At 38.2% G+C, this 72,089-nt stretch overlaps 1 long non-coding RNA gene across 1 annotated transcript; it reads right to left on the bottom strand.

Annotated features, from left to right (window-relative positions):
• Positions 1-44,330: 44,330 nt before the first annotated feature.
• Positions 44,331-69,719, bottom strand: LOC137096642 (uncharacterized). The gene is made up of 3 exons (XR_010909573.1): positions 69,667-69,719; positions 45,865-45,926; positions 44,331-44,942 (listed from the first exon to the last, which is right to left on the bottom strand). It is a non-coding gene; the product is annotated as an uncharacterized lncRNA (long non-coding RNA).
• Between the last annotated feature and the right edge of the window lie 2,370 nt (positions 69,720-72,089).

Raw genomic sequence — 72,089 nt, 5'->3', positions numbered from 1 at the left:
ATGATCACATTTTACTATACACCTGGAAAAGACATAGGACCCTTCTACACTGCCATATAAGATCCAGACTATCTGCTTTGAACTGGATTATATGGCAGTATAGAATCATATAATCCAGTTCAAAGCAGATGGTGTGGATTATCTGCTTTGATAATCTGGATTATATGGCACTGTAGAGAAGAGGTCCATATCAATATCATATATAGGGCTCTGCAACAGGGTAGAAGAAGCTGCAATGCAACCTGTAGGGAAGCTAGAGTAACAAAGTTGGCAGGAAGGTGGATAGAAGTACATCAGAGAACAATATTAGACTTGTTTTGTTTCTTTGAAGGGAAAATGTTGGGAAAACTTCCAATGTTTTAATACATATGGTGAACAACTTGGGTCCTGTGTTGGAAAAATATGGATAAGGCATGATGGAATTGGAGTGTAACTACAAAGATCCATGTAGCTCTACTGCTGGTATGTGTGGACCAAGGATGTACTTGCTACTCCAGCTTCAGCTATGTGCCTGTGCATTATGCACACATAGCTCCACTATACTATACTGGAATGAAGGCAAGATCTTGAAAATGATAAGAACTAGACATGTCTGTGGGCAGTACTATGTAGAGCATCTTGCCACATGTATTTAGGCTTATATGTAGAACTCCTTCACAGTTTCTAAATGTACAGTTTGGATTGAGGCAGGTTTTGCAGTACAATCACCAAACATGCTCTGAACTGACGAATGGGTTGCTTTTATATATATGTGAGGTTTATGTGTGTGTGTGTGTGTGTGAGGTTTTTTACATTAATTTATCTGTGTATATTTACACTGAAAATATATTTGTGAATTTCAGAGATCAGGGAGCTGCTGTTTAAATGCTTAGTGCAATATATATTCACTTCTCTAGCTACCAACAGAAGAGGTACTGCATTTGTTCAAGAAGCAAATCTCTCTGTGTTGTATGTTTTATTCAACCCCACCATCAGGACTTCCCATGTTTCCTGGTTTCAAAAGCAACCAGCCTTTCTACTTGGTGCATTGTGACAATTTCAGATTCCTGCATAATGGAGTATGCATATGTGCATGATTTTTCTAAAGTACTTATTACCCTGAAAAGAAAGCTACAGATCATTTAAATATGCTACTTAGAACTCAGGTATTGAAGTAAATGAAAATGGCATTCACTTTCCTGTTTATATTTAATAAAGTATTCTCCATATAACCACATTTATTTGTTAAAGATTAGTTTACCCCCTCTCCTTTAGTAAAAGAAGGATTTTTTCCCCTAATGGCCTCAATGACAGTCATTATGTAAGTGAGAAATGTGCCCTAAAAGCTATTTTTATATGAATCTATGAACATAAGCTTACGAGCTGTTTTTCAGAAAAGGGGTCCATGTAATTGGTTTCCTATGGATCCATGATCTCATGATGCCCTCATGCTGCCATTGTTTCAACTGCACATATTTCTGCACTGTTCTCGAGAGACTAGGTAAGAGAGAGTGAAAGAAAAGCACTGTAACAGCTGCCTCAGTGTATTGCTCTAGACTAGAATTTTATTTTCCTTGTGTGTATAGAATTTTGCAGGGGCTTTCTGAATCTCATTGGATCCCAGAGTCCTATCATGCTAAACTTTAATTGCCATGACAACATTATGTGGAATTCTGGTATTTGTAGTTTAGTAAGGACCAAGAGTTCTCTAACTGAGAGTTCCAAATGCCTCTCCCGAAATGGCAAATCTCAGGGGAGAACATGCAGATCAAGAAAAGGGCTCCACAGCCACCTACAAAACCACTGCCAAGACATCAGACTTGGAGTACCATCATCCTCGGGCTATGAGGGATCGCCTAAGTAAATAATAATAGTGTAGTGTGATGGGGGGGGGGGGGGGCAGTTAAAGAAGCTCAATAGATTTTTTTTTAAAAACCCTCCTTATTCAATGTAGAGTTACAAAGCAACACTTGATGTGGACAAACAAGTTCAAACCTTAGTTATGAAATTCCCATGGTGCACCCTTCAGACCCGTGCATAATCCTATACACATTTCAAGGTCATAAATAATAAAGAAAATATTTGTACATTGGCAATAGTGCTTTGTGAAATAAGAACTATTATGGTAGAGTTTCAAAGGAGGAATCAATTAGCTCATAAATGGTAGATCCCATCATGTGCCCAACATATGAAAGAAATAATAAAATCTAATTTCATACAGAATTTTTGTTTTAATTTAAATATATACACTGGAGAAAAAGAACTCAAAGGATGATACTGTAAGTGAGATGACAATGGCTGAACACAGACAGATGTTGCAAGCTGGATTGTAGCTCAGATTTGGAACTGGGCAGATGTAGGGTTCTGATAGAAATCATTTGTACAATATACAGAAAGCATGCAGTTTGCACAAAACACACTAGCTAACATCACTTCTGCATAGTATAAATAACTGCCAGTGGAGTTGCAGTCTGCTTCCATTATGCAACCACTATCCTGAATAGTAATGTAATGCAATGCATGTGCATGTGCATGAGTAAAAAATGTGCATACTTGTCACCAGCAATGTGCAATACTATCACCACATACTGTGACAACAGTGTATACAGGAAATATGCAGAGAAGTTGAGTATATGGATCAGGCTGTCATCACAGTAGTCCTTAAAGTCAAATAAAATTGTCTAAACTGTGTTTCTCAAAATAGATGTGACAATAAGTACTTTAGTGAGCAAATGTCAGGTAAGTGGCATGTTATTCCAGGAAACAAAAGTAATTGCCATGACAGAATGACCGATTAGTGGAGGGTTATGCAGGGAGAAAATAAAAGAGGGCAGGATAACAACAACAACAACAACAACAACCAGATGTGAATTGGTTAGGGAAATGTGAAACATTAAATTGTTCATGAAGGACAAGGGATTTCTTATCCTTCATTGTCCCCATTAGCTTCCAAGCACAATTCAAAGTGCTGGCTTTAGCCTATAAAGCCCTAAACAGTTCTGGCACAGTTTACCTATTCAGACGTATCTCCCTCTATGAACCATCAAGGACCTTAAGATCATCTGGAGAGACCCTGCTCTTGGTCTCACTGCCTTCGCAGTTGCATTTGGTGGGGACAAGAAACAGGGCCCTCTCCGTGGTGGCCCCTTGGCTGTGGAACACCCTCCCTAATGAGATCGGTTCCACCCCCTCCCTGCTGACCTTCCAGAACAAACTCAAATTCTGGATGTGGGATCAAGTGTTTGCAGAATAGACTGATTTGCTGGGAAAGACAATGTTTTAATGGACAACAATGGACTGTTTTTAGGGTGACAAATTGAACTGGCAAACTGTTTTAATGCACTATATATTTATAACTGTCTTAATTTGTACTAACTGTATTTTATGCTAGGTTTTATTTTGTGCTGGCATTAAATAGTGTCCGTTGGTAGCCATCCTGAGTCCCTCTTCGGAGGTTGAGAAGGATGGGATATAAATGTTCCAAATATAAATAAATAAATAAATTTCAAATATCTGTATAAACGGAGTATAGAAAAATAGAAAACAGAAAACATCAGCATCTATGAAATCAAATTAACTGTAGACCAGTGGTTCTCAACCTGTGGGCCCCAGATGTTTTGGCCTACTACTCCTAGAAATCTTAGCCAGTTTATCAGCTATTAGGATTTCTGGGAGTTGAAGGCCAAAACAATTGGGGACCCACTGGTTGAGAACCACTGTACTATACAGTAATGGATGCATTAATACTTCATCACATGCACATCAGGATGTGATATCTTACAACCTCATCAGATGGGGGAAGAATCAGTGTCATGCTCCACTCCACCACCCCTTTAAGCATGGAGCCCACCAGCTCCCATTACACAATGTACTACTACTACCAGTGTGAAATGGTCCTTACTGGTAAGATAAAGATTCCTGGTGCTAGACAATGTTGCAAACCAATTTGATGGATGTTTGCCACCACAGTGGTGGAGTGCTGCATCCTGGAGACACAGTAATCATAAGACAGCCACTGTTTCGTAGCTCATAGCATCATACAGAGGTGTTTAGAAATGTACCACATATTTCATGCATAATGCCCTTCTTAAGGAAAGGGGGATAATGAATGAAATAAGTCTCCTTAACCTTTTTTGCCTTTGTTCCTTGTAAATGTATATAAGACAGAGTCCTTATATGTGGGATGATCAGTCCAGTACACACAAAATCCTCTGGATATAGCAGAAGTGCTTTTCCATTCATTTCAAAAGAAAGAAGCATCTTTAAGTGTTTGACTGTTGTGAATGATGAATATCCTTAAAGGGAACACACACACACTGGACATACTGGGAATTGAAAATTAGCCTGAGATTAGTTACCACATATAATTCTTTGTTCTGCCATCAAGAGTACTTAAGGAATGCCTTTTATTGTGGCCCAAAACATCTTTGTAGCCCCACCCACCAAATAAATTATGTTGTTTCTGGTAAATAAATCACCCCAAGCTTTTTGACTAAAAGGGACCATTAGAGAATACAACAAATCAGCTGTCTTCTGAGTCCTAAAAGCTTTTGAATTTCTGCAGCCAGCTGAGTAATTTTATCTACTCAACTTCTCTAGCTGTTTCACAGAGCATTCGGCAGAGAGCCAAATTCACACTGAGAACTCCCTCCCCAACCTCATCCAACTCACACTGCTTTTATCGGCTTACATAGGCGCTCAACCACATGATCCGTTAGCCCAATCTAAAATCTGTGTGAATCAAGTAATGGGATTTTAACTCACCCATTCCCTTCCAGAAGCTTAGTTACAGAAGATGGCACTGGAGAACTCCACTTGATGCCTTAGTCAAAGGACAGTGATTGCACCAGAGGGTAGATATTGCCTCCCACATAATTTGATGTATACATTTACCTTCTAGGAAAAATCACCCAAGTGTTGGTAATACATTGTTATCAAATTGAATTTAATATACAGCTTTTTAAAATTTACCACACCATCAAATCTCCCTCCCTGTCCTCCCTCAATTCTTCTAGAAACTTTATCTGCACTTCACCAATAGATAAATTGCCCTATACATTTGATAGCGGCTTTTATATTATAGTTATTTGACTGCATTATTATATTTAGGACAACAAAGCTAGTAACAAAAAGATGTCTTAGTTTGCTTCTAATTGTTAAACATAGTTTATAACAGCAGGTTAACCTTGTAATTAAGCCACAGTTATTGAGTGCAACAGAAACACAGCGTAAATGAGCACAATAATGACTTCTAATTATAAATGGCTTTTAGTGCCATCAATAAAAAGCAAGGGGTGGTATATATTAATTGTGCTTCAAATTTCCAAATGTATAACTAATTTGGAGTGTCTCAGCTTTTACACTGTGCATCTCAGGGGGGTTTGCTCAACTCTCAGTTAAGTCATCAAGATAAGAAATCTTGTAAAGTAGCAGGAAATCTTGAAGAGGCTGGCTTCTGTATATGCTTCTTGCAATTTTACATGTATCTTCATAAGTTTGAGTAAAAACTTTGTTCTTTCTAAATAAATAAAAGCAATTTATACAAGACAGGTTGGGTGTCATGTGGCCCTTCAGATGTTGCTGCGATCAGCCCTCATAACAAATGAGGGGGCACGTGGAGTGGTAAACCAACAATATCTAGAGAGCTACACAATTCTATCACTACCATCACAGCATAGGAATGGTCCAGGGATCTAATCATGTTCTTATACTATTACCATATGACCACTTACCTGAGTATAAATCTCAACAAATGCAGTTGGACTTATGTCTTGAGTGGGATCGTGCTATTATAATGGGATCCCCACTATATTTAAGAACAGGTCTGTCAGTTTCGTTGATGTGTGTTTTCAAGTCATTTCTTCTGTCCTTCTCTAAGGCTGAGAGTGTGTGACTTGCCTAAGTGGTTTTCTTAACTGAACATGGAATTAAACATTGGCTTTCCAACACTACACTTTCCAGTATACCTGCCTTATGTATGATTTGTCTGTTTTTCCAATTGTTAGGTTAATTAGTAAGGCCTGGTAAATTGCTACGACTGATTTGTGTTTCTGAGATGCAAGAATCCCTTCAATATTCCTAGAGCAAAATCTTGTGTAATAATTCATGCTGGAGAATATGTCATTATTTACCATACTAGATATTTTCTTCAAGCTCTTTGCCCCACAAATCCTGGAATGTGGCAATGCTATGTTAATTTTCTCCCAGAGAATTGAACCCTAAGGAGAGGGGAGAGAAAGAATACATGTTACAGTGTATGTATCACAGTGTGATTAACTGGGGTTGTTATTCAACACATTGTTCAGCCACAAAGAAGTTTTCCTACAAATACTGGGATGTAGTAGTATTACGTCTCTCCCAGAGACTTGAACCATAAGAACTGAGGAGGGGGCAAAGATGGAGAGATCATGTTATGACCAACTATACATCTCATTCATTGCATTGAATGTTTGAGTACTCCCAGCCACGAAGAAATTTCTACTCTCTTTCAAATCATATTTCCAGAAATTGAAGTCTTCCAAATGTGTTGTGTTGCACGTCTCCTCATGTCTAGGTGGCATGGTGAATAATGGAATTTTCATTCCAAGGTGGGATCTATACTGCCATATAATACAGTTTGGAATGACATTATATAGTTAGTATAGACTCATGGGCCTCATCATACTAGAGAAAAATCCACTTAAAATCCAGTTCCTGCCTCATGCAGAATTCTGGGCTTTGTACTTTAGGGAGGAGCCTTTAACAGCCTCAATAAACCACAAACCCCAGAATTCTGCAGGAGGCAGAAACCAGATTTTAAGTGGATTTTTTCTTTAGTGTGAACTTTATATAATGCAATTCAATGCAGTTAAACTACATTATATGGATCTACATCAATCATATAAGGCAGTTTCATACCACATTATATGACAGTTTAGATCCAACCCAACAACTTCCAAGCCTCCTCCACCCCATATGGATGTCTGAAACCCACAAACACTTTCAAGAGGGGAAAGAAAAACATGGATACTGAGTATGTGGATAAGGAGGTTGTACTGTGTGTTTGTGTGCATGCACATACATATGAGAGACACAGGTATCCTTTACCAACTAATATTTCTTGGAGTAGAAGAAATCAATGGAGTAAATTAACAGTGACTGAGTTTTATTAAGGATTTTTTTTCATCACTGGTTTTGTTCTGAAAAATGAAAGATAGTTGAATGCCTGGTTGATAGTTTATTGCAAAAGCATTCAGCAATGCCTGAAGAGCTAAAGGCCTGACTATTATTTACAGTGCTTTTCACCTATATTTTTAAGGTGTTTACAAGATGTCCATTTCAAATCATAGCTGGTTGTCAAAGCTGAAATTTTATGTTTCATAAGTGTGAACAACCTGTTTGTTTTCTTCAGCTGCTCTTATATCACAAGTTGCAATCAAACTGGAGTAATCCTTCATTTCACATTTTTGTAATGACCATAACTATTTCTATCCCCTCCACAATATGCATTATAAAGCATTTTGGAAATGAATTAAATGTATGAAGCTTTTTTTAATACTTAAGGCTTTCAGCCCGCAAGTGGTAAGAAGCAAAAGGTTTCCTGTACCTCTAATAGTTGTGTAAAACAACAGATTTCAGGAAGCATAGTTTGCCACACAAACTACCACTGTTGCAATCCCTTCTTCTTCTCGCCTATTAAAAGATGCAAAACAGGTTTCACATGCGCACATCAGATGGAACTAGTAGTTATAGACAAGCTATAACTAGTTTTACCTGGTGTATGACTGTGAAACAAACCAAAGCAGATCTTATCATGGGTTGTACACATGATAATCTCATTGGAAAAAGGGAACTTCCGGTGGACGAAAATGGTGGCAGGAGCGGCTTGCTGAGGGCTCTCAGCTAAGCCACCCGTTATCGACCGATCGAGAGGTGAATTCCCTCTCCTCAGCCCACGGATTGAAGTGGGCTGAGTCGCGGAGCCAGCGGACCTCCTCACAGACCCCGAGAGTACCCCCACCCTCAAGGAGGGGGTGACGAGTGGGTCGTGAGGTGCAGGGTCGGGCGAGCGGATCACGAACGGGAAGCAGGGAAAACCCCCGCAATTACTGCCCCGTCGTCCGTTTTATCAGACCGAAGCAAGCGGAACGAACAAAGAGCCAGGCAAGCTGGCACGGAGCAACGTAAGTGCTCAAGAAAGAAAATTCTCTTACTTTGAGATAGCGCTAATCTCCAGACCCCGAAGGGGGGGGGAATAGAGAAAAATAGAGAAAATAAGAAGTTTAAAACAATTATAGAAAGACCTTTGATGAGATATTGAAGGGCGGAGGAAGTTGGAAAATATCAGTGCAAAACCTTGACCGGATAAGAAGAATTATAAAGGGGGGAAAGGAGTTCAGACGGCATAAAACCCCATCTCCCGCCCCCCCCCCATCTTTTCCCTACTGCTCTACAAGAATCACCATAACGACCTGTGCCAGAGATAAAACATACGTTGGGTGACATCAGGAAAGACAACATGGCGGGTTAAGAAGAAAGAAATAAGATCTCCGTATTGCTGACCTTGAGGAGCTATTGTTGTGTCTACAGAAGACTCTTCTTGTAAACATCCCCGCATGGCCGCCACTTAGAAAACGCTGACGACCGACGACTTCCGGGGAAAGAGCAGGAACAGGAAGTTACGAAATAAAACTTAGATTCTATAGAGGTAGTAAAAGTCTAGAGAGGTGGAGATAGTCGTGTGGCGGCGAGACTAAATCCAAAATAATAAATCACAATAGAGCTACTAAATACAGACACCGGGCCCGGAAGAGAAGAAGACGACGGCGGACCAGGACGAGAAGTTGACGGGCAGCGGACCAGGAGGAGAAGTAGACGGGCGGCGGACCAGGACGAGAAAAAGACGGGCTGCGGACTAGGATGAGAAAAAGATGACTGCTAGAGCTGACTAAAGGAGAAGATTGCTTTAAAGAAAAGGGGAAGAGGAGGAACCTAGCAAAGCAAAAGAAGAAGATTTACCTTACCCAATATAAACAAAAACAACAATAACAATAATAATAATAATAAAATTTGGAAAAAAAAAAATAAAACAAACAATTAATAAATAAATTAATAAATAAATTAATAAATAAACAAACAAAATAAAATAAAAACAAAATAAAACAATCAAATAAATATTTAATTAATTAAATAAATATATAATCAAATAAAAGAAAAAAAATAATAAACAAATTATTTAATTTATAATTAAACGAAAAAAAAAAATTGAAATACATATTACATTATTGAGAAATCAACAAAATTTATCACATCCTACCTCTCCTATATTAGCACCTCTGCAGAGTATAATGGCAACCTCAAAAATAAAAGATCCTAAAATTGCAGCCAGAAGAGGCTCAGGCCAAGAAGAACTTCTAATGGCCATGACACCTAGTACAGCCGCCGCACCCTCTACGATTGGTTGGAAAGAAGTTTTAAAGGAAATACAAAAACTTTCAGAGAAACAAGATGTATTACAAAAAGACTTTGAAAAAAGATCAATTAGACATGAGGAACAACAAAAACTGATTAGAGAGGAGATGATAGGAATTAAAAAAGAGATAAAAGAAGACTTAGAGAGGATGAGCAAAGACATAAATGACTTAAAAAAAGACAAAATAAAAATAGAAAAATCCCAAGTAAAATTGCAGAAGAAGATAGAACATCTAGACAATAAAAACACTAAGTTAGAAAAACTTCAAGAAAGATTTGAACAAAATGAGACTGAGTATCAATTGAGATACCGAAATGTAGCAGAGACAGAAAATGAAGATATCAGAGAAACAATAATTAAAATAACAGCAAAACTACTGGAATCCACAGAACAGGAACTGGATATGGGAATAGACCGTGTTTTTAGAATCCAAACCAACTATGCGAAGAAAAACAAAACTCCACGTGACACAATAGTAAAATTCGTTAGGAAAAAGGTGCGAGATGAGATCGTAAAGCAAAGCAGCTTAAAACCAATTTTTCACAATGACAATAAGATCTTGATATTAAAAGAATTCCCGGCTTCAACTTTGAACAGACGACGAAAATACTTTTTCCTAACTGATGAACTTAAACGTCTTAATATTAGATTTAGGTGGGAGAAGTATGAAGGCATAATGACAACCTACAAGGAGGAGAAATTCTGGCTCACCTCAGAAGAGAAGGCCAGAAATTTCTATAAAAGATTAGAACGCGACAAATTGATAAAAACTTCTCCAAAATCAGCGGAAAAAGGAAAAAAGCCAAAAAGGAAGAGATCAAAATCCCCAGAACTACGTGGCGCTACATCTAGTATGCAATCGACGAACGAGGACGGAGACGACGAAGAGGATGTAGACGAATCGGAAGACGCACAGATTACAGAATAATATGACAGACTTTAGATACCAAATAAAATGTTTTTCAAATAATGTCAATGGTTTAAATTCTCCCAATAAAAGAAAAAGACTTTTCAATCAATTAAGACGTGGTAAATATAACATTATAGCGCTCCAAGAGACACATGTTAAACACAAACACATTTCTTATTTAGAACAAAAACAACTTGGTAAATTGTATCACTCCTCGATGGACGAAAAAAAAAGGGGGGTTGCCCTATACATAGATGGAAAAATACCATCAGAACTTTCATTCAGGGACCAGGATGGCCGAATAGTGGGGGTTAAAATAACGATTGGGACAGAGACTATCATGATAGTTAACATCTATGCCCCGAACGGAGCGAAAGCAAAATTTGCGAAAATCCTTAAGGATTATTTATTAGACACTCAAACAAACCATATGATGATTTTTGGAGACTTTAATGGCATAATGGACAGAAAAATGGACTCGACGAAACATCAACGAAAACATAACAAAGAAACACAGAGCACGCTGCCGAACTCCTTCCACTCACTGATAAAAGAATTTAATATGGATGACACTTGGAGAATTCATCATCCAAATGAAAAAGATTTCACATTTTATTCAAATCGTCATGCTAGCTGGTCCAGGATAGATATGATTTGGACTACAAAGCTATTAACATCTAAAGTAGATGAAATTAAAATTCTATCAAGGGATCAGTCTGACCATAGCCCAATTACGATGTTAATAAATTATAAAAGACCAGCAAGGAGATGGAGATTAAACGAAAATTTAATAAAAACAGAAGAAGATATAAATAAATATAAGAAATACTCACAGGAATTTTTTGAAATAAATGATACAGAGGAGGTAAAAACACAAACGGTATGGGACGCATATAAAGCCGTGATGAGAGGTTTACTAATCCAACACAATACAATAAGAAACAAGCTTAAAAACCAACAAATAAATAAGGTAGAGAACGAAATTCATAAAAAAGAAACCGAGTTGAAAAAAAACCCAGGGAAACAAGAACTTGTAAGTGAATTGATTATTCTTAGGAAAGAAAAACATAGTTTGGAGATAGAAAAAATGGCTAAACACTTAAAATATCTTAAACAAACATCTTTTGAAAACGCTAATAAGATAGGACGATGGTTAGCAAGGAAGTTGAGGAAGAAAAAAAATGAACTAGGCATAAACAAAATTAACATCAATGGACAGACAATAACTACAGAAAGAGACATTTTGGAGGCATTTCAAGAATTTTATCAAAAACTGTTCAAAGAAGATAACATCGATAAAGAAAAAATTGCGAAATACCTAAGCGACCAAAAACTAGATAAAATTTCAGAAGCACAGAGAGAAAAATTAAACAAACCTATTACTCAATTAGAAATCAAGAAGGCAATTAATAATTTGAAAAGTAACAAAGCCCCAGGGCCGGACGGCTTCTCCGCGGCATATTATAAAATAACACAAGAAGAAATTCTACCTATATTACAAAAAATGATGAATAAAGTTCTTAACGACCGGGAAATCCCAGAATCATGGAAAGTGGCGGATATCACTTTAATTCATAAAGAGGGCACAGACCCTGAAGAAATTAAAAACTACCGCCCAATCTCTTTGTTAAATACAGACTACAAAATCTTTGCGAGTATCATGGCGGACAGATTTAAAGAATTTCTAGTAGATTGGATTGGAGAAGACCAAAATGGCTTTTTGCCTAGGAGGAATATTAAAGAGAATGTTAGGATTATTATTGACTCCTTAGAATACTATGAACATTACCATCAAAAAGAGGTTGCTTTCTTAGCGATAGACGCTGAGAAAGCGTTTGATAATATGAGGTGGGACTTTGTTAAAATGTTATGCCAAGAAGTTGATATTGGGTTTCATTTTCAAAACGTAATTGACACCATACTCGATGAACAAAAAGCCAAACTGTGGATCAATGGTACCAACACGGAAGAAATAAGGATACAAAAAGGGGCAAGGCAGGGTTGTCCACTGTCCCCCCTGATCTTTATCTTTGCGTTAGAAATATTACTGAGAAATATCAGAGAAGATAAAGCTCTGAGAGGGTTAAAAATAGATAAACAAGAGTATAAGATCAGGGCTTATGCGGACGACTTGATAGCCATAATTGAGAACCCGAGACACAATATTGAGAGCTGGATTGTTAAACTGGAAAGATACGGGGAAGTAGCTGGTTTTAAAATAAATAAGACTAAGACAATGATGCTGACTAAAAATATCTCCTCAGAGAAGCAGACAGAGCTCCAACAAAAATCCGGAATTAAAATAGTAACCAAACTCAAATATCTAGGAGTGTGGATTGCTGCAAGGAATCTCCATCTATTAGAAAACAATTACTTAACTAAGTGGAAAGAAATTAAAAAGGAAATGGAAAGTTGGGAAAGATTAAATTTATCGCTGCTAGGAAGGATAGCGGCAGTGAAGATGAATATTTTGCCTAAGATGTTATTTCTTTTTCAAAACCTACCTATAATTAGAAATTATAAATACTTCAAAAACTGGACTAAAGATATTTCAAAATTCGTGTGGAAGAAAAAACAACCGAGAATCAAATTTGTCACAATGATCACACCAAAGAATAAAGGTGGTTTTGGCCTACCAGATATGAAATTATATTATGAGGCAGCGGCATTATCTTGGATAAAGGACTGGTCCACTTTGACAAAACCCAAGATCTTAATCTTAGAAGGATTTGATTTGAGACAAGGGTGGCACAATTACCTTTGGTATGATGGTGCCCAAAAAGAGAAAAACTTTGGGAATCATTTTGTGCGTTCAGCATTATTAAAAGTTTGGGGAAAATATAAAAACTATCTTTATCAGAAAACCCCTCTTTGGGTTTCGTCTCTTGAGGCTAGACAAAGGAGATTATTAGGTTGGTCTCATTGGCCAAAATATAGCGATATACTTTATAAAAAAGGAGATTCATTTGAATTAAAAAGGCAGGAGGATGTTACTGCTCAGTTCAAGAATATATCATGGTTTCAGTATGCACAAATTAAAGAAGCATATAATGTTGATAAAAAAAGACATTTTGCAGACAAAGAGGACTTTTGGGGGAAAATACAACAATCAGAAAGAAAAATAATTTCAAAATTATATACTAAACTGCTGGAATGGGCCACAGAAAAAGAGGTGATAAAAGACTCAATGATTACTTGGGCTAGAAATATTGGAAGATCGATCTCCCTAAAAGAATGGGAACTAATTTGGGAGAAAAGGATAAAGTATACATATGCCTCGGACTTACAAGAGAACTGGTTAAAAATGATGCATAGGTGGTATATGACCCCACAAAAATTAGGATTAATGTACAAACAAATAAACATAAATTGCTGGAAGTGTAAAAACCATGAAGGATCTTTCTACCACATGTGGTGGTCTTGCGATAAGGCAAAGAACTATTGGAGAATGATCCACTTAGAATGCAAAAAAATATTACAGACAGAATTTCCTTTACAGCCGGAATTTTATTTACTAGGGATGTTTGACTCAGACCTCCTTAAGGATGAAAATAAGGATAAGCTTTTTACTTTCTTCACCACTGCGGCAAGGATGACTTATGCGAAGATGTGGAAGCAGGAAAATGTACCGAATAAAATAGACTGGATTGGTAAAATAAAAGACATTAAAGATATGGACGAGTTAACATACTGGCTCAGGCAACATAAGGGCCGAGCAACTAAACAAACAGACTGGTCGGTCTTGCAGGATTATATAGAGAATAAAGACAATTGGATTTGAAATAGAACAAAAGGAGATTAGTAGATTTGGAATGAAAGTCCTTAAATAAGGCAAAGTTGGACAGTACGGTTTATGCCATAACAAAGTTTGTAAGAAGAGGGATTTAACAGGTAGTTCAAAGTAAGAAGAATGGAGGTCGCCACAGGGTGTTGGGGCTCCTGGGGGGAACTTATCTTTTTTTTTTTTTTTTTTTTTTTTTTTTTTTTTTTTTTTTTTTTTTTTTCTCTTTCTCTCTCCCTCTTTCTTCTTCTTTATCTCTCTCCTTTCCGTTCTATATTTTATCCTTTCCTTGCCGATTTAGATATTGAGTATTTACTTGATGTCTATGAGGATACTGATCTTATTTTATTGTATTTTGCTTGAAAACTCGAATAAAAATTATAAAAAAAAAAAAAAAAAAAAAAAAAAAAAAAGGAAAAAGGACACCCCATATCATTGGAATTCTCATTGGACTAAAAAAAGTCTCACAACACACATAAAGCATATCTCTTTGTTCTAATTTATGTGGGTTAAAGACCAAACTAAATATTATCATTTTATAATCCGTGGTGTTACACTGCCAATCTTCTGGATAAGAAATCCATATTGAATTGTGCTTTGCTAAGCATTAGGTTAATCCAACTTGCAATGTAACACATGGATGATTAAACATTCTCTCCATTTTTGCTTTACTGTTGGAAGAAAATGTGAGAAGGGCAGGAAAACTGCACCTACACAAGTCCGCACAACTCTGAGCTAAATGCAACCAGGAAGAAGATATGGCTTTCCACTTTCTTGAGATAGAAAAATGTGCCAACATAGATCTTCACTGCTGCTGTTTTTGTAAATGTGAATTCAGATTGTCTGTATTGAACTTATAAATAAATTGGAAAAATGGCATGTTCTCCTCTAAAATAAACCACTAACACATAAAGAACCCGTGATATGCAAAGGACTGTGTTGTGTCTCCCTGCCATGCATCAGTTGCAGATCAAGAATCTTTTAGAAGAAGAAGGAATCAGTCATAATTTAACACCACCAGAAATTTGCCTGGAAGAGTCACTCTCTAGTTTTATTTTCTTATAGATTCAGACCTAAATAAATAAATAATTAAATAATGGAATCCTTTTTGACAAATTATGAAAAAATATGAAAAAATTGCACATTTGACAGGTCCTTATCAGGTAACAATTAAAGGAGAGCTGAAATTCTTAGATTTAAATATCAATAATTTTGTTGTCTGAAGAAAACATGAAGATATTTATATATTGTCTAGTGGACCACTGTTCATTACAGATTGCAGTTTCTTCGGGGCACATCAAGCTGCCCCCAGCTCTGCCTGGCACAATAACTTTCCCTGTCCCCTAAAAGAAGTTTTCCTAGTCTATTCTTCTTAGCATTCATCCAAAAACTAAGCTTAGTTTAATCAATGTTACTTATCCTTTGAACAAATGAATTCTGATTCTGGGTGCCAACATATTATGTGTGCATCTGTTGCTCCATGCAGAAAATGTTTGCTTCCAGTACTGCTAAAATTCATTAGATGTTTGCTATTGGTTTCAACAAGAGACATGATGTAGTTTTTTGAGTGCTGGACTGTGACTGCGGAGATCAAGGTTTGAATCCCATGAAACCACTAGGTCACATTGGGAAGTCTTTCAACCTCAAAGGAAGGCAAAGGCAGATCCCCTCTGAACACATATTGCCAAGAAAATAAATATTGCCAAGCAAATTTGATAGATTTGCCTTAGGATTTATATACGCCAGAAATCACTTGAAGGCATACAACAACTATTGGTTTCAAATCAAACAAATTATATGCATTGCTAAAGTCCTACCCAAATCAGTTTAGGTGAATCTCAGTTGTGAAAATACAATACATGACTATCAACAGAAGAAGGGACAGAGCTAAAGCTAAGATAGTGTTATCACATCACAATGCTGTAGAAATCTGAAAATGTTCACTTGCTAAACTGCCTCTGCAGGTTCAGCTTTTCCAGAACCTTAATGTTAAAACATTTGGGTTCCCCTTCCAGCCACATAGGATGGAAAGTGCTATTTGTCCACCCTGATGCACTGAGACCAAGTTCTGGGGGCAGAGCAAAACATATAGGTGCCTGCCCCTCTCAGGTAACAATTTAATAAAAGTTGCCCATATTTTGCCCAACACAGTTGTCTGGTCTCGTTATTTCAGTGATGGATGGGCAAATTCCATATTAAGAACCCCTAATTTGTAGAAAATAGTAGGGCTATCCAAGTGTGTGATTATACTGGGTATCATCCCTGTTTTTGGTTGTTTGTTGTTGTTGGGTTTTTTTTTGGGGGGGGGGGGGGTTCTGGTAGGAAGGATGGTATTGTTGGAGTTGCCTCCTCTCCCAGGACATGCAGTGAAGACATGTAAGTCAATGGAGAATTTCTATAGAAAAAAGGCACAGACTCATTCATTGTATTATTCAAGTAACTGTCCAGATGTCCAAGGAAAAACTCAAAAAAAATGAGGCAGATATATCAATCTCCAAAGGGACAGGGCCCAGCATTGAGAAAAGTCCTGCATAATTTGGAATAATAACATCCAAGTGTGGAAGTGGTGGCAGTAAAATTAAGAGTGGGTTTGAAACTAGATCCAGCAAGTTTACTCAATGTTCACTGAAACTTAGATGTTGGTTATTGTTGTGGTTGTACCACTGTCTGAGGTTTCAGAGGACATTTTGCCAGCATCTAAGGACTCACAGGAGCCTGGTTCTGTTCCTGATGGAGCGGAGGATTCTGGGAATGCTAGGCCAGCAATGGATTTGCAGTTGGAGACAGATTCAGAGGCTGACAGACCTGAGTTAGATTTCTCAAGAGAACCAAAATCAGTTCTGATCAAAATGTGGTAAATGCAAACGTGTCTCCTCACTCCCCTGTTTCTCCTGAGTTAGATAGGAGAAGAGCAATTTGTCAACAAAGACAGGCAGCTGAATGGAGGTGCTGCTCTCAGTGCCTGTTAATGAGAAGGGGCCCTGCAGAGAGTTCCCAAGGAAAGTGACATAGTTTCTTAAGTATAAATGAAGTTTGATTTGGGTTATTCCTTAGAGATGTCAACATCTGGGTTCAAGTTAGAAGCTTCCAGTTCTTTTCTCAAATTTTCCCAGGTCTCCTGTATCTTTGGATTCATGTTATAGCAGCTGTGTATTTTTGATCTCTTGTGTTTTGTGAAAGACTCCAGTTTAAAGATCTTCCCTGCTTCTTGGATTTATGAATTGTTGTTTTCAAGTTACTTCAAGTGCCTTATTTTACATGGAATATATTTTTCATTGACTTTGATTCTTTATCTATTTTTGCTGAAGCTACATTTATTCATTAATAAACTGCCTTCCTTAAAACTGAGTTCTGGAGTGTGAGATTAGTTTAAAGGTGCCTTTCCAGCTCTGGTGTGATAGGTATCCAGGATTTCCAACCCAATATAAACAGCATTTAATGGTGGTCATCAAAGACTCTATGGTTACATGACCTTACAGTTGGTTAGCCTTTGCAATTAGCAAAGCCTTTGTAGCTCTCAACGTCATATATTTGTTCTCATTGTACTAACAGAAAGGCAGTCTTCATAAAAGCTTTAAGGGGGAAAATACAAGGTTGACTGCAAGCAGTTGCTGTTGAGAACGAAAGGGGAAAGAAGCCACAATTGTGCCAAATAATTATTATGTCAGTGCAAGTCAATGCCATCACTACTATTGTCCCTGAGGGATAAGGAAGCCACAGGAGAGCTTGACATATGTGACAGCATGCCATTTAGGAGCACTGCCCAGATAGTGTCCTCAGGGAAGGTTTCATTTGGCTGCAGTAGCTTAGTAGAATCCAGAGAAACACAGGTTACATTCTTAGCAGCCCATTTTGTTGTATTGTAACAAGGAACATTTGAATATAAGCTGGTCTTTTAATTCCAGTTTTATTCAAGGCTGAGTCTGTTAAGGGCACACATATTTGTTTTGCATTGTGTAGCTGGAAGGAGGATGTAAACACTCCTAATTAATCCAATGTATAGTGATGCAAATTGTATATGTGTGCATTGTTAGCAAAGATAAAAGAACTTGGCTCCTTTTACAAATTCAGGCAAGCCAGCTTCTCCAACCTACAAATTCATTGTTATTTTCCTATGCAGGCATTTGTACATCAGCGTGACTGTGAATACATCACATCAGAGTTTGTCACTGCAACATACTGTGGCATCTCATAAATTGTGACATTGGCAGGAATAGTACTTGCATCCTTGCAGCTGGGCTAAGGAGAACCATGGAAACAACTTCCATAGTTTATTCATGTTCAAATATGATTATCTCTGTTCTCACTGCCTTATCATCATTTATGTTTGTGGTATTTTATAGATTGTGAGCAAAAGCCAGGTCCTCATTACTTTTCCCTTCAAAAGACTGTAGCGAAAGATAAAAGTAGGATGGGAAGGAATGAGAAAAAGTAACAAAGGATGAATATGGGCAAAGGAGCCTCATTTTCATTGGAGATTAGGATTGCCAGAATCCTCAAAAAAGAGATCTGTTCTTAAAAGGAAATGGCAATGCATAGGCATCATGAAATGTGTTTCTATCATAATAGACCCAGAGTATCATGTATACTGAAATGCATATATTGCATTTCATATTTCTGTCAGATGGGGAAAGCAGATGTGAACGGGTCAAATAATATTACCAAATTACAAGACATGTCATCAAATATTCAGAATCTATAAAAGAGTACATTTGGCCACACTTGCAGTGAACTAAACCCAATTCTCAAGCCAAATTAGACAAGAATTTTTACATCAATGGATACCTGAAAATCAATACATCTGTAAGTGCCTTGGATTTAAGTCTTTATCGCACCAGCCTATTGTCTTGTCACAATTGTGTTCTTCAAGCAAACAGAAACTTGGTGCTATTGGAATGATCACTTTCATGCCTTGCTACAATTGTGCAAAGTTGGCACTTGGTTGATATAAATTCCCTTTATCAGTCTTCCACACAGCCTTGTTTCCAAGTCATTTTTGCCCCACACAATACATGCATAATGGGGCTTTTTACTATTTTCCCCCTTTAATTTTCCACAATTTCACAGCTGCAGTTGTTCTGAGACATTTCTCTGCTTTGTAGTAGGACATTATCATACAAGGAAGAGCAACATTGGACTCATTGACAGGTTTTCCCACCAATGAAAAGATTGGACACTCCTGAGCTGCATGAGGACTGCTCTGGACAGTTCATTCCAGAACGATTGTGTGAGTTTAAACATGACCCTTTTCATTTCCAGATTGGAGTACTGAAATAAAACAAAAAAAAATCAGTGGGGATTTCCTTAAAGATTAGAAATTACAGTGCAAAATACAGTGACCATAATGCCTCCTGGCACCCAGTCCTTGCTCTTTGAATCATGTTATACTAATCTTGTTTCATGCTGCACTTGTTTCTTCTTCAGTCCTGCAGCACCTCTCAGTGATGACAAATACAATGGAACTCAGAATCTAGTTGAACAGCTAGTATGACCTGGCAAGAACAGGAATAAATTTTAACCAACCTTATACACTATCAATATGGGAATGTATCTCTTTTTTTCTCCCCTTATGCCAGGCTCTTGTTATATAAGTGGATGCAGGAAAGCAATTTGTGGGGTACGAAGAAATGGAGAATAAAATGAACAGCCATCCCCATTTCTGGTCCCAGACTTTGGGACTTCCTTCCAAATAAAATGTCTATTTTCTATCATAGACTTTTAAAAGCTCAAATGGCATTTTTGTTGATTTGTGTGAATGGCCATGTCAGGATAGCATCTGAATTAGTGAGAGGACTCATGCCAGTAGGGAATATAATCAGAACTGCAATGTGGTCTGGAACTGCTTTAGATATCCATGCGAATATTTGCTGTATTTTGATCAGTGTTCACTATATGTATTGAAAAGAAAAGGTTTATAACAGGAGCTATATCCTTAAACAGAACCTCCAAATGATGTGATACACTGGAAAGCTATTTAGATGTGTAGTTAAATCAATAATCAGCACCCTGTGAAGCATTTTCTACATTGGGTAGAAAGTCTGATTGGTTCACATGAAAGAATAAAGAGAGCACACCCTTGTAAAGAGAGTTTACCGTGAAACTAATGATGTAACTGGGAAGAATGAATTTAATGGATAACATTCCCATTAGTAACATCAAAGCTGAACAGATGAGCTTGCAAGGTATCCATGCTTATTTTATTAGGTAATAAAAAACACAAAAATCACAGCAGTAAGGCTCATGGAAATTTTATATTATGGATTCAATTCATAAAAACAGAAAGTAGCTTTTTTACTAATTAGTTTGGCTAGGTCAATGGACTGCAATGTGGGCCAATTTCTTACAGGCATACATATATCTCCTCTGATTTGCCAAAAGTTTAATGCCTTTACATTCAGATTAGAACTTTCAGAAATAAAAATGATATCAAAAAATATACTTAGGCATTTCTCAGTTCTTTTATAAATGCAGTCACCACAGTTTGCCAATGCTTCTCAATACATATTTCCCATATTAGGCATTGACCAAAGAATGCCAGGATAATTTCATTATCATTTATAAATGGTGATTATGAATTTGCCAAGCTTGGAGAAAGCAATGACCATCTTATTTCTATACTCTGAAATAATCAGCATAATAGTATGTGAGTCCACATTCCCTTGCATGGCTAATAAGCAAAGAGAACTGGCACCTGTGAAATGACACAGATAGAATCTGTTTGATCTTATAAACAGCTTGCACTTTTTGCTTGTACTAAGTAATTTTTTTTTCTGTACCGGAAGAATCCTAAACCTGTCATCTAACTATGGAATGGATGAGACTTTTGACAAGGTAAACCCTATTAGTTGAACAAGGTGAATCATTCGTTGACATTATAACTGAAATGATTATTTTCCAGAGTGGAGAGAATTCAAAATACAGGTTCTTTAGGACAAAACGTCTGTAAACATAAAGCAGTAAAGGTATAACATTTTCTTTCAGCCAAGCTTTATTGGAGAACAACTGAATCTCAAGGGAGGAGAAGTTGGAAATAGAGTTGACACAAGTTGTATTATATAAATCTTTGCAACAACTCTAAAAGGTTCCGGTGATACTAAAATAATGCAGCACATGACAAAGAGCTTTCAGAGATGTTGTATTGATAGTTTCTCATACTCTCTCAAGGTCCATCCTTTCTCAGTTATTGTGGTTTACAAGCCACGCTATTTAAAGATAATTCATTTACCTAATATGGATATGATACTGTAATGGTTTGAGTGTTGGACTTTGACTCTGGAGATCAAGTTGAATTCTCTTTTTGGTCATGGAAATCCACCAGGTGACTTTGGGTGAATTGCACACTTCAATCCCCCACAGTAGGGACACCTTAGGTTCACCATAACTTGGACATGCCTTGAGGGCACACAACAACAACAAAGGTACTGTATCTTGTGTTGTGATAAGTTGTACTTTCACTGCTATGTTAGGACTGAGTTGTAGGTCTTCTTTATTTCTTATAAACTATTGAAATACCATCAGCCCACATTTTATGTATCCAGTTGGCAACAAATACTACCCATGTAGCAGAATGCATCTTTGTACATATCACTTATATGTATGAGTGATTATTAAGAGCATGTGTGTGAAAGAAAGAGAGAGAAATGAGAGTAATTATGTGTCTTTGTGTATATAAGTGTTCTGGTACATCTGGGTTAGCAGGCAAATTGGGTCTCAGTTGTTGTATTAAACAGTCTTATGTTTGTGATGGGGTGAATGTATCAGTAGTGGGTGGAGAAGCCCAGTTGATTTTGGAATGCTTCCCCAGTCACTGTTGGCATGTAATTTGCTAATCTAGAGTTAAGCCCACAAACAAACAAAAAGAATAGATCTCCTCCCCTGTTTTATGAGAGCAGTGGCATAAATGACCACACAAAAGTAATATTGCTTATGTATTTCTCCCAAAACTCAGTGCCTGCTTTAACTGACATAACAATTCTTCACTAATTTTCTTATTAGAAACAATAAATATTTATATTTTTGTTTACACTGTAAGAATGGTTTTGAAAACTGCAGTTTTAAAACAGTTTTTGCAGTTTAAGACACTATTTTTTGCAAATTCTCATGTGCTAGTTTTGCCCAGCATTTTCTGAATAGGAAATAAAACTTTTCTGCAAAAAAGTAATGTTTATGTTGAAAATGCTGTCTTGAACATGAGTGTGCGGAAAACAACCACAAGCTACTTTTGATCAGAATAAGTCCTGACCTGCAAAGATTCTCCCCAATTCAGGTTACTAGAGATTTAAGAAACATATTTTTCAACCATCTTTCAAATGTTTTCATATATCCTGCCCATCACTATTTACATTATCTCCCACCCCCTCCTGGTAATCTGCCACATTCATTCTCATTCTATACCTCCCAGCCATTCCTAATAAGATTCACATGATAAGTAACAGAAATGTCTATCTGTGTTGCAAAGGAAAACTCAAAGTAGCTTAGAAATATTTTTAAAAGAGTACAAAAACTTTACACTTATATCAGACAAAACATGTATTTGACCTTTCTACTGGTCTAACACAATAAACCTATTCCTGAAAAATGCTGTCAATAAAGTTCAACACCAGTAAAGTCTACTTGAAAGTGTAGGAGAGGAGGAGAGAAATGATAACAACACAATAACGCTTAACAGTATCATGGCTTGGTGCTATGGAATCATGGGAGTTATCATTTGGTGAAGAAGCAGTACTCCTTGGGAGAGAAAGCTCTGTGTTGCTTTGTACTGATAAAGAAGGTGAAGGGCCACCTGCCAATGTTAAGGAATGTGAGCGAGCTCCAGGTAGGCTGAAATCACCCAGGTAAAAATTGCTATAAAGTCAAAAGGAGTACAGCCTCACTATTGAATTGGCATAATGGCCTATTCCAGTGCTTATCGTGTGTTTTTGGCAAATGTTTCTTCTAGTGTATTAATTTTGTCATCTTTTCACACAGCTCTATGCCCCATAGCAGTCGTTCTCTTGAACCTCAACCAAGAAAAGAGGGAATTGAAGGAGGAGTTGGAGAGCATGTTCAATTGAGAATTATAAGTAGCAATCTAATTTCCTCTCCCTTCTTAAATGGTTAGACGTCAGGACCACAAGCAACATCTTGGATGCTGTGAAGCAGAAATGTACTTAGAGCACAGATATCTATATATCAGAGTACATAGAAAATAGTATGTTATTGTTAATCATTGAAACATGAAATATGCTGTTTGTAACATAAATATAACATTCAAATACAATTTTATCTCTATTACAAGTAAATGTCTTTATTTCCATCAATTTAAGGTGGGAGACATCAATCTCCTCTTACTAAAAGCAATTCAGAGGTCCAATGTATTGACAGGATCTGTCTGAAGGTTCAAAAAAATCAATCCTAAGTTTCTTGGATGACTGTTTGTTACATAAGTAGTAGTAGTATCAGAGAAGAGTTATAAGAGGTCATAGAGGTTACTACAAGGTATCCCGGGTAGTATTTCCTTGTTTCGGCATTTGTTGTGGGTACACCTTTCTCAGGTAATCCATTCTTCTCTGTTCCTTCCAGTATTGCTTGGTATTTCAATAGGAGCTAAGTCTCTGGCATTACATAGAGAGGACACCCGGAAAAGATATTAGATATGGCTGTCAGAAAGACACAACTAATGAACAGGAGTGAGTTACTAAAGGAACACTGTTATAATAGAGATAAGAATTGTTATAGAGATAAGAATTGTATTTCAATGTTGTATATAAAAAAACCTGTTGCATAACAGAATATTTGATGTTTCAATAATTGACAATAACATTCTATTTCCTATATGAAGCAGAAATTGACAACATTCATGAGTGGGATGTTGTTGTTGTTCATTCGTTCAGTCGTCTCCGACTCTTCGTGACCTCATGGACCAGCCCACGCCAGAGCTCCCTGTCGGCCGTTACCACCCCCAGCTCCCTCAAGGTCAGTCCAGTCACTTCAAGGATGCCATCCATCCATCTTGCCCTTGGTCGGCCCCTCTTCCTTTTGCCTTCCACTTTCCCCAGCATAATTGTCTTCTCTAGGCTTTCCTGTCTCCTCATGATGTGGCCAAAGTACTTCAACTTTGTCTCTAGTATCTTTCCCTCCAGTGAGCAGTCGGGCTTTATTTCCTGGAGGATGGACTGGTTGGATCTTCTCGCAATCCAAGACACTCTCAGAACTTTCCTCCAACACCACAGCTCAAAAGCATCGATCTTCCTTCGCTCAGCCTTCCCTAAGGTCCAGCTCTCACATCCGTAGGTTACTACAGGGAATACCATGGCTTTGACTAGGCGGATCTTTGTTGCCAGTCTGATGTTTCTACTCTTTACTATTTTATCGAGACTGGACATTGCTCTCCTCCCAAGAAGTAAGCGTCTTCTGATTTCCTGGCCACAGTCTGCATCTGCAGCAATCTTTGCGCCTAGAAATACAAAGTCTGTCACGGCCTCCATGGTTTCTCCCTCTATTTTCCAGTTGTCAATCATTCTTGTTGCCATAATCTTGGTTTTTTTGACGTTTAGCTGCAACCCAGCTTTTGCGCTTTCTTCTTTCACCTTGATTAGAAGGCTCCTCAGCTCCTCCTCGCTTTCGGCCATCAGGGTGGTGTCATCTGCATATCTGAGGTTGTTAATGTTTCTTCCAGCAATTTTCACCCCAGCTTTGCATTCATCCAGCCCCGCACATCGCATGATGTGTTCTGCATACAAGTTTTTTTTTTTTTTTTTAAATAATTTTTATTGGTTTTGCGCTTACAATAAATAGAGGAGAACAGTGAAACAATGACGTGACAAGGACAAAACAGAACTACGAATACAACCTAGTAATGAGTACGCCTAGAGGTACAGCGAGTTACACCTAGGTGTGGAACACATACATATCTAGCCAACAAACGTATATACGGTGCCCCTTGGATCCCCCCTCCCCCCCTATAAAACCGACTTCCCCTCACCAATCATTTACAATGGTTAGTTCTCCCGCATGGGAGACGATTTATACAATAAATAAAGTTATTACAGCCTTTCTCTCCTCATTTCTTAAAATGGTTTTATACTAACTTTTTTGTAACAATACATATTATTTCTTAAAACCTTATTTCCTTTTCTTAGTATTCTAAATTTGCATTCCTTAAAGTGCGATTCCTATTTTTAATATTACATTTGTTTTAAACATTAGTACATTTGCTACATCCTCTCATAGAGCGGCCTTAGTCCGACCCGGTATTCCCATATCTTTCATTCTCGATGTAATTTTTAAGCAAACTCCAGTCTGTCATTTCAAAGCCTTTTCCAGTGTTTTGTCTTAACCAAAAGGTCAGTTCATCCATCTCTTGAATTTCTATCAGCTTTCCTAGCCACTGGATCATAGTTGGTGTCAATTCTTGCTTCCACATTTTAGCATATATCATTCTAGCGGCTGTAGTAAAGAAAATAAATAGTTTTTCCATGTTGTTATTGGGGAACAGCTTTTTATCAAACATTCCTAATAAATATAGTTCTGGGAGCATTGGAATTTCTAATTTTAGGATTTTCCTACACTCGTTATGGATAGACCTCCAATATTCTTTCGCTTTTGGGCATAGCCACCAAAGATGGTAAAAGGATCCCTCCCTCACTTTACATTTCCAACATCTGTTGTCCGTATTCCTATACATTTTAGCTATCATCTGAGGTGAGAGATACCAGCGATGCAGCATTTTTAGCCAGTTCTCTTTCATATCCGATGAATAGGTATACTTTAATCGTTTCATCCAAATTATTTCCCATTCCTTTAAGAGGAGAGGTTTTCCTATATTTTTGGCCCACAAAATCATAGAATGTTTAACTGCCTCAGTTTCAGTAGCCCATCCCAATAAGTTCTGATATATAGATGTTACTACTTTCCTGTCCTTCTTCAGAATCCTTCCCCATAGGTCGTTTTCATCACCAAAACCTATTTTCTTGTCTTCTTTGTAACTTTCTTTAATTTGGGCATACTGGTACCACGAAACGTTGCTAAAGTCCTTAGCTATGTCTTCCTGTGACCTTAATTCAATGACACCATTATTTTTATGCAAGATATCTTTGTAGGACGGCCAATAGGTCCACCCTAACAGTCTGCGTTGCTTAGCCTCCAGGGGGGAGATCCATAGCGGTGTTTTGTGGAAATAATGTCCCTTGTATTTATTCCACACCTTCAGGAGCGCCGATCTAACGAAGTGGTTCCCGAAGTTACTTTCGGTTTTCCCTCCCCCATACCAAAGATACGAGTGCCACCCTTTGCGAAGATCAAAGCCCTCTATGGTCAGGGTTTTAATGTTGGAAAATCTTGACCAATCCCGTACCCAGGACAGGGCGCACGCATCATGGTACAGACGTAGATTCGGTAGACCAAAGCCTCCTTTGTTGATTTGCATAGTCATAAGTGTATATTTTATTCTTGGCCTTTTGTGTTTCCAGATGAATTTCGAAATCTCTCTGTCCCATTCTTTGAATACCTTATTATTTCGGATGATTGGTAGGTTCTGGAAAAGATATAGCAATTTCGGAAGGACATTCATTTTAATGGCCGCTATTCTGCCCAAGAGCGATAAGTTTAATTTACTCCATTTCTCCAGTTCCTTCTTAATTTCTCGCCACTTTACTGTATAGTTATTTTTAAGTAGATGTAGATTCCTTTGGGCTACCCATATTCCCAGATATTTGATCTTGTTTGATATTTTAATACCCGTAAGTTCTTCTAATTTCTCTTGGTTAGTTTTAGTCATATTTTTTGATAACAATATTGTTTTTTCCTTGTTCAGCCTAAACCCCGCCACCTTTCCGTATTTCTCGATTTTCTCCAACCATTTGGTTATATTTGTCCTTGGGTTTTCCACTACGCAAATGATGTCATCTGCGAAGGCTCTTACCTTGAGCTCTTGTTTATCAATTCTTAATCCACATAGGTTTTTGTCTGCCCTTATTTCCCTCAATAAAATCTCCAGGGCGAAGATGAAAATTAGGGGGGAGAGAGGGCATCCCTGTCTAGTTCCCTTCTCAATTTGAAGTTCATCCGAATATAGACCATTAATTATTAGTTCTGCATACAAGTTAAAAAGGTTGGGTGAGAGGATGCAGCCAGCCTTGCTATGAATGGAGGACAACATTATGCAATGGTGTAAACTTTCCTCTGTGTATAGAGAAACTCAAGTTAAACAGTAGCGTAAGAATATCCCTAGTTAGGGATGGTAACACATGAAATTCATATCTGATCAATGATATTACATTACATTGCATTTACAGTTACACAAAATATGTTTATTTATGTTTGGTTTAACTGTAATGTCTTAAATCATATATGTCAAACACAATGCCTGCTGACCAAATCCAGTCTGCCACATCATTTTAAGTGACCCATGAGGCTGTCAAGGCCAGAGCAACATATTAACATTTACACAATCTTACAATTAAGAAGGCAACCACAAGGCCGTTGTGGCCCTCAGTAAAAATGGGTTTGACACCATTATCTTAAATATTATAGAGTGCAGCCTCATACAGAGGGGCAGACCAAGGGCAAGATGAATGGATGGTACCCTTGAAGTGACTGGCTTGACTTTGAAAGAGCTTGGGGTGGCCACAGCTGACCGGGAGCTCTGGCGCAGGCTGATCCATGAGGTCATGAAGAGTCGGAAGTGGCAGAATGAATAAACAAGAAGTGGACTCATCAAATGGTTGAGGAATAATATTACATGAGTCAGGGGCACATCTACATTGACTATTTACTTTGCAGCAATGGGTCCAGATGAGCTTTAGCACAGCCAAGTGCTGTATGGAGCTGATCCAAGATGAAATCAGGTTAAGGTTAACTAAAGAGTTAATCCAAAATTAAATGCGGTTAATTAAAGATTAAATTGTCCTGCATTAATCAAAGTTCTGAGATGGAACTGGCCACAAATGTTTTCACTGTCATCCCATATTCCTCAGACTTGGCCCAGGTCAAGGGATGACACTTACTGTCCTCCATGTCACAGCAGTCACCAGACATAATATGGGTCCTCCCAGTTGGCCACCACCTATTGTGACAATGACTTGGTGATCCATCAAGAGAGGGGGGGGGGCGAGGAGAAAGCAATTTCCTCTCATCTCTGAAGCAGAGAAGGATCAACCTGAGCCTAGTGAGTCAATATAGATTTTGCTAAGGATTGTATTTTGCTTTCTTGTAGGTGGCAAGGTACTTGAGGGGATGTTTTGTACTATAGAATAGTGTATTGCAGCATCCCAAAGTTGTTGTTTAAGTAAGGAAGAAAAGTAATAGTTTTCATTATTCTGACACCTGTAATGGAAAACACTGGGTACTTTAAATGTATGTAGTTCCATTTTGGTGTATAAAGCTTGTTTGACACAAGCTACCTGAGAGTAGAATTCTGGACAGAATAGCTGTTGGTCAGTGTTTGTCTTTCTTTCTCTTAATTTGGATCCTGAAAGTTATTCATTTTGGCCTATGAATTCAAATTATCTACCTGAATAAATGCTGGACAGCTACATTTTTTCTCCCATGCACACTCCTCTAGATTTAAATAGAAAGCTAGTTTGAAAGGAAAATACATCTAACAATGTATTGTCGAAGGCTTTCATGGCTGGAATCACTGGGTTGTTGTAGGCCATGGCCATATAGCCCGAAAAAACCTACAACAACCCAATACATCTAACAATTCAATAGAATCTTAAAAAATCAAAGCAATAAAAAGGTAGAAAAGAGAAATAACAAACAAGACATACCTGCAAATATTTCCTAATGCTCAACAGAGACATTTTTACCTTGTTCATTATGAGAACAACCATTAGATTAGCAATACAGCTTTACATATTAAATTGTTTATTTCTTCCTTAATTCAATTCAGGTCAAATGAGGCTCTTTTGCCAGAACCCGTCACTAGAGTACTCTTTTATTAGAAATGCTCTGTGCAGGGTTTTAATAGTCTCCAAAGGATGTACATTAACAGCTAACTTAAATGCATGTAGCCATTATACAAATCAAGTGGCAGACTCTTATCATTATGCTCAAATACCTGGAAATATTTTGTTGCAAACAAAGAGAGAGGTCAGGAGAGGACAGGGAAGAAATTTGCATGTTGTTAGGTATTAGGTTAGTTAGAAAATTGGATCAGCATATTTCTCCAATATGCACATGTTATATATCAATATACATGACATTTTTATTTCCTTCTTGCCAAAGCTTTGCTAAATTTATCAAGTCACCCAACTGTTGTTTTCTGTGCATATGCTTATGAAGATGTTCAGGCCTCATTCTGTAGCAAGAGTATTAGGGTGATATTTACATGTCATAAAGGTGATTCATTTTTCTTTGTTCTGGGGGAAAAAGCTTCAAGAGTTCTGTCTGATAATTAATTAATTAAGTTTGACAGAGGAGTGTGGGTTGTGTGCATCCATGCTTTTCATGTCATTTTGAAGTTCAAGGATTCTGAGACGCAATAAGGAAGAATAATAGGGCCTTCCTAAAAGCAGCATTACCCTCACCAAGTCCAACTCATTGCCAAGTTCATGGTAACGCTCATGGTCAAGTTCATGGTCAAGCTCATAGTCAAGTTCATTATGCATTCCAGGCCTACACTGGGGAAAAAATTATAGATTGTAATTAGATAACATTAATAAAAGTTGCCCGTTGTTAACCCATTCACGTCTGTTGCCTCTTAATTTGTGGGGATTGTGCAGCAATTTTTTTCTGATTGGAGAAAAAGATTTATGGTTCCCTTCATCCCACCCCAAGAGATGAAGACTGATATGTGCACTAAATGCAGTGCACTATGAAACTCTGTTACTATGCATTTTCAAGTTTCATCAGAGAAACAGAAACTTACCCCCAAATAACATTGCTAATAGTCTTACAAGAGGAATGCCAGAAATCATGCTCAATTCATAATGCTCAATTACACTATTATTCTGTTTTAACTGCCATGGTAACATCCTACAGAATCCTAGAGTTTGTTGTATGTTGATGCACTGAGTTTAGCACTCTCTAAGATAAAACTCTGAATCATTGAGGATCAATTCATTTGGTGGATTGTCTGACTCTATATATGATACCTGGGATGTTAAATCATATTCAGAGGTCTTGTTCTATCCTTAGCACTAGGGCTAATCTGGCAAACTGACAATTTTCATAAATAGACTTGCAGTTGTGAAATTCTTCCCTGAGAAATCCTCTTGGCCCTCTTACTTTTAGCTAGAAATGTTCAATTATGTGGGACAAAACCCAACATTATTCTCAACTACAGTAGATCTACCGAAATAAGTGGTGACTGACAAGTCTACTCCAATTGGGACTAATATTAAATTTAGTTCCTTGGTCTAAACCCAACTGTCAATGCCAAACATGAAAAGACCCATTGAATCAATAGTATTTATATAAAAACTGTTGATTTACCCATTTGAACATTATATAGCCCCAGTGTCAAATTAATGCTCTGATCTTGCTGGGACTAACAAATGGATAGAGGATTTCACAAATGTATTATACGTTTTAATGATTCTTTTATTGCAGTTTTCTCTTTGAGGGCTTATTCTAAAAGAAATATTAGTTAAATAAGCAAGTTACAGAGGAGTTGAAGTTACACAAGGTAAAGGGAAAACAGGATCATTTTTACAATGCAGGTGTTAACAACTGTTTCTTTGTACACACCCATCAACCACCCCCACCACTTCCACACACAGTACAGAAGAAGAAAACAACTATTTCGGAAAGAAATAATATTATGAGCAATTCTGTAGTGATTTGATTGACATATTTGAATACCCTCATTTTTGAGATATTTTTGTTTCAAATTGTGCATATTAAAATGATATACTGATTTTCACTTGTTGTAAAATTGTATGCATAGTTTTATATTCTAAATTTTACATTTAAATACATCAGTTGAATGTTTATTTATCCCTCCCATCCCTGACAATAGTGCTATAGATTATAATGAATAAAGATTCTAGAGGTAAATCTCTCATCCAAGTTTTGTAGGAATTTATGAAAACTCTTTTGTTTTGGGGGCTAGATAGTTGCTCAGTGCTCACCACAACTGTTCAATTAAAATTAGTACAACATTTAAGGAATGGGTCCTTAAAGGATCCCAGTGTCAATCTGTGAATTATTGCCATAATATAGTTGCATGTAAAAAAAAATAAAGCTTGATTACTTGTGTTAATCTTTAAGGCTAATTCTTAATGCATCAATCAAAATCTGTTCTCAATACTGCTTTAATTTATATTTTTATTGTCTCTCATATAGCTCCAAATACTTTCATTAGCCACGCTAAGCACTGTTATATTAGACTTGCCATGCCAACCATTGTTAGACCTGAATGAACAGGGCTGTTTGGATTTCCTGTCTGATTACTGTGAATAGCTTAGTAACTCTCAATCAGCCTGTCACTATGGCATTGCCTTAGTAATACTGGAGCCAAACCTAACATCTGAAATTTGAGAGAATAGTGTTAATCTTTTTAATAGTCTAGGACGGGTGATCAGTTGACGTCTCTTTATGAAAGCTGGTAGTTTTGAAATAGCTAGAAATCTCTCAGAGTATTTTGAATGAGAAAACACAGAGAACCTGGGACATATCTACACAGACATATAGAGCTGATCTGAGTTTGTTGTTATTTATTTGGTTAGTCGCTTCCGACTCTTTGTGACCTCATGGACCAGCCCACAACAGAGCTCCCTGTCAGCCGTAGCCACCCTTCAAGGTCAAGTCAGCTTCTTCAAGGTCAAGTCAGTCACTTCAAGGATCCCATCCATTCATCTTGTCCTTGGTCGGCCCCTCTTCCTTTTTCCTTCCCTTTTTCCCCAGCATAATTGTCTTCTCTAAGCTTTCCTTTCTTCTCATGATGTGGCCAAAGTACTTCATCTTGGCATCTACTATCCTTCCCTCCAATGAGCAGCCAGGCTTTATTTCCTGAAGTATGGACTGGTTGGATCTTTTGGCTGTCCAAAGCACTCTCAGAACTTTCCTCCAACACCACAGTTCAAAAGCATCTATCTTCCTTCGCTCAGCCTTCCTTATGGTCCAGCTCTCACATCCGTAGGTGACTATGGGGACTACCATTGCTTTAACTATGTGGATCTTCATTGCCAGTGTGATGTCTCTACTCTTCACTATTTTATCGAGATTGGACATTGCTCTCCTCCCAAGAAGTAAGCCTCTCCTGATTTCCTAGCTGCAGTCTGCGTCTGCAGTAATCTTTGTACCTAGAAATACAAAGTCTGTCACTACCTCCATATTTTCCCCCTCTATTTGGTAGTTATCAATCAGTCTGGTTGCCATAATCTTGGTATTTTTTATGTTTAACTACAAATCAGCTTTTGCACTTTCTTCACCTTGTTTGAAAGGCTCCTCTTCCCTTGACCCCCCAAAACATCTCACTTTCAGTCATCAAAGTGGTATCATCTGCATATCTGAGGTTGTTAACATTTCATCCAGCAATTTTAACTCCAGGATTGGATTCACCAAGCCCCCCACATGTTGCATGATGTGTTGTGAATGCAAGTTGAATAGCTAGGGTGAGAGTATACAGTCCTGCCGTACTCCTTTCCCAATCTTGAACCAGTCTGTTGTTTCAAGGTCCGAGTTAGTACAGGCCAAAACTGCTTAACTCAGCTTTGAACAATTACATTAGTCAAAGTAGCAGGTTGCTCTGACTTCTCCCCAAGAAACTGGAATGAACTGTAACTTTCAACCATTTAAACAGTTGGTCTAGTTCTGAGATGGAACTGCATGGAGCTATTTACACAGCCACCTGTGTAAATAGCTAGGGTGTCTCAGGGACACAGGGCGGCACTCACTAGAATTAAATGGAAATGGGATAAGATTGTAAGCATGGCCCTCCAGCAGTGGGTTCAGCACCACTGGTCAGTCAGGACTGCCTCCCACTGACACCAAGGCCAGGGGATGATGATCTAAACTATCCTGTGGATAATCTGGTTTTAGGGCCAGGTAATTTTTTTGCCTCCTCTTTGGTCTTCACAGAGAAGAAAGTGTTTTACTTATCTTGTACCTCGTACTGGCTCACCACGATATTTATGAGACTATTGGCTCATAACCAATTGGTGCTTTACCCTAATTGGTTCAATTAGCTTTGTTAAACTAGGTGTGTTAGGGGAAGGGATGTTGTTAGTTTAATTGTCTACAGGTATTTAATTGACTTTTAAAGCCTTTTTCTTGGTTATTTATAGGCAAACCTTGGTTAGGTATCAGTGAGGATCCAATGGTGTTTCTTGATGAAAGGACATTCTCTGGATTTGCTCTTTGGCTCCTGGTATCACAGATGGGAAAGGAAATAATGTTGAGGGCTGTAGATGACTGGGGTTGAGCATAAAGGCAGCCTGTGAAGACTTTCTATATATATGTTTGCTGGAAGAAAGCTAGGTTACACTCCCAAGACCACATGGTGATCAGCACTGTGAGAGAAGGGGCTATGTGATGACCTCTGTGAATGATATGACAAGGCTATACATGTGTAGGGGTTGGAGTGTGAGTCATTTAAGGCCAGTCTGCCCCATTTGAATTCTGCTTCCAGTTGATAATCCAACCTTCCACTTTCAGTGTAGTGTCAGGTAGCTGGTCACTTCTGAGCTGGGTAGGAATTTTCTACTCTATTTTTTTTTTTTGCCTACCTCCTATTGTATTGGTGGAACTTGAACAAATTGTTAAGGGTAATATTGATGAATACATTACCTCAAGCAGGTATTGGGGAGATAGAAGAGTTTGGGCTACATCTTGATGGAGAGTGGGGGCTTGGAATGACCTATTTAGAAGGTTGTCCTTGGGGCTAACCTGTGGGTTTTCTCTCTTATAAAGCCTTAGGGATTTGCGGTGGGGGGGGGGGTATGTTGGCTTAGTCTTCCATTAAATGATGGCCCAAAGTAAACATGCCATAACTTTGGATTTACCCTCAGGGTCAGGTGTTTCACCCAAAGGATAGACTGAGAAGGTCATCAAAGGCTGATACCTGGAATCAATTAAACATTGAAATCCATAAGCATGTGGACAATTTCAACAGAAAGGAGGAAACCATGAAAATGAAGAAAATCTGGCTACCAGTATTTAAAAAAAACTCTAAAATCAGCACAGTAAATAAAGAATAACTCCAGACATGAAATGATCAGGGCCAGCTAACACCTCCCAACGAAGGATTTCTCCAGGCAGGAGTCAACCAGGCCTTGAAGATGCAAAGCTTTTCAATGCTAATCAAGGTGATTAATTGCAACACCCACACCTGCTTCCAACACACAAGAGTTCTTTCTCCCACCCTGGACCTTCCAAAGATATAGAAACCCCCCTTGTCTAGTTTGCAGTATACCTCACAACCTCTGAGGAGGCCAACCATAGATGTGGGTGAAACATCAGGAGAGAATGCTTCTGGAAAATGGCCATACAGCACAGAAAACTCACCACAACCCAACTAGAACTTTCATCAGGTTGTTCCTCACATTTCTTTGCTTACCTCCATGTTCAACTGGGCTATAGAGCAAATCAAGTGTCCTATTTTCAACCCATTTTTCTGAGTGTGGTCTCGTTGCATCATAGTTGTTCATTAATTATAGTTTGGTTCTCTGACTTCAGTGTTTCATTTTTCATACACTGAAGAGGTGGTAGAAATAGCCCCGTTTTTGTTTATTCTGCAGTGATTGCAGCCATTCTACATTTTAGGTTTAAAGAGTGTCCCTTGTGTTTGTCTCTTTCTTCCAGCTAGGTGGGTAAAATATTTTTTAGGCAGTTCAACATAGTACTAACAGCATATTGTAGGAGACAGAGCAGATCTTTTATCTCTTCATTTCTGCAAACCCTTTTGCAAATGAATCAAATGTCAAAAATAGAGCTTATATCTGAAAAGCTTAAAAAATATGCATTGGTCTGCATATAAGATACAAACACTAATCTGCAGTAAATCAGGCAGTGAAGAATAGTTACATTTAAAGTTTTGTCTTTAAAGCTAATGTTTTTTTTAGTTAGCCAGTGTTTTGTAGTTGTCTTTTAAAAACACATTGCATTCATTGAAATCTTAAGCATACCGAATGGTTGCTGGATATTCCTGTATCAATAGGGCAATGAATCAGTTCCAGAATTTGTTGTAAACATCTTAAGTATGGTATCTGGAGAGGATTTGCTTGGCTTTGGCTTAAGATGTGATATCAACATAATAATATATGTTATAGGCCATACAGAATTCCACTTGAACTGCTAGCAATAGAAAGCTTCATATGGCACATCTGGTTCTTCACTGGAAGAGATGACTTCCTGAGAGAATAAGTTGCTCATTCAGAATAAATTGATGGATACCAGCCTGATTGATAACTAAATCATGCATTTTAATTGCATTACTTGGTGAAAAATTTCCTCGGTACATGCACAATATACAAGGGCTTCACAATTTTTTTGGAAACTATATTAGACTATATGAACCACTTATAGAGTATTCTCATTTTGTACAACAACATAGCTATCAGAGTGTGAGACAGAAATGTGTTATTTTCAATGAAATGGAATCCTTGATTCACCAGAATATTTTTTCTGGTATTAATGGAGGAAGAAATTCCTTGTCGAACAGACTGATCATAATGGATAACTAATTGAAATATCAGACTAAACGGAAGACTTGATCCACCACAAAACTGCCACGAGAGTCATTGGCCACCACAGGAGATTCCCAAAAGAGAACACCACCTCTTCACATAGCTCTTTTGGACTATGCCATTGACCAATAAAGGGAAGGTGCACAGGGTGGCTCATGGTTCCCTGCACACCTCCCCTCCTCCCCTCATTACACAGTGGGGACAGGACAGGTTGCATTGGCACACTCCCCCCCCCCCCAAACCATCAGATGGCAGAAAAAAGTGGCAACGTGCGGCAACATGCATTGCCTCACTGCCCTTTCTGCCATCACAAGGAAAAAAGGGGAGGAAAGTGCAGGTAGCTCAATCAGACATTTTCCTCCCCGTAGTGGTGGAAAGAATTCTCCCACTTTGGGAGGAATGTGGGCAGGGCCTGTCATGCATCATGTGATGGTGCACAGCAGTCCCCATCCAAGCCTTGCATAAAAGCTACAAAGAGGACCTTTGTAACACTATAATGAATTTTAAATATGCATCATTGAATAACCCAGAAGGCAATGCATTTCCTCCAGACTTCCTCCTTACCTAAAAATACTTTCTCCTTTTCTCTTGTATCTAATATCCAAAAAGGAGTTTCAAAGGCTTTGGCAGTATTAAAAACGTCAGCAATTTCACAACTGCAATTCTAGGGAAAGGGACAAGAACAGCAATTATGTGGTTGTGATAAGACAGCAAACCACATAAAAGCAATCCCAGAGATACTTTTAAGTGACTCTGTGAGATAGTTTTGTCAGTAGCTTAAAAAGCACATATAAGTGAAAAAGAGTGATTGCAGGAAACACACCACACTTTTTATAAAATGGTAAGAGCTGAAGTGTTGAAGAGATAGGATTCAACTAAGCACTTTTGTCCAGGCTACAATAGGCGATTGCAAGTTAATCGGGTATGATTGTTTCACTAGCTTGAAATTCTGGTTTCATCCAAGATAAGGAGGTGTGACGAATCTTTTTTAATCCAAAATTTGTTGGGGATGAACAGTCTTCATCTTCTGCACTGTCTGTGAGATGGAGACAATTTCAGGTCTGGAATACTTGTATTAACAGATAGCTGTGAATGTTTCTGGGGAAAAACATATGTGCTGGAATAATATGCTTAGAAAATGTACGTATTTCCAATGATCACAAAACACTACTTAAACATGCTAATAACAATTTGAAGAAGGCTGTATTAAAAATAAAGAAAGTGATTTTTTTTTTTGGTCGTGTCAGGAGCATCCTGTTGTGAGAGAATTGGCTGTCTGCAAGGACGTTGCCCAGGGGACGCCCGGATAATTTTTGATGTTTTATCATCCTTGTGGGAGGCTTCTCTCATGTCCCCGCATGAGGAGCTGGAGCTGATAGAGGGAGCTCAACCACCTCTCCCCGGATTTGAACCTGTGACCTGTTGGTCTTCAGTCCTGCCAGCACAGGACTTTAACCCACTGCGCCACTGGGGGCTCCTAAGAAAGTGATGCCACAAAGTGATGAATCGCCATTCCATTAAAACAACATTAGCAACATGACCAGGCATATATCAATATATAGCTGTCAGTTACATAGCTGTCAATATCAAGTATATAGCTGAACAGTAAAACACCAGTGTCTGTGTGGAATATATTCCTAGAATTACCATGGATAAATAATATTGCAGCTAATAGAAGACACTGTTGTTTTATGATAAATGGGACAAACAGTGAGGTGCAGAGGGGCGGGAGTGTCTTGCAGAGGAGGTGCTAAGCTTGATGGAAGTAAAGAATATAAGTAAAAGAAACTTCAAAAATATTTGAATACTTTTTAAATACTTTATTTGCAGTGCAAAAGTACAGACTTGATACAACCATCAACATTAGCACAAGAACATGTGGTCAAAATGTGTGCAGAAAGTCAAAACAAAAACAGATGGAGCAAACAAAATGTTCTGAAATACTGCATTTCAGGATGCCATAGCAGTTATGATATATAATCACATCCAACAAATGTATAATGTAAATGTCAAACTAAATCTTTCTCTTTTGATTGCTAGGTAGATGAACCAAATCATTCTCTGGACAGAACACAACCACAAGACCTTTAGATAAAGCACACAGATCAGGGCCGGCGAGCTAGTAAACACTAACAATACGTAAAGTAGGATATACAGTAAGCCCCTCAAACAGAGCAAAAACATTTAAAAAGCACAAGTGCCTGAGACAATGAGAGATCTCTGTACCTCATTTCCCCATTTTTGGTGGCCTTCCATTTCCACTGAATATAGATGTTCCATTCTAAGGTGTTTGCTTTTTTAAACCTCTATTTCAACTTTGTTTTCATTCATTTACAATAGGGGCTATTTTGGATAACATTTCACAGTTTATAAGAGGGAACTGCAGCTATGGGGAACTTCTTGTATACCACCACAAAACAATATTTCATTTGTTAAAGATACATGATCTGTTCAACCATTCAGAAAAGTATGTTGGAGACATGAAACAGAATTCACTCTGTGTCCTCAAGTAGGGATAGAAATTAGACCTTTATACAAATGACTGGTGAGTGAACCTGCAACTGGATTTGGCTGAACACATGCAAAGTATCCATGATTGTGAATTATGTTAAGGTTGGGTGCCCACACCAATGGGAGATTTGTGAGAAATATTAAGTTCTAACTCAATACAATTCAACTAAAGACTGTGTGAAGGTCTATCTTACATTTGGTTGCCTGGGTAATGAGGTTTGCATGTCACATACACAACCATCTCAACTGCAGTTAAAGCAAATGTGTGCACATTCAGATATTTTACAAATAGGTGGAAAGAGTAGCTTCTGGCGAATTACTGTCTCTGAAAGGAAAACTGATGACAGAACTGTGGCAAAACTAGGAGCTGTGGGTGAATACTGCTGTCTGGACTCCACAAAGGAGCCAGAACAGTTGCAAAATAAATTGCCCAGAAACACCTGGATTTTACACATGGGAAAAGGTATTGTTTAGAGCAACACACTGTAAAATCCCATGAACAACGCAAGGGAATTATATGATAAAAACTCAAGATGATGAAATGGTAAATTGCACATTTCTCATTTGAAAGAAACTGTCCTTTCACCATCTTGCATGCAACCACAGATTAAATAATGCTGCTGCAATTTAACAAAGTTACCATATATCATTTGGGGGGGGGGGGGGACTAATTTGCAATATTATTTTTTTTATTGGTGCCTTGACTTTTAGGCCTGTTCTTTGGGTAATTTGGGGAGCTGATACTGAAAATTGCACGGGATAAACCACATCAGCTCTACTTTCTCAGATATGGTTATCATGATTTTCTATAGGCGAGCAGATGGTGTCTAGTATAGGGCATAGAAAATAGAGTTGGAAGAGACCTCATGGACCATCGAGTCCAACCCCCTGTCATGAAAGAAAAGTACAATCAAAGTACCCCTGACAGATGGCCATCCAACCATCGTTTAAAAGCCTCCCATTGCACTCCGAGGCAGGGAGTTCCACAACTCTTACAGTCAGGAAGTTCTTCCTAATGTTGACATAGAATATCCTTTGCTGTAATTTGTATCACAAACTCCATGAACACATGGTTATTCCCACCGAAAGATCACATCACTTCCACTCCATTGACCAGGTCCTCAATGTTGGTTTTGATCTGATCCAGAATAGCTAACCCATTTGTTGCCTCTTATACTCTCTGGACAATAAAATTGTCTGGAAGGCAAATGAGGAATTTGTTGAACAAATTTTATTTTCCAACAAAATAAACTACTTTATCTCTTCTTTCTGCATATTTAGTTATCTGGTCAAGAAAGACCTCACCCAGTTCTTCTGTCTGGCTTGGAGGTCTGGAGTAGACCCCCCCCCCCCCCCAATGACATCTTTTTCAGTCCTTGTTCCCTTCATGTTTATCCAGATTCTCTCAACCTGGTTTCCAGGATTAAAGTCTTGCATCTCTTCACTGGTGTAAATATTTTTGACATATAAAATCTCTGAAATAGGTTATACCCTTCCATTGCTACATTCCAATTATAGGACTCATCCCAGTAGGTTTCAGTTATGCCTGCCTACTACATTGTAACTGTTTTGTTGTGCTAAAAGTTTGAGTTCATCTATTTTATTTTCCATACTCTGGGCATTAGTGTAAAGACATCTAAGCCTGTGGGACATCCCTGTTTATTTAGGATTATTGTCCTCTCACTGCTTGGTACTTATACTAGACCAATAGGGTGAAACTGCCTTTTTTTTTTTAATAAGCAGGTCAAATATATGCAGAAACAGGGTTAGAATTTGAAGCACAAAAATGTATGTTGGCCAATGCTATAGTGATTTCATTTGTTTTCTGAATCTTAAGTGTGCTTAAGTTTCAAAAGTTTGCATATCAAGGGTCAGATGGGACATGTTAACTGTTTCATTATACCTTTGTACTTGAATGGAAACAAAATTCAAAATTCTCTCATATGCTCACATAAACAGATTTCTATGAAAAATAAAGTGTAATTAACTGAATGCTGTAGTAACCAGTAAATCCTATTGATTTAGAGGTTCCAAAAAAGCTATGGGGACAAAGAAGCAAAAATAATTTTCAGTTAAGCTTTGGCAAATGATAAATTTACTCCTTCCATTGAGTCCTGAAGTTTATTAAACCCTGGTTTCTTGTACTTATAAAACATAATGACTTCATTATTCCCATTTATGACACGGAGCAATTAATTACCAGAATGCTCATAACTTTATACCAATTAGAGTGACAAATTAATGGATGTGATCATTATATAAAGGTCTTCTGTAAGGTGTTTTTAAAAATAGGTGGGGGAAGGGTATTGTCCTGAAATTTCATGTTGCAACAAATCAGCATTTATTGCCCTTAATGCAACTAATGCAAGGAAAACACACCCTAGTCAATGTGTAATCAATGAAAGTTTTATGTTTTAATATGCAGCCTACAAAGGAGTGAATCAATACAATAGTGAAAAATTATTGGTATTTTTCTAATCAAATCAAAGTAAACAAGGTAGTGTTGCACATGATCTGTATTAGTCAATATGTTTTACGTCACTTGACATTTTTGGCTCCTGTTATCGCAGTGCAGAAATCTATTCCAGTTGCTAGCAAATCTTGAAAAATACCCATCCATTTAACAAGTGTATTATTCACATTTCTCCAACCAAATAGTTTTACTGTACAAGTTCAAGGCCATGACAAAAAGACACAAGATGCATATAATAGTACCCTCACAACTTACAAATATTAAGCCTTACAACTTACACAAGTCTATTCAATACAGCAAGATTGTAGTTCTTTGGATCTAACCTGTACACACTGTAATTTACTCTCAAAGTATTTTTTTCCTGATTAGATATAGCTGACAGAAATTCCTGTTCTATCTGTTGTCTAAAATCAAATATAAAAATATTTCTCCAACTATAGTGGGATTCTCGGGCTGTCCCTTAAAAGAAAATGCTTTTATCCATTTTTACCTTCCATGAGTTTGATAATTTTAGTATAATGCATGAGGGAGCAATGGGTTTTGAAGAAAATGAAACTTCGGAAATGAAACTGGTGATGAAATTAATGAATAAAAATGGAAAATGCAGAAAAGCTGTGACAGATTGCTATTGGAAAATAAAAAAGGCAGAGAATTAGTTAATTCGTGTGAGCAAGATGTTCCAAATTGTTCTTGCTAAAATCTAAATACTGGAAATTATGAAAAATGAAACCAAGTCACATTTGTATCATCTGTTCAGGGTGCAGATCAAATGTAAGCTACCAAAATCTAGTATGTTATAGCCAAATTAGATCTGTCTTAATGTGCTGAAATACAACCAATAGACATTTTCTGTTATATATATAAAAAATGGCTTGATCCACACAAACAGGTTGTGAGCACAATGATTGAGGAGGTCTAGTTTTATGACTCACAGCATGAACAAAACACCTATCTATAATTGCTGTTTACATGTTAAAGTTCAGTTGTCCCTGAGACTGTTCACATATTGCTGTAGTTCATATTTAATTGGGTGTGCAGTTCGTCAAAAAACCCATCCCATATTCGGTCCTGTTTTTCAGTTTCCTCCTGTTCCTTTTTTTTTTTTGGGGGGGGGGGCACTTTCCAATATTGGAAGAGGGGAAACACTGTTTCTTTGATGTCATTTTCACTTTAGTAAGATTTGGCTCATTGGTGGCAATGGGAGGCTTCTGAGGCCACCCTTTCCATCATTTTTAGGATTATCAGGACAAAAATGGCCACTCTTTGAGGACACATTTACCACTGCAAGCTTTTCAAGTTTCAAAACATTTGGGTCATCCACTGATTTTAAGGAAATTTTAAAGGTTTCTACAAATAAAATCTTGCCAACTTTCTTGCTAACTTTCATAAAGATCCAGATAGATAGAGAGATAGATAGATAGAGAGATATATAGATAGAGAGATAGAAAGATAGATATGTGAATAATTTTTAAAGTGTTTCTAAATTAACTATAATGTAACTATTAACAATAAAATTACTTTAAAAAACTTTTTTGTTAAGTAATTGTGCCAATGGAGAAACGTCAGGGACCCTTTCTTCCGTCTTTGTTAGAACTATCAACATGAAACTTGCTACAACTGTAGAACACATTTACCACTGTAAACACCCCCACCCACCTATATTCCCCCCCCCCCTCATTTCAGAACGTTTCAGTCATCCACTCATTTTGGGGGAAAATTTAAGTTTTTACAAACAACATTTTAAAAAAACCCTAAAAGAATTGTCTGCTTTACACTATATATAACCACACAAGATAACCTTGGAAATTTTAAAGTTTTGACATTTAAAAAAGCCACAACAGCTATGCCATAGAACTTTAACTTAGGGATTTTCCTCCTAGTCCAGCACAGATTTACTTACTCAGTCCTCTATGCAGATTCAACAATGTATTTGAATTGTGCTGCTACAAACAGACATTGGGGATGCAAGCAGAATTCTGGGGAATGTAGCTTAGGGCAGGGCCTTTTGAATTCTCTGCCACAGGGGTCCTTACCTTCCCAGACTACATTTCTCAGAATTTTCAGTCTCTCTCCCAGCTAGCATGACCCCCCCCCCCCCCCCACAAATGGCAACAGGCAATCTGGTTCTCCTTTATTTAAAGAGGAATGGCCACTTTGGCTTTGTGCCCACTGACTTTGGGAAACGTATGAACTGTACTAAAAAGTCATAGGTGAGTGTTTTGATTCTTAAGGTTTTTGTGTGACTGCCCCTTGAGTTTCTAAATATTGTCATGTATGCATGAATTTTACAAAATTATATGGCCTATGAAGTAGAAACAACTTTTTTGCACAGCCCTAATATATATATTATACTTTTACCTTGTAGGTCATACCATTTCATAAGATTTGTACATAGGAAACAATATTTAGAAATGCGAGGGGCAGTCATGCAAAAACACTTAGAACTTAAAGCAAAAAAGCCCTAATAATTGAAATACTTAAACAAAAAAACATCAAAAACACAAAAGCCCTTAAATTCACACACACCCCAACAAAAGCTTGCTGTTCACCCCTCCTTCATTGCAAAATTACTAGTAAAATAAAATAATTACTAAGAAAGATATTAAACTATGAAAATTTATTAATGCAGAAGAAAAAGGAATTCTCAAAAAGTGATCTTTATTCCCTAAACAAGTAGCTAGCACTAGAGTAGTGGCACCGAGAGACACATGGAGCAATCTCTCCCTCTAAAACGCCACAGCACAACTGAATAATGGTGGAGCTCACCCTGTATATGTAGACCAGCTTTGTCAAAACACACATGATCCCCTTTTCTTTTTCTGATTGGCTCTGGCAATGCAAAGCTGGGGGAGAGAATCCATGAACACACATGTGGCTGCTCTTCTCACTTGACAGCCAAATACAGGGGAAGATCAGCCGCCACATGTCCCGTTATTGCCGGTCTCCAGCTGCCCTGCCCATCTCATATCTGGGGATTCGGTTGCCAATTTTAGCTAAATTTGCCCAATCCAGAATGACAAGCCAATATCATGCACATGCCTAGTATTTAAACACTTGTATACATGTGAATTTCAGTTAAGACAATGGGCAACATGATGTGTGTGTTTTTCCTTTGAGAAATCTCCATTCCATGAATGCTCAAAATTAAGGGTTGTCAGGTCTTGTTTCTGCATAGACAGAACCCATGTGGCTACAGTTTTGATTACTTAGAACCTTGTGATTGTGCTGTATAAGTTGCTAGCAAATCCTCTTTCTACCAGCACCCTGCTGTCCTCCATTTCAATTCAATGAATAGATATGAGTGAGATATTAAATACCTGCTTTTATCTTCTTACACATTTCATAGCTTAAGGCATCAAATTAACCCAGTACCATTAGATGAAGATGGTCCTCAGATAATGAACCATACAGGATGGGGCATGGAGGTGGAATACTGGTGCCATATGAATACAATACTACCTTCCCTTTACCCCTAAACTAGCCTGTAATCCTACAGCATGATAAAAGCAGAAGTGTGATTCAACATATACACTTTAACTCAGCCATGGGCAAACTTCTGCTCATTGACTGTTTCGGATTTCAACTCTCAGAAATCCCAGTCAGCTTACCGGCTGTTAGGAATTGTAGGAGTTGATTTTTAAAGCATCTGGAAAGCTGAAGTTTGCCCATGCCTGCTCTAGCTGGATTCACTACATTTTTTAATCTCAGGAAGCAAACAATTCATCCTGGGAAAATCTCTTCATGACCCTCAAAAAGAACTAATAACATGGCGCGAGTATGTTGATAAATAAGATATTGATATTGAAACCTTCCTATTATAGTTCTAACTGTAATGCTAGTAACTGAAGAGGAGCCCCTGAACAGCAAATGCAATTCTGGAAAAACTGGAAGAAAAAAAATGGTACCAGTAAACGTGGAGAGCAAGAGGAAAAGGGTCTATTTCCAAAAGCCATTATGTTTCCCATCATGACCCTGTTCTGCTCAAAATGTTATCCACACTTCTCAAGAGCTTTTGAGATAGCAGAAGCAGAAGTTCGGGAATGATAAGCCTCAGTGGCATCTGAAGAAAAGAACAGAAATCAGGGTGGGAGGAGAGGGAAGGAGGGGAGAAATGTGTGTCTGACAACACTTCACTTCAAACTGTTGATGAGAACATCCAAAAAGGCTCTGTGATAAAGACACTCTTGGAGGTTGAAGCTCCACCCAATGTGTTTCTGACTTTTTCCCTTTAAAAAAAAGGAGAGAAAGAAAATAGTATAGCAGGTCACATCGGAGTTATTATAATTCATTTTGGTTCTTACTCAGATGCATTTCTCCCTCCCTCCCTCTCTCCCCCTCCCTCTCTCCCATCCTCCCTCTCTCTCTCTCTCTCTCTCTTTCTCTCTGTGTGTGTCTATATGTGAGTTTGCTTATCTTAAAAATAAGTTTATTAATATTTTTCAAAACAGGAGATAATCATAGTTATTTCAGTGTGCAAAGGATTCCAAACATATATGAAAAAGATTTAAAAAAAACTGCAGAGAGGAAATACAAAGAAAATCTCTCAGACTATATTCAAGACTATGCTTATCAGACTGGGAAAGGGCTGCCAGGGGCATATCCTGCCTTGCATTCTAAATACATCCCTGAGTATAGTATAAAACCACCAAACATACTGGAAGTACACATCTCATGAGGTTGTTGTTAGATAATATTATAAGGGGCCATTAGAATGTGATATGGAAATGATTTTCCTGCAAGGTGGACATTATAGCATATTTACAAATTAGTATGTGTAATAAGCTTCATTCTTTCACAGAGATCACAGAGTGTAAATTGATTACCTGTATTACCAGGTATGGAGGATTATCCTTTTTAACATGCAGCAAAATCTGATAGATCTGAGAAAATGCCTTCTTTGGATTATGAAAGAGGATGTGTTCAGACAATGTCCTAAGATGTCTGTTATTCTTTATTTGACATTTTTAGGAATTATCTGGGATGGGAAATTTAATAATGATAAAAAGAGAGACTGTTATATTTACAAGAAAACCTTTTTTAAATGACCCTTATTTTTATTTATTCTGCAACAAAAACAAGACATTCATTTGAATTCAAAGAGGGCATTAATCAATATTTGCATTACATTACTCACTAAAAAAAACTTACCCAAATGAAAATGAAAAATAGTATCCTTTATCATATGCTAATCCATCTTTCACCCTTGGCACCTATTTAGAGAGAAGGAATAGCTGCTCAAATTCTGGGAAATCTTAGTGTTTTCATAGGCAAGGAATACTCTGCCAGTACTTACTTTGAAATGTATCCTAAAGAACTTTGTATTCATTGGCAATTTTGCATGCAAGGACAAACCAGACCTAACCTTGTGTTGCTTTTTGGAGAAGTGTTATCTGATGCTTTTAGGCCGTTTAGGCTGCTTTCTCTAATAGTTGGCATTTGATGACTTTGGGGATTAAATAAGCAGGTTTCAAAAACTCTATACCTTCTCTCTCTATTTCACACATTTTTTCATGTCAGGAGGGACTTGAGAAACTGCAGGTCACTACTGGTGTGAGACAATTGGTCGTCTGCAAGGATGTTGCCAGGGGACACCCAATGTTTTGATGTTTTTAATAGGGCTGTCCAACCACAGAAAAATTTGTTTCTAAATTCGATTCATTTTTAGGGGGTTTTTGCGTTTCGTTATTTAAAAGAATTCCGAAATTTTTCTTTAAAAAAGTTCGATATTTACAAAATTTCGGAAATTACGAAACAATTTCGAAACAATAACGAATCGATTCGTTAATGGCGGACGTGATTGCGCAATATGCTAAAAAACCCTCCAAATGGGACAGGGGGAACTTCTGAAGCTTCCCTCTCCCTGTGTTGTTGACTGTTGGTGTGACAATTTATTTTTTTATCACTGATAAAACAAACAACGACTATAAGACTTGCACCAGACATACGGAAATAATAACGAAATAATAACGAAACAATTTCGAAACAATTACCAAACAATTACCAAACAATTATGAAACGAATTGGAAAAATTCGTTTCATTTTTTAGTTGCTCCTGAATGTTTCAATATCGCTTCGTTATAAAAAAAATAACGAACTAATAACGAATTACGAAATTAACGAACGAAACCGCCCAGCCCTAGTTTTTAACCATCCTGTGGGAGGCTTCTCTCATGTCCCTGCATGCGGAACTAGAGCTGAGACGGGAGCTCACCCCACTCCCCAGATTTGAATCACTAACCTGTCAGTCAGTAGTCCTGCTGGCACAAAGCTTTAATCCATTGTGCCACCGGGGGCTCCTTTTCACACTGAAAATATGGCAGATATAAGATGATCTTTTTAGCCAGGATGGGGGGAGCTTTTCAGCTTAACCATTCACCTGTGGACTATGATTGAATTCTGTTGACATTGAAACATTAACTTTATAATTGTTTTCCAGCTTGTTTATTTGGTATCTGTGATCATGATCACACTCTGTAATTGCACTCCTAGCTGAAGTATTGACATGCAAATGAAGCTGTCTTTGCCACACATATTCTTATTAAAATTATTATTCACTGATTGGACTGATTCAGTATGAAACTAGCATATGTGTTCTCCTGGAATGGTACATCTGAATTCAAGACAAACTCCTGCTTCAGGAAAATAAGTGTGCCTTTGTAGCTAAAGTGTAACTAAGTGAATTTCATTTTTTATCTCATTGCCAAGGAGTGCCTTGAAGGAGCTTTCATGAGGAGAATATGAGGATGACTGTATTAATCCTATGGCAATAAGCAGCTGGGTTTCTAACTCATCTCCCATAAGCTTCAGGTAGGTCACCCTAGGGTTTCAATGTTAATGCAACACTCTTTTATGAAAAGAAAAAAAATGGCAATGGAAAACTTTAGCCAAAGAAAGAATTATGAATTTAATCTTCACCTGTAACAATGAAGGCCTTATATATCTATAAGTTGGCATGGGAAATAGATGGTATTGTATAATAGCATTTGGACATGCTCTATCAATATGTGTTCAAATTGGGCAATTATAGAAGGTGGGAAATATCCTCCGCAGGGGCATTGGCATCAACTAGAACATTCTGTGGCAATCTCTATATGTGATGGCAACTCCTGTTATCACCCATACTGTTTTTTATTATTGTCGCCACTACAGTGAAGCAGTGGCTGACAAAAGGTGGACAGAGCAAGGCTTTAAATTGGAACCAATGTGGGATGATAAAAACTCAGAGCAAGGCATGATGAGCTATCAGAGACTGATGGCAAAATTTCAGAATCACAACCAGCATAATACAGCTAAAGCAGGCAATAAGAATGTCCTGCTCTCAACCTCAAACAAGATTCAGGGTTCTCAAGTCAGAATCAAGAGGTATCTGATGTCAAAGCAGTTCAGTGTGAAGTAAGCCGTAAGGTTCTGTATCTGACCTGTGGCTTTTTATTCCTGGTCTTTTCTACAGGTAAAGCTTTTCAACTGCATTTGAATAAGCTAGATAAATCCTCCTATAGAACCTTCCTGTTCACTGGTGGATCCTATTGAAAGTTTCCTATAGAGAGTGAATGGGGTCCAGAATGGGGTTTACAGTACGTGGCCATTTAGGAAGAGCCAGAAACCTATACTCAGCATGAATTGATCAGTGACAGTCTTCATAACGCAGAGTAGCTTCTAGTAAGTACTCCAGGTTTTTCAGCTGTACTCCAACATTGGCCTACTTCAGGCAAAGTCAGGGGATATTCTGGAGTTTGTTTGGAACTATGGACTATCCTGGGGTTTCAGGAAAGTCTGGATAGCTAGATTGGTTTAATTCAGTCTGAATTGTTGTCCATCAGAAGGAAGAAGGGATGGATTTTGCTTATGGCCACAGAGTTCCTCAGTCACCTCTGATGATATCATTTGGGTGCCCCATTCTGACAAGATATGACCATGGTGACTAGATGCTTGAATTGAGGTCAGTGGTCAGCTAGGAGCTGATGGCGGGAACATAAAGGAGGTGACAGCTCATCAAGGCAGATGCATTTCCCAAGTTGTCTAGATAATGGCTCCAAATTCAATATATATGCTGGATATCAGGTTTCTCCAGGGCAGATTTATATCAGGTTAACTTGCTGCTGTAGATATGCTCCTATATTGTTGATTGAAGACTTTACTTCTAAAAAGATCTAAACCACATGACATTACATCACAAGAGTTTTGAGACATGAAACAAGTATCACTATTTTTCAGTTAGGGGTGGGGTGTACCTTCTAATTATAAACATAATTATATTAAGGGGGTAGCACATCACAATCACTGTTTCTATTTCAAACTTCTCTACCTCTCTATCCATTTATCAGTTTCATGAACATATATGTGCCCAAAAATGGATCCCTGCAAAAGGAAGATTCCAAATCATGCAGGAAACCTAATCCATGGACAAGTGTTTATACAGAACAGACCAGAAAAAGGGAGATAACAACATTGTGACAATACTGCTTGATAACTCAGTGAGAGAAGGTTCTAATCTTCCCATTATATTCAACCAAATCAAGTAGATTTTATTGTTCTTGATTACCTGGAATAGTATGTCCTGTTCCAGGCATCGCAATTCAACAAGGATACTGACAAACTAGATCATGTCCAGAGAAGGGCAAGCAAAATGACTAGAGGTGTGGAAGCCAAGCCTATGAGGAACAGCTAAGGGAGATGGATATCTTTAGCCTGAAGAAAAGAAGTCTGAGAAGGGAGAGAATTTGTTTTCTGCAGTTCTAGATATCAGAACACAGAGTAATGGGTTCAAATAGTAGGAGAAGAGAATCTACCTGAATATTAGGAATAACTGTTAAAGTATGTTCAGCAGTGGAATATGCTTCCTCTGAGCATGGAAGAATCTCATTCTCCGGAGGTTTTTAAGCCAAGATAATTTGCTGGGCATGTATGGCAGTGGGTTGGACTGAATGGCCCCTGTAGTCTCTTTCAGTTCTAAAATTCTATGGTTCTACCACACATCAACTTCCAGACTTAAGAAGCAGTCATGAAAAAGAGCCTATTATTATTAACAATCTAATTTCCTGGCAAGGAGGAAGGCATAAAATTCAAAATTTGGTGTTACAGTCCCCTTCATTTTGAAAAATCTGGATTTTAAAATGCCCCACATATATTTCTAAGTATCCAGTCATGATCACTTCCAGATGAGAACCAAGACAAGACTGAGATCATCTGAACACAGAATATAGAGCTGGGTATCATCCATATGCAAAGAGCTCCCTAATAGGCAGACTACACTTCTCTTAGGCTCAATCCACACTGACCACTTTATGCAGTTTCAAACAGGTGCAGATGATTACATACATTAAAAAAAATCTTGTAACTAATTTGAACCTGGATGGTGATTATGCAAGCCACAGAGCATTGATACACATTAAGGGCTTTCTTTTGCATGCTTTGGTGGATGTTTTTTTTTTTTGTCTGGTTGCATGCTTTGCATGCTTTGGTGGGCATTTTTGTCTGCATTAAATCATTGGTGTAGGTGGAGCTTTAATGGTAGAAAGCTCACACTCAGTTGAGTTCCTTTAGGAGATATATTATTTGAGCTTTAGGATATTTCATTTCCAAACATACATATGAGTAAAATATAAATGGAAGTCAATAACACATATACTACTATCAGGTTTCATCTGTGCTGTTTCACTTCATGTATACCCTAAAAGCACCAGTGTCTGATATTGGAAGCTAAGTAGGATCAATTCTGATTAGTACTTGGATAGGAGACCACCCAAAATACTATATATTGTAGACTGTTTTTCAGAGGAACTAACAAAACCACCTCTGAGTATCCTCTGCCTTAAGAAAATCCCATGACAATCATGGGGTCACAATAAATCAACAGCTTGAAAGCATATGCAAACTTTCAATTGTAGTCCAGAATCCTGCTGGTGATTTACATTAATTTAAATGTCACAATGGTATGACATCATAAGTATGCAAGGGACCTGCCAGTATCACCTTGCCCAACACTTCACACCCTGGATTCAAACAGCCACTGTCAAGGTCCCCCATGACCTTCTAGCAAACAAACTAGTCCAGTGTGGGCTAGACAAAACTACGGTTAGGTGGATCTGTAATTGGTTAAGTGGATGAACCCAGAGGGTGCATACCTATGCTTCTTCTTCATCCTGGAAAGAAGTGACGAGCAGAGTGTTGCAGGGTCCTGTTCAACATCTTTATTAATGACTTAGATGAAGTGTTCGACGGCATGATCATCAAGCTTGCAGAAAAAATGAAATGCAAAAATACAGAATGGGGGACACATGGCTCGAGAGTAGTAAGTGTGAATAAGATCTTGGAGTCCTTGTGGATAACAAGTTAAACATAAGCCAACAATATGATGTGGCAGCAAAGAAAGCCAATGGAATTTTGGCCTGCTTCAATAGGAGTATAGTTTCTAGATCCAGGGAAGTAATGCTACCCCTCTATTCTGCCTTGGTTAGACCACACCTGGAATACTGTGTCCAATTCTGGGCACCACAATTGAAGACAGATATTGACAAGCTGGAATGTGTCCAGAGGAGGGTGACTAAAATGATCAAGGGTCTGGAGAACAAGCCCTATGAGGAGTGGTTTAAAGTGCTGGGCATGTTTAGCATGAGGAAGAGAAAGCTGAGAGGAGACATGATAGCCATGTATAAATATGTGAGAGGAAGTCATAGGGAGGAGGGAGCAAGCTTGTTTTCTGCTGCCCTGGAGACCAGGACACGGAACAATGGCTTCAAACTACAAGAAAGGCGATGAATCTGAACATTAGGAAGAACTTCCTGACTGTGAGAGCTGTCCAGCAGTGTGGTGGAGGCTCCTTCTTTGGAGGCTTTTAAACAGAGGCTGGATGGCCATCTGTCGGGGATACTTTGAATGCGATTTTCCTGCTTCTTGGCAGGGGGTTGGACTGACTGACCCACAAGGTCTCTTCCAACTCTATGATTCTATGATGGGCCATGGAGCTTCACAAGAACAGTTCCACTGCATCATCACTCAAGTTATAGCTGTTGCATTTCCAGACTTCTAGGATAAGTACACTGCTGGCACTTTATGCCTCACTAGCATCTAATAGAATCCAGTCTGCTCTCTGCTTTCAGCTGTTCCCAGCTTTCACCGAACTCTCATTCATCTCTGCCTCTGCCTCAAAACAGCCTGCTTTTTGTATATTCATACACACACTTTATATCAGCAACTGTGTGATTGGAATCATACTCTGAAAACTCTGATTTCTAACACTCAAGAAAAAAGGTCTTTAAGTGACGTCCCAATAAGAAAGCATGAACGACTCAATTGGCCCATTGACAATCAGTCTCTTTGACAGTCTTTGTCATAGCCATCAGTTGTAATATTTTCAAATCATTTCACCCAAAGGCTAATATGGACAAAAGAGAAAGACAGACTAGCATTATATGATAACTTAAATAGAAAAGCCTGGGTGTTGACTGATAATCAACTATCACAACATGGTGGTAACTCTCAGCTAACAAGGTGCAGAACTAACTAAAGACATCTCATTAGCTGAGAGGTACCACCATGTTGTGATAGTTGATTATTAGTCAACATCCAGGATTTTCCATGTACATCAGGTTACATTGTTGTATGAAAACACTTTCTCATGATCTATTGTGCTGATGATTAAAAGGAACAACTTTTCTCTCTCAGGCTCAAACTACACTGCCATATAATACAGTTTCAGAATGCCATTTCAGAATCAAAAAAGTATTGAAATAGGTAATATTTTTTAAAGTCTAAGGAAAATAAAATTGCAAAAGTCTATTATATATTAAAATATTATTAAAATTAGACACATAAGTATATCTAATTAAAGACTTATGATTTAAGGCTCAAAGAATGTGTGCCATAATATCTATCTAGAGAAATGGGAAAAGAAGTGAAATGCAAAGATTAAATTCACAAGATGTTATGAACTATGCGAAAATTTCTACAAGATGATGTATAGATGGTACATGATGCTAAAAGGATTAGCAGATGGAACCATTTTTTTTTTAAAAAATGGTTGTTGGAAATGTCATCAAAAAGAAGGAACTTTTTACCATATGTGGTGAACATGTCCTAAATCAAAAGAAAAAGAACATTGAAAACATCTAAAACATTAAAGTACTACTGGAGTCAGAAGCCTTTCTGTTGAGAATTACAAATTCAACACTACTCTTTGATACTCTTTGATACTCTTTTTATACATGGTAACTGCCTCAAGGATTATTTATGCTTATTGTTGGAAACAAGAAGAAATTCCCACCCAAGATTTATGGATTACAAAAATGTTGGATATGGCAAAGATGGACAACTATGGCAGAGATGGGCAAACTGACTAGGCTTATATAATCACCAGATCCTTCCAAATCTGAAGAATGGCAGCCTTTTACTGAATATTCAAAAGAAGAAAAGAAAATGAAAATATTAGATTTTTTTGAAGCATAAGGGAAAATTAGTTGAACAGGAATATAGAAATAACAAGAAAAAATAGAGAAGTTGGTGACAAGAATTACAGGAAACTCACTGATATCTAAAGAATTATGGAAAGTTAATCTACCAGAAATAGGAAGATTTATGACAAAAAGACAGATTTTTGTTTTGTTATGAACAAGACAGTAGAGACTGGGTATGAAGTAGTAGTTAGGGCTTTCTATTTCTCACCTTTTTTGTCTCCTTTATTTCAAAACAATGCACACTCACTTTTCTATCCTTCTGTTTTAGATTGGAAATGTTCTTTTTCGTTTTTAGCATCATAGAAACCTTTTTGTATTTGATAACAATGGAAGGAGGTGAAGATGTAAGATGTTAAAAATGTTCTATATCAACTCTTCTACCCTTCCCCATTCATCATATCTTTGCAATAAAAATGATATGGGAAAAAGAATGCAGATTAACTGCATCAAACGGGATTATATGGCAGTTTAGGCTCAATGTGGTCCAATCTGCATTGCATGAGTTTACACTAACCATCAAGGCAGTGTAGATGGGACTTCCATTTCTAGGATGACTGAAAGACTCTGGAATAATCTCAGAGCACTCTTTTTAGTCACCACAACTGATCTCATATGAGATTGGCGATATCAATTTCATTGAAAGCATTGTATTTTTTTCTGTCCATGTTTTTGAAGAATCGGCTATTTTTGGGCATTGATAGAATATTGAGGATTCTAAAAATAGTTAAATATTATGAAAAAAAATGATTATTTAATCATAGTGTATTAACAATATCACTATTATGACATGAACTTATTTTGATATGCACAGAGCAAGAAGTATGTTCTACAAGACACATCATATGAGACAAAAAAGTAGATGCACAAGAAAGGAACAAGTGACTCGTTTTGTATTTTCAAAAATGAAATTATTATGTTTAGAGTTGACTTTTCTAAATTCAGCTGGTAAAGGGGTTTGCAATCCCATTTCACTCCTCTGATAAGAGGGTTTTTTTTTAAAAAAAAGCTGAAATGCAAAATGAATATATCTATTTGAAAGTAAACATCTCCCTCTGCTGACTATTTTGTGAAATTCAGATGCTGTTACTTTATTAACGAAAGTCTATCAGACAGGATGGATCATCCACTTCAAGTGGTTGTGTGCAAAGGTGACGAGTATCTCACTCACAGAGAGAGAGAGAGAGATTGAGAGAGAGGACGAAGAGAATGTGCACAACTCCTACAGAGAGCCTTGCAGTCTACTTTGTGCCAAATACCACCACTGAGAAGAAGCCAGGTGAGTTTTTCATAGAGTCCTGGCAAATCCTCTTCTGATCTGAGTAGGTAGGTGATCAGTTTTACTATTTTGATATTTGCCAAAAGTAAGAAATGAAGGCACATAACAATGACAACATAATCCCCAAAAGAAACTCATAGAATCATAGATTTGGAAGAGACCACAATGGCCATCCAGTCCAACCTCCTGTCAAACTCTCAGTGTGTTTTTTTCTGAGCCCTTTGAGCTGCAAATGCTTCACTCTGAAGAATAAGAGGAAGACATTTTGGACAGAGAGTCTTCAAAGATAACTTGTGCCATGTTAGCACAGGTGGGCTTGATTGCCATTTCATTTCACACAGTGTGCCTTAATCTGAAGAAGGACACCTTTATACAGACTTAGCTACAGGAAGGATGTATAAGAACGATGGAAGTGAGAACAGCAGATGGGAAATGACCGAGAAGTTACAGAGAATAGGCAGTGAATACGTGGGCAGTAAGGTAGCAGGATATCATCTTCAAGTCTTGTCATTATTGTACTCATAGTCTAGTGCATCAGTCATCCAAAGAAACACAAAATACTCCTCCTACACTCATCTACTCATTTCCTCCCTACACTCAAGCAGTGCTGAGGAAAAGCATTTCCACTACCAGAATGCCAATTATAAATCACCCTGGTTCATATTGCTCACACATTTTCTAGGATTTATTAGTTATTACCAAATGATTATTGCTGCGCTCCAAGCTCCCTGCCCATTTGCCTTTTAAATAATTAAGCATTCCAACATCAAGTGAAAATCTCCTGTTCCTTTTATCAGTCAGCCACATGTAGTCCTAAAGTGCTTGGCCAATTTTTGTACATTATTAATAAATGGAAAATTAGGTAGAAGAAAACCAATTAATATCTGAAGGATTGCAAGCAGGACTACTAGGCCTCCGTTTTTAACTGGAGAAGTAATAATAAATGAAGGCATAGGAATACAGTTGTTACCTTAGCTACCTGTTTGTGCCACAAATGCCAAACATCCATGCATCTTTTGATAAAGCAGGCACTCACATGTGTTTAGAATTTAAACAGCACATTTCCATTCTTTTCCTAATTAGTTCAACCCTATTTTTTTACCTTCATTTTCCCCATTTTGTTTGGCAAAAGCACACATCTGAATGTAGTTAATCTTAACTGCTGAAACATTCCAACTTATGTATTGTCAAAGGCTTTCATGGCTGGAAACACTAGGTTCTTGTGGGTTTTTTCGGGCTATAGAGCCATGTTCTAGAGGCATTTCTCCTGACGTTTCGCCTGCATCTATGGCAAGCATCCTCAGAGGTTGAGAAGGTCTGTTGGAAGTAGGAAAAATGGGTTTATATATCTGTGGAATGGCTGGGGTAGGGCAAGGAGCTCTTCCCTGCTGCAGTTAGGTGTGAATATTTAGTTGATCACCTTCATTAGCATTTGAAGGCCTGCCTGAGTCTGGGAAAATCTGTTGCTGGGAGGTGTTAATCTGTGCCTGGTTTTTTCCTCTCTGTTGTTTAGCTGTTATAATTTTAGAGTTTTTTAATACTGGTAGCCAGATTTTGTTCATTTTCATGGTCTCTTCCTTTCTGTTGAAATTGTCCACATGCTTGTGGATTTCAATGGCTTCTCTGTGTAGTCTGACATGGTGGTGGTTGGTGTGGTCCAGCATTTCTGTGTTCTCAAATAATATGCTGTGTCAAGGCTGGTTCATCAGGTGCTCTGCTATGGCTGACTTCTCTGGTTGAAGTAGTCTGCAGTGCCTTTCATGTTCCTTGATGCATGTCTGGGTGCTGCGTTTGGTGGTCCCTATGTAGACTTGTCCACAGCTGCATGGTATACGGTAGACTCCGGCAGAGGTGAGAGAATCCCTCTTGTCCTTTGCTGAACATAGCATTTGTTGGATTTTCTTGGTGGGTTTGTAGATTGTTTGTATGTTGTGTTTCCTCATCAGCTTCCCTATGCGATCAGTGGTTCCCTTGATGTATGGCAGGAACACTTTTCCTCTGGGTGGATCTTCATCTTTACTCTTGCGGCTTGTTCTTGGTCTTGCAGCTCTTCTGATGTCTGAGGTGGAGTATCCATTGGCCTGGAGAGCCCAGTTGAGGTGGTTCAGTTCATCTTGGAGGAGGTGGGGTTCGCAGATTCTTTTTGCACGGTCTGCCAAGGCTTTAATGGTGCTTCTTTTTTGACTTGGGTGATGGTTGGAGTTTTTATGTAGATATCTATCTGTGTCTAAGGGTTTTCTGTAGAGGGTGTGACCCAATTGTTGATCTGGTTTGCGGATGACTAGGACATCTAGAAAAGGCAGTCTTCCTTCATTTTCTTTTTCCATGGTGAACTGGATGTTTGGGTGGATGCTGTTAAGATGGTCCAGGAACCTGTTGAGTTCTTCTTCTCCATGGCTCCAAATGGTGAAGGTGTCATCCACATATCTGAAACATATCGTGGGCTTTTTGGTTGCTGTTTCCAGCATGTGGACAATTTCAACAGAAAGGAAGAGACCATGAAAATGAACAAAATCTGACTACCAGTATTAAAAAACTCTAAAATTATAACAGCTAAACAACAGAGAGGAAAAAACTAGGCACAGATTAACACCTCCTAGCAACAGATTTTCCCAGACTCAGGCAGGCCTTCAAATGCTAATGAAGGTGATCAGCTAAACATTCACACCTAACTGCAGCAGGGAAGAGCTCCTTGCCCCACCCCAGCCATTCCACAGATATATAAACCCATTTTTCCTACTTCCAACAGACCTTCTCAACCTCTGAGGATGCTTGCCATAGATGCAGGCGAAACGTCAGGAGAAATGCCTCTAGAACATGGCTCTATAGCCCGGGAAAAAACCCACAAGAACCTAATTCCAATTTATGTTTGATGTCAGCTCTTCATTGTGAGACCTGGGAACAGAGGGATTACTTACTTAAGTGATCCCTCATTGTCCGTTGCCTTCCAAGTGTAGTGTCTTGGTGGTGGACATGTCGGTGACTGTAGAGCCCTATTCCTGATCCGCATATTTTTTCCACAGTGAGGGCATCTGTTTACAGGTGGAAAGCGATCATGGTCTGGGTTGGCTTGACACGCCTTCCTCTTGGCATGCTTCTCTTTTTCACCCTTCATTTGTGCCTCTTTGAATTCCACAGCACTGCTGGTAACAACTAACCTCAAGTTAGAGCACTCAAAGACCAGGGCTTCCCAGTTCTCAGTGTCCATGCCACATTTTTAAAGGTTAGCTTTAAGACCATATTTAAATTTCTTCTCCTGTTTATCGACATTCTGTTTTCCATTCCTGAGTTGGGAGTATAGTAACTGCTTCAGGAGATAGTGATTGGGCATTCAGACAACCAGTGAGTCAAATCTCATTATGTGTTCGAAGTTTTCCAGATATACAAGAGCTAGGAATCAAATCTACCAGACATGACATGTCCCAATTTGATAGGGACAGTCCTGCTTAATCTGTTTTTGTCCCACTTTATTCTACAAGTGCTTTGCAGATGTCCATGTTTTCATACATGACATTTTGGAGGGTCAATCTTATGACAAGTTTCTCTAGGCATTACAAGAAATTTTGTTGTTTATTTGTTCAGTCGTTTTCAACTCTTTGTGACCGCATGGACCAGCCCACGCCAGAGCTCCCTGTTAGCCATCACCATCCCCAGCTCCTTCAGAGTCAAGCCAGTCACTTCAAGGATACCATCCAACCATCTTGCCCTTGGTCAGCCCCTCAAGAAATGAGACTGGTGAAAAGTCTGTGTGGACATTCTCTCAGGTCCCGAGTTTTTTTGCCCCTCATGGAAAACCTGAAATATGGGGCTCTCTGTAAGGACCCTGAGAGAACTCCCAAGAGCTTTCCTTGAATGAATACATTCATTTGTGATGTGTTCTTCTTTTCCTACTGCAATCCATTTCGCACAACATAGTGTATAGGTTGATACTCACTTCCAAAATCGCAACAGTGGAAGGGTAACAATATTAAGAACATTGTTGTGTAAAATTTCTACTCAGAGCAATATCACAACTCACATAACCAACAGAGTGAAGACCAATATCAGGGATAGATTTAAATATTATGAGAGAGCTGTAAGGAGAGGGACAACCTTTGATGAGTGTTCTTCCTCCATAGATAAGGCTAATTTCATACTATAATTTGTCAAGGTATGTTGGATTCAAGCCATCTCCTTCAGTCTACACAATAGACTGAATTTAAATGCATTGGCTGAAATCCCAGCCAGAGCAGGCCCACTGAATCAGAATATTATATGTGAATATTGACTTCAAATAAATGGCCATTGATTCCATGGGTCTACTATAAAAGGACTAAAAAAACTGAATTAGACATTTCTCTAGTGTCTCTGCTTATCTGAATAACTGGATAAAAATGCCCCCCCACATAACCATTATTAGAGTAATAACCACAAGAGACGCGGCAATAACATCATTAATAGACGAATCCGATGCTCTAAAGATCAACACACCATAGGAACCTGGAATGTAAGATCTATGAGCCAGGGCAAATTGGATGTTGTTATTGATGAGATGTCAAGACTAAAGATAGACATTCTGGGGGTCAGCGAACTGAAATGGACTGGAATGGGCCACTTCACATCAGATGACCACCAGATCTACTACTGCGGACAAGAGGAACATCGAAGAAATGGAGTAGCCTTCATAATTAATAAGAAATTAGCTAAAGCGGTGCTTGGATACAACCCAAAAAATGACAGAATGATCTCAATTCGAGTGCAAGGAAAGCCTTTCAACATTACAGTGATCCAAATATATGCCCCAACCACAGCTGCTAAAGAAGCAGAAGTAGATCAGTTCTATGAGGATCTGAAGGAACTACTGGATAATACACCAAAAAGAGACATTATTTTCATTACAGGAGACTGGAATGCCAAGGTGGGAAGTCAAATGACAACAGGGATCACAGGCAAGCATGGTCTGGGAGAACAAAATGAAGCAGGACGCAGGCTGATAGAATTTTGCCAGGAAAACTCGCTGTGTATAACAAACACTCTCTTCCAACAACCTAAAAGACGGCTTTACACATGGACCTCTCCAGACGGTCAACACCGAAATCAGATTGACTACATCCTTTGCAGCCAAAGGTGGCGGACATCCATCCAGTCGGTGAAAACAAGACCTGGGGCTGACTGTAGCTCAGATCACGAACTTCTTATTGCCCAATTTAGAATAAAACTAAAGAGATCAGGGAAAATACACAGACCAGTTAGATATGATCTCACTAACATTCCTAGCGAATATACAGTGGAAGTGAAGAACAGATTTGAAGGACTAGATTTAATAAACAGAGTCCCAGAAGAACTATGGACAGAAGTCCGAGACATTGTTCAGGAGGCGGCAACAAAGTACGTCCCAAAGAAAAAGAAAAAGAAAACCAAGAAGGCAAAATGGTTGTCTGCTGAGACACTGGAAGTAGCCCAAGAAAGGAGGAAAGAAAAAGGAAACAGGGATAAGGGGAGATATGCCCAGTTAAATGCGCAATTCCAGAGGTTAGCCAGAAGAGATAAGGAACTATTTTTAAATAAGCAATGCATGGAAGTGGAAGAAGACAACAGAATAGGAAGGACAAGAGACCTCTTCCAGAAAATTAGAAACATTGGAGGTAAATTTCAGGCAAAAATTGGTATGATAAGAAACAAAGATGGCAGGGACCTAACAGAAGCTGAAGAGATCAAGAGAAGGTGGCGAGACTATACAGAAGATCTGTATAGGAAGGATAATAATATTGAGGATAGTTTTGACGGTGTGGTGAATGAGTTAGAACCAGACATCCTGAGGAGTGAGGTTGAATGAACCTTAAGAAGCATTGCTAACAACAAGGCAGCAGGAGACGAACTGTTTAAAATCTTAAAAGATGATGCTGTCAAGGTGATGCATGCCATTTGCCAGCAAATATGGAAAACACAAGAATGGCCATCAGACTGGAAAAAATCAACTTATATCCCCATACCAAAAAAGGGAAATGCAAAAGACTGCTCAAACTTCCGTACAGTGGCCCTTATTTCTCATGCCAGTAAGGTAATGCTCAAGATCCTGCAAGGAAGACTCCAGCAATACATGGAGCGAGAGTTGCCAGATGTTCAAGCTGGGTTTAGAAAAGGCAGAGGAACGAGAGACCAAATTGCCAATATCCGCTGGATAATGGAGAAAGGCAGGGAGTTTCAGAAAAACATCTACTTCTGCTTCATTGACTATTCTAACGCCTTTGACTGTGTGGATCATAATAAATTGTGGCAAGTTCTTAGTGGGATGGGCATCCCAAGCCACCTTGTCTCTCTCCTGAGGAATCTGTACAAGGACCAAGTAGCAACAGTAAGAACTGACCACGGAACAACAGACTGGTTCCAGATTGGGAAAGGCGTACGGCAAGGCTGCATCCTCTCACCCAACCTTTTTAACTTGTATGCAGAACACATCATGCGATGTGCGGGGCTGGATGAATGCAAAGCTGGGGTGAAAATTGCTGGAAGAAACATTAACAACCTCAGATATGCAGATGACACCACTCTGATGGCCGAAAGCGAGGAGAAGCTGAGGAGCCTTCTAATCAAGGTGAAAGAAGAAAGCGCAAAAGCCGGGTTGCAGCTAAACGTCAAAAAAACCAAGATTATGGCAACAAGAATGATTGACAACTGGAAAATAGAGGGAGAAACCGTGGAGGCCGTGACAGACTTTGTATTTCTAGGTGCAAAGATTACTGCAGATGCAGACTGTGGCCAGGAAATCAGAAGACGCTTACTTCTTGGGAGGAGAGCAATGTCCAATCTCGATAAAATAGTAAAGAGTAGAGACATCACACTGGCAACAAAGATCCGCCTAGTCCAAGCCATGGTATTCCCTGTAGTAACCTACGGATGTGAGAGCTGGACCTTAGGGAAGGCTGAGCGAAGGAAGATCGATGCTTTTGAGCTGTGGTGTTGGAGGAAAGTTCTGAGAGTGCCTTGGACTGAGAGAAGATCCAACCAGTCCATCCTCCAGGAAATAAAGCCCGACTGCTCACTGGAGGGAAAGATACTAGAGACAAAGTTGAAGTACTTTGGTCACATCATGAGGAGACAGGAAAGCCTAGAGAAGACAATTATGCTGGGGAAAGTGGAAGGCAAAAGGAAGAGGGGCCGACCAAGGGCAAGATGGATGGATGGCATCCTTGAAGTGACTGGACTGACCTTGAGGGAGCTGGGGGTGGTAACGGCTGACAGGGAGCTCTGGCGTGGGCTGGTCCATGAGGTCACGAAGAGTCGGAGACGACTGAACGAATGAACAACAACAGTGCTAAATTAAAAAAAACACATACCGATGTTTGTGACTCAATGTTTTTCTTGCTGCTCTAGTAACAAGAATCAAGGTATAAAAATCAACAGGTAGCCACAACTAATATCTTGTAAATCCACAGGAACAGATAGATTTAGCAGAAACCATGCCTCACAAAGTGCTTGGTTGTTACTATTAGGGAATAATCACATTCCCTGCAGTATTTAATTTATTAAACACTCAGTAAGGTGGAAAAGAATGTGTAACCTGAGAAACAGCACAGAGGAAAAGAGATGTCAGCTTCCTGAATAGGAAGTCAAAGAAGCCTCATTTACACTAGTTTCTCTGAGGCTCACCCAGAGGATAACCTTGTAGCTGAATGCTCCAAAGGTTTATGGCTGTTAGTCCTGGATGGCGATTGTGTTTCTTAAATGTGCAGATATTTTATTTATTTTCTTGTTTGCAGCATTTTGCGCAATCTTTCAGCCAAAAGTCTCCCAGAGCGACTCAAAAATCATACATTTGATACTTTCTTCCTCTCAGGCTTACAGTCTAATGGTGCATGACATGCAATAAAAGGAGGATGATAACAGTGTTTACACCCAGCAGATATTGACTGCTCTTCTCTCCTTCAGAGGGCTTGTCTATACAAACTTGATAGTAGAGACTTCTGTCTGTCCTCATAGTGCTCTTTCAATTTTGGTCTCTATTACGGAGGGAATCAGGTTAACCTGATATAGCCTCATGTTATGAGAAGTCGGGGGGTGGGGGTGCTCTGAAATTTGACTGAAGCTCAAGAGTATCCTGAGTTTTGACACAGTGTGGACAGCATGACCAGGTCCAATGCAGATCAGTCCACTGTCTGCATGGGCCATCACCATCCCCTTTTCTCTCTTCTGCTGTCCAACCTATGATCCTATAGGTGTTTGGAACTTCTGCTCCTAGAATTCCTGACCATAGGACAGGTAGGCCAAGGCTTCTAGGAGTTGGAGTCCAAAACATCTGGAAGAGCAAAGGCCGGACACCACTGCTAAGCTATTGTGGTTGTTACTTAATATATTATGCTTAATATCATTGATCTGTCACTGATTTCACAGCATACACACACACATATACATTCCCCTTTGTAATCCACTCTGTAAATACTCATATTCACAGTAAGAAATGTGGTTTCAATAATTTGATTTGAAGTAGGAGATATAAATATTTAAATACATACAAATTAAAAGTCACTAAGCAGGTTTGGGTGAGAAATAAAAAAGAGGATAACATTTGTATAACTCCTTGAAGTAAGATAATTAATAGCAATAAGCAGCATAATGGCATAGATTATGCAGTCTGACAAAAAACACACCCCCAAAATTGTATTGTATTTTTCTGTTTTTATAAAATCTTACAGAACAACATTAAAATTGAATGAATGAGCACTTTCCATGGAACAGCCTGGAATAATTCCATAGCCCTCCCATATTCATACATCTGCAGCTCTCAAAGCCTTGATTCTCAGCCATCATGATTCCAATAAGTGGAATAATTTCCTGGGTATCTCTGCAGAGCTTGTCAGTGATACTTCTAAATTGGCTGGTATATCCGTTTATTAAATAATATTTCAATCCCTGGCTTGCAACAGCATGAAAGCATGCTGTCTTCATATTCTGCTTGTTTCTTTCCAGCACTTGAAAGCTTCCAAGTAGCATCAATAACACAGAAGGCAGAAACTTTTGGTATTCCAAAATGAACATATAACTCCTCCTTTTATATATCCAGTAAATGTTATTAGAGAGCTATGAGATAACCTCTCTTGCATAATTTCACCTAGGTTTGGAAGTCAGCCTCCACAGCTCTTTCATAATAAGCAGAGGCAGAACATTGAAAATAGCCAAGTAAAGGGGAAGGTTTTCAGGCTAAGTTGGCCTGTTATATTATGAATTCTGAAAGTAGATTTCATGCTGGCTCTGGCTTGTTACACCTAAATTGCCTGAGGTCTTCATTAGATGTAATGCTAAGGATGTTCTACTCAGAAGTTCAAATCAAATACACAGAAAAGAAGCGGGCACAACAAATAGGTCTTGAGGACATAATTCTATAGCACTCTTGAAGCTAAATAGATGTAGACTTAGTGCACACTTCAGCAGGAGAATGGCAGAAGCATGTCTACTCAGTCATGAATTCCACCAGTTCCATTAGGGTTCACTTTCAGGTAAATGTGCAGAGAATTTCAGTCTATATTCAGTCTTCATTTTAGCATGGTATTATATATGTAAAGGGACCAAAGGAGGAGGAGAAGGAAGACATGAAAGAGAAGGAGTGCATCTACACTGCAGAATTAATGTAATGTGACAGTACTTTAATTGCCATGGCTCAATCTATGGCATTCTGAGATTTGGTGTTCCTTTGGCCGAGTATACTAAAATTGTATAAAACTACATGATTCCAAAGCACTGAGCAATGCCACTTAAAGTAGTGTCAAACTGCAATAATTCTACAATGTAGGTGCACTGGAGGAGGCGGCATTTCGTACTCTTATGTTAAATTAGCTTAGTTGAGGCAATGACCATAAATCTTATTGTAATGCCATGGTATAATAAAAATTATTGTGTGAATAATAAAACATAAAGTTTGTGAAAGACAGTGGCTCTAATGATAGCAAGACTGGTAATTCACTTCTAGTTTTTTTCCAGACATTAAGAAAGCTATCTGAAGTGCAGAAATTATTTGGGTATTAGGTTGATCACCTCAGATAATCCATATAAATATTGGACTGCAACTTGGAACATATTCACCATTCCATGTCAAAGCCTCCAGCCACCTCTGCTCTAAGGCTGCATAACTATGGTCCAACTACAACTAATCGGTTTTCAAGGGCACATGAAACTAGTCTTGATTTAGAACAGTGGTTCTCAACCTGTGAGTCCCCAGGTATTTTGTCTTACAACTCACAGAAATTCCAGCCAGTTTACCAAATGTTAGGATTTCTGGGAATTGAAGGCCAAAACATCTGGGGGCCCACAGGTTGAGAACCACTGATTGAGAAGGTACACTTCTAAAGTGATTAAATTCACAAAATCTATTGAACAATAAGTTGCCTGTGTGGAATCTGTGTTAACTTGGTGGGTATGCATTTATACTACAGTAAAAGGATGTAGGATTTGGGTCTATATAGGCCTCATCATACTAGAGGGAAGAAAATCCAATTAAAATCCAGTTTCTGCCTCTTGCAGAACTCTGGGGTTTGTAGTTTAGGGAGTTTAGCTGCTGAAGGCTCCTCCTACAAACCTCAGAATTCTGTAGGAGGCAGAAACCAGATTTTAAGTGGATTTTTTTTCTCTCTAGTGTGGTATATATGATAGAATGAGTTGAAGAATTGGTAAGGCTTCATTTCCTAGAAGAGTGAAGCACTATTTAATAGTGGTTTGCCTTTAAAATATTTTATTCATTAGATAAAAACATGTTTTATTGCTCAACAAAAATGCTAAGGATGATGGATCTTTTCACCACTATGGAGAAATAGTAATTAAGTATAGCCCCCTTAACAGATGATATTCCAGTAGCCCACATATTTCTTAAATATTGGAGTTCTCAGGAAGGACAAGTTGGTACCAACATTAGCTTAACTCTGTCCCAGAGCATTTGGGTCTTTATTGATTTCATCCAAAGCAGTATATATACCTGCTGTAAAACTATGTATTATCTTTATTTAGTTTGTTTAAATTGTTTAAATTCATTTGATCTGCATGCCACTTAGTGATCTCATAATGGGAAAAGAGAATATTTAATCAACAAACACATTTTAGGTGTTTCTGCAAATTAATATGGATTATATCGCAGAAATTGCTCTTTAATACCTTCAGGAATATCAGTCAGAAACTCAGGAAATAGTGAAACGATGATGATGAAGAGATCTCTAATACTTCACAATCCAAATCACAACTATATTTATTCCCTGAGTCTTTGTGTGGATAGCAATATTAATTCATTGCATTTGGTTTTTTCTTTCACAAAGTCTGTTACATGGTTGTGTTTTTTTTCCTGACATTCTCTGTGTTGGTTCAGATACCCAAACTGCTCTGTGTACAAAGTTGCAACTAAAGTTTAGAAGGGCTGTGATTAGCCAGTCATAGACTGCGTTATTACTAGGGGTAGGCAAAATTCTACTGCTTGATTCAGATTTTGGATAATTTTGGAGATCCAGCAACCAAACTGCCAGAAATGGGTTGGCAGTTTGGAGCCTTCCCAGAATGAAAAATAGAATGCCTAATCTTTTGGCTAAAAAATTGGTGATTCATACTAACTTTTCACATTAGTATTTTGACTGTTTGTTTGTTTTACAAGCATAAGCAGCAACCTCTCCATAATAAGGTGACGGGGCTGAGCGGTGAACTCAGCCGCACTTGCTGTGTCATGTTTATCAGACAACCAGAGGCCTTGTTCTATCCATTCTCCTCCCCTCTTGTGGCACACACTACTTGGACTTTTTATTCCAGAAATGTCTCTTGTGTGTTTTTTAAAATGTTATTGGTAAAATTTTTAGAAATTTCCCAAAAAATCAGTGGATTAGTGAAATGTTTTGAAACTTGACAAGCTTGCAGTAGTAAATGTGTCCTACAAGTGTGGCAAGTTTTATCTAGATAACCACAATAAAGACAGAGAGATGAGCCTCTAAATTTTCCCCATTGGTTCCAATTGACTGAATCTTCCTGGAATGAAAATGGAACTCCAGATTTCAAATTACACATCCAACCCCCCCCCCCCAAATGTCCCAATTTTTCCCAAAAATCGAACCAAAATCAGTAGGGATTTCTACCATTTCACTCACCCCTAGTTGTTACTACTGGTTTTTGTTTCACATCAATTGGTATCTCCATCATAAATCCCTAACATGAAGTTAGGGACAGGAATAAAACAATAGAAACAATTCTCAAAGGGTTGTTTTGGCTTTACAAACACATCCTGAACTACTGTGGTATAAGCATCAGCATCATAATATCTATTTATACCCTCCTATTTCCCAACCAGGGCCAGTAGACAGCATGAAGTGTCTATCATGGGATTTCCTTGACAAGATTTGTCCAGATGCAGTTTTCCTTTCCTCGAGGACAAGAGTGACTTGCCCAATGTCACCCAGTGGGTTTCAATGACTGACTCAGACTTTGAACCCTGGACTCCATAGTCATAGTCCAATACTCAAATCTCTTTATAATTTGACTGTATTAGCACTGCTCCAGTTTCTCCAGCTCGGTGTTTTCCATATTTGTGGAGTTACAAACCACGCTAAAACAATCTTTAAATAAGTGATCTAGGTTTTTCATATTTGTAATACCTTCTAGCTCTTCTGAAGCAAATGAACCTTTTTGGAGGCTCTGATGCACAAGATTAAAATATACTTTGAGATCCATGATTACTTCCTTTTTATATAAGAAATAAATAAATATTTTCTTTTGAATCAATGCTTGAAATCCTTTGGATATATTTTTTTTGCAGAGCTCTACTTTCCTTACAAATGGAAAATCCATTGTCTATGGAAATTGTCCTCCCCCACCCCTCAGCTCTTTCTAAGAGCCAAATTGATACTTTCAATTTGCATAAATGAGTGCAATCATTCTCTGAAAATCAAATTTAGGCTTTCAGTGATATTTGTCCTAACAGTTATTGAAGACATAATATGCCTGCATTGTAACTAATTTACTACTTATGCCGGTTATTATATGATATTACTTAATCTGCCTTAGAATATCTCACTTCACAAGTACTTTCTTGTGTTTCATTTCTACAGCTCTGTTTTAAGCATACAAATGTGGTATTTCTGCATTGGTAGTTTCAATATATTTGCATTGAAAATGTTCAATATTAATTTTGTATAAAACAAGACATTCATTCCTTGCAGGAATGTCAATTTTCTTATTCTCAAGATTGATAGTGAAATGAACTGTATCCTACCTTAGAAACCTGTTATTTTCTAATGCGTCTCTCCACTGTATTTCAAAAGGGGATTCCGAAATCTATAATGCTCCAAAATTCAAAATTATCCACAGTGAAAGGCTGAGATGATACCTTTATTTTCTGATGGTTCAAAGTGCACACATTTTGATTCATGAACAAAATCATTACAAGTATTGTATAGAATTACATTTAGGTTGTGTGTATAAGGTGTATATGAACTATAAATTAATTTCATGTTTAGACTTGGGTCCAATCGCCAAGGTATCTCATATATACAGATATTCTAAAAATAAAAAAAATGAAATCCAACACTTCTAGTCCCAAGAATTTCAGAAAATGGATACTTGGCCTTTATTCATTCATTCATTCATTCATTCATTCATTCATTCATTCAACATTCCACCTTTCTCTCTAAGCAGACTTCACAGTAACTCATAAACTTTTTAAAAACAGGGTAAAACTTTTAAAAATGATGCACACAAAAGTTACAAAAAGCAGATGGTAGTTCAGTTAAAAATACAAAATTAAACCAATAAAATATACAAATAAAATAGGGATAAATGGGAAAACTCATAAAAATAGATAACATCTCTATGCCTTTCATAGTTCTTTTTGCTAAATACATTACAATCCAAAGTTTTGTAGGAATGAAAATGTCCTTTATGAGACCTGATACCTCTCTTCTTTAATATTTTCTAGACTATGAAATAGAAATGTGGACTTCAAGAAATTCAGCTATCTCATTTGATGAAAAGCATGTAATGCTGATATTTCCTGCTTCAAAAAATAAAAGATAGGTGAACTATTATTTCCATGGGACAGATTTCCATAAATCAGGAGTAGCTACAAAAAAAAAAAAAGCACTCTTGTTATCACCAAACATACCTATAATGGAATGGGAACAGAAAGAAAACTTCCACCTGAAAATATTATAAATCAGGTAGGTTAATAGAAAAGATATAGGCATTCAGACAGTGTGCCTCAAAGCCATCTAGAACATAACCAGTACTTTGAATTCTTCCTGGAAATGAATCAGTAGCAGTGAAGCTACTTCAACAGATGGTGGCAGAGGTGGGGATGGGGGAGACATGTTCCCCATAAGCAGCATTTTGGATTTGTGGAAGTTTCTGAACAGGCAGTCTTACATAAAACATGGTGCAATAATCCAATATGATACAATTCAATCTGACATCGCAGAAAGTGGCTAACCCTGGCAAAAAGGTTTTAACTGCACATGCATGCCCATCCCATACAGCTTAATTCCAGACTGACATACTATATCTTCTCATACGAACCTACCCAGGCCCTGGCACTCACAGGAGAGGCCCCGCTCGCAGTTCTAACACCATAAGGGGTGATTGGTGGAAACATGATAAAGGACCTTCTTAATAGTTTTCCTTATACTTTGGGATGGCCTTCCTAGGAATTAGAATGGTCTCCTATTTGTTGCCTTTTTATTCATGTGTATGTGTGTGTGTGTAAGCTGTTTGAGTTTCAATTTTGAGAGAATGGTTGGGTATAAAGTTATCAGGCTACCTTCATTTGAACATACTCTACTGCCTTAGACTGAAGGAAATAATGCCTTATAAGAAATTTGTCACTACATGATTCAAATGATGTTCTCCTTCATGAAGGATATCACTGCAGGGAACAAACAGTGCTAGGTTTGGAAGAGTAACTCATTGAAAAACTTATCAGTTGATTAACAGTAACCAGCACAATTTTTGGAGCATCATATGTTTCTGGGTATATTTGACTTGCTCGTTCCAAAAATGACATCAGTTTCCCCATTTCAGCTCTAGTGTGGGAGATACATAACATATGCCATATACCACTCTTCACTCTGCTTATCTATAAAAATCAGGATATTTTCTTGTAGTGTTTACATTAATATCTTCTAAGCCTGAAGAAAACATATTAAACATTAAAAGAAAAGTGTACTACATGAAAACTCACTTATTCTATACCAAAAGCACAGATTTATGATACAGATTGTAATGGACTCATACCTTTCTGGCTAGGCCGCAGCTTTTAGAGACAGTGAGCCGCCTCCATCTTGGTGAGGGAAATGCAAGGAAAGTCAGATCAGCAGAGGGGAGGAATTTAGCTATGCCAGGATTGGCTAGGACAGATGGGAGGAGCTGGAGCTGTCAGTGAAAAGAGGCAGGCAGCTTCTGTCAGGGAGAGAGAAGGGTTTTAATATCACAGAGAGAAGGGTTTTAACCAGCAGAAGAGAGAGATTGGATTTTAGATCTGTAGGGAGAGGGTAGTTCTTGAGTAAGCTGAAGATTTCCTGAGGGAGAGTGTTTGAAAGGCAGGTGTGGCTATAGAGTGGCCTGGAGGGTCAATAGCCGCCTGTTAACTGGTGTGGGGGAAAAACACACTGGTTGTTATACACTCTAAAGGACAGAGTATTCTAGTGGGATCTAGATACGCTGAGTGGACAGATAGGTTGAGTCTGAGGGAATTTGCTCACATCGAAGAATAGATACCCAGTTGGGAAGTTCAGTAAGCTTGTTAGGACTTAGGAACCGTTCAAGAAGATTGTGCTGTGATAACCATATACGCTTTTGTAACTCAAAGAAGAATCCAGTTGTTTGTTCTAGTAATTATAAATAAACTTTGTTCTAGTTCAACTTTACATGAAGTCCTCACAGGGATTCATTCCATTAAGCCTGTTCCAGTAAATTTCTAACACCTTTTTCGCCTCAGACACTTTAGTGGGAGTCAAAGGAAGGGCTGGGGCACAACAACTTTTACCTCAGACATAACATCAAGTTAAATTCTCAAAATCTATTTGAGTGGTGGCAGTAATACCTTGATACACATCGAGCTTTGTGACAGGTGTCCAGTTGGAGCCTTAGAAAACAAAGTCTTCTACTCCGTTCCTTCAAATTGGTACTAACGGCTGAATGGTCTTTCAGTCCAGTTTACATTGGTGAACAGCTGTGGGCAATATAACAGCTGAAGAAACGTGAGAGTGTGTGTGCTAGGGAATATATTAGAAGTATTATTCCTTAGAGCTTCGGCTGAGTGTTACACAGATCATATTTAAAAAACTAGAACTGATGTGGTCTATCCAATGTAATTTTCTGAATCATTGCCCCAAGGGCCCCAGAAACGGCTTTACAACCAAGAAACCATTTTTTGTTTGTTTTGTGTTATCAGTGTGACTTGTCATGCCTTACCATGAAGTGCACTATAACAAATTTTCAAAACTTGCCTTCAAAATGTGTTAGATAACTTCTCCCAACTTCCCTATTAAGCACAGACAGCGAATGAGGCAAGGAATCCTGAGAGGGGGATGGAGGGCAGTTATACAGGCAGGTAAATATATGCAACACTAAGGTTGCATGTATTTACCTTCCTGTATAAAAGAAAATAGTGAAGCTCTTCCTTTGCTCTTCTTTTATTTTCTAACATGGTCATAAACATGCTACTATTCTCTTTCAGTAAATCAGAGTGTGTCTTCCATCCATTTATTATTTCCTTCCTTCATTATTCTAAAAGTTCAATAAAACATTTTGTAATTACAAAAAGCTTTTGGGCTATTCTTTATTACTCGGCTTTCCTATGTAATCTTTTGACAACATGGATATGCTTTTAGTAAAAGATATAATTGCTGTCACAATGACACAGATGTCCAAAGGACCAGTGAGCTAATGCATTCATCTTAAAGTTGGAGATAGAAGTTGTTAATAACTAGAGTTATTTAGGGATTTTTTGCAGACTTAAATGTATGTGCTCAGTGTTACTTTGTCAAATATAGTCACCACATGACCCCCACCAAAATGCATATATTATATTAGGAAAACAGTCAGACTATGAAAGTGTAACTAGAAGCTTCCAACATTTTAAAAAACTCTGTTGCCATTTTAAGGTGGCAAATTATGCAATTCAGTGGCACATTACGCAATTCAGTAGGGTCATGGCATAGCAGTGGGCATCCCCACATATTATGGATTGTACTTGGTAAATATGAACGGCAAAATGGTTTTTATTTGTTAGAAAAGGGGCTCTCTCTTGACATACTCTGAAATCATTGTAAGAGGCATACTGGTAGAGTAGGGTATGAGATCCTAGGTCTCTGGCCAACTTGAAAAAAAGACTGGAATTTTCCTTTAAAATCCCCTCCCTTTTGCTGACAAGGGTTCAGGATTGAAATCAGTGCTTAACTCTGTAGTGAATGAAGGCTGCGCCAATCTAGCGTTTTTTCATTTCTTTTTTCTCTTTCTCCTTCTTTCTCTTTCTCTTGACTATAGCTCCCTATAGTCAAAATGACCTCCCTATCAGCATGGTCATTGTGTATAGTATGTTGGTTGAGGATTCTGGTTACGTTGCAAAAATATTTAATTCTGACCACAGCATTTAACTCTCATGGCAAATGATCGAAATATGGACAAATAGTCTACAATTATGTAAGTGACAGTGT

Source organism: Anolis sagrei, chromosome 3 (genome assembly GCF_037176765.1).
Source record: "Anolis sagrei isolate rAnoSag1 chromosome 3, rAnoSag1.mat, whole genome shotgun sequence".
Taxonomy (NCBI): domain Eukaryota; kingdom Metazoa; phylum Chordata; class Lepidosauria; order Squamata; family Dactyloidae; genus Anolis; species Anolis sagrei.
Note: the sequence above shows the minus strand (reverse complement) of the source record. Positions and strands in the feature narration are given on the sequence as shown.